The sequence below is a fragment of the Vanellus vanellus genome (genome assembly GCF_965231255.1).
Source record: "Vanellus vanellus genome assembly, contig: HAP1_SCAFFOLD_1028, whole genome shotgun sequence".
NCBI lineage: Eukaryota > Metazoa > Chordata > Aves > Charadriiformes > Charadriidae > Vanellus > Vanellus vanellus.
The window spans coordinates 1-64410 of NW_028127809.1; the positions used below are offsets into that span (position 1 = coordinate 1).

At 67.0% G+C, this 64410-nt stretch overlaps 1 protein-coding gene across 1 annotated transcript; it reads right to left on the reverse strand.

Annotated features, from left to right (window-relative positions):
- Positions 1-3: 3 nt before the first annotated feature.
- LOC309684983 (pre-mRNA-splicing factor SYF1-like) lies at positions 4-53948 on the reverse strand (the record flags this gene model as incomplete). The annotated part of the gene is made up of 19 exons (XM_082500815.1): positions 53802-53948; positions 50801-50949; positions 48500-48623; positions 42874-43071; positions 38914-39048; positions 36161-36325; positions 33826-33970; positions 29067-29218; positions 28227-28346; positions 26708-26839; positions 26340-26471; positions 24495-24608; positions 22044-22206; positions 17048-17238; positions 14068-14190; positions 8637-8808; positions 5806-5932; positions 1200-1285; positions 4-65 (listed from the first exon to the last, which is right to left on the reverse strand). The coding sequence occupies exons 1-19, from the start codon at positions 53940-53942 to the stop codon at positions 4-6; spliced, it is 2631 nt and encodes an 876-aa protein (XP_082356941.1). The 5' UTR covers positions 53943-53948.
- Between the last annotated feature and the right edge of the window lie 10462 nt (positions 53949-64410).

Below are 64410 nucleotides of genomic sequence, written 5' to 3' on the forward strand. Positions count from 1 at the left end.
GGGTCAGTCGTCCTTGAGGCCCCCGAAGACGGAGGAGGGCACCCGCTTCTGCTCCAGCTGCACCTCTGGGGGGGGGCGCGGGGGGGTCAGGGACCCCCCCACATGTCCCTCGGGTCACCCTGGCCCCCCCCGGCCGTGTGTCCCCCCCCCCCCATGTCCCTGTCCCCTCCCCTCCCCCCCCCCCCCCAAACTGTGTCCCCACCGAATCCGCACTCCCCCCCCCCCCCCATGTCCCCACTGTCCCCGTGGCCAACCCTGTCCCCATGTCCCCCCCTGTCCCCATGTCCCCCATGTCCCCCCATGTCCCCCCCGTCCCTCTCCTGTCCCCATGTCCCCCCCTGTCCCCATGTCCCCCCATGTCCCCCCCCGTCCCTCTCCTGTCCCCATGTCCCCCCCTGTCCCCGTGTCCCCCCCGTCCCCATTTCTCCCCCATCCCCATGTCCCCCCCCCATGTCCCCCACGTCCCCGTGTCCCCTGTGTCCATGTCCCCATTTCTCCCCCGTGTCCCCATGTCCCCCCTGTCCCCGTGTCCCCCCGTGTCCCCCTGTGTCCCCCCTGTCCCCATGTCCCCCCGTCCCATGTCCCCATGTCCCCCCATGTCCCCATGTCCCCCCCACCCCCGTGTCCCCCCATGTCCCCCCTGTCCCCATGTCCCCCCTGTCCCCATGTCCCCCGTGTCCCCCTGTGTCCCCCCTGTCCCCATGTCCCCCCCATCCCCATGTCCCCCCGTCCCATGTCCCCATGTCCCACCTGTCCCCATGTCCCCCCGTCCCATGTCCCCATGTCCCCCCATGTCCCCGTGTCCCCCCGTGTCCCCCCGTGTCCCCCCATATCCCCCCGTGTCCCCCTGTCCCCCCCTCCATCCCCATGTCCCCATGTCCCCATGTCCCCCCTGTCCCCCCCTCCATCCCCATGTCCCCATGTCCCCCCGTGTCCCCCCATGTCCCCATGTCCCCCCGTGTCCCCCTGTCCCCCCCTCCATCCCCATGTCCCCATGTCCCCCCTGTCCCCCCCTCCATCCCCATGTCCCCATGTCCCCCCGTGTCCCCCCATGTCCCCATGTCCCCCCGTGTCCCCCTGTCCCCCCCTCCATCCCCATGTCCCCATGTCCCCCCGTGTCCCCCCATGTCCCCATGTCCCCCCGTGTCCCCCTGTCCCCCCCTCCATCCCCGTGTCCCCCCCGTGTCCCCCCCCCGTACCGTCGGGCTCAGGCTCGTCCTCGTCCCCGAGGTCGATCTCGTCGGGGTTCCCCTGCTGGGACAGACCCCCCCCGGGGCCCTCCGCCCTGTGCCCCCCCCCCGGCACCGTCACCACCGGGGGCACCCACGGGGGGGCACCCACGGGGCGGGGGGGGGCACCCACGGGGGGGGAGGGAGTGACAACCCATGGGGGGGGGCACCCACGTGGGGGGCACTCATGGGGTGGGGGGAGAATCATTGGGGGGGGCCACACCCACGGGGGGGGCACCCATGGGGGGGGGCACCCACGGGGGGGGGGGAGTGACAACCCACGGGGGGGGCCACACCCACGGGGGGGGGCACCCATGGGGGGGGCACCCACGGGGGGGGGGGAGTGACAACCCACGGGGGGGGCACCCATGGGGGCGGGGGGGACACACACACCCACGGGGGGACACACACCCACGGGGGGGGCACCCATGGGGGGGGGGCACCCACGGAGGGTGGGGGCACCCACGGGGGGGGAACACCCACGGGGGGGCACTCATGGGGTGGGGGGAGAATCATTGGGGGGGGCCACACCCACGGGGGGGGGCACCCACGGGGGGGGGGGAGTGACAACCCACGGGGGGGGCACCCATGAGGTGGGGGTCAATCATGGGGGGGGCACCCATGGGGGCGGGGGGACACACACCCACGGGGGGGGGAGTGTCAACCCACGGGGGGGGGAGTGTCAACCCACGGGGGGGGGGGCACCCACGGGGGGGGGGGTGGGGAGTGTCAACCCACGGGGGGGGGCACCCATGGGGGGGGGCACCCACGAGGGGGGGGGAGTGTCAACCCACGGGGGGGGGGCACCCACGGGGGGGGGGAGAACACCCACAGGGGGACACCCATGGGGTGGGGGGGACACTCGTGGGGTGTGGGGGGGGGGACACCTGTGGGTGGGGGGCACCCACGGGGGGGGGCACCCATGGGGTGGGGGGGACAGTCGTGGGGGGGGGGGTCAGCCATGGGGGGGAGAGGACACCCACGAGGGGGGGGCTCAGGAGGGTGAGAGGGGACGGGGGGACGTCCCCCACGGGCCCAAGGGGACCCTGTCCTCAAGGGGGGGGGACACAGGGGTGGCCCATGGAGGTGACAGTCCCCAGATGACCACGAGGCCCTCGTGGGGGTGGGACGGGGGTGGCCCCATGGAGGTGACAGTCCCCAGATGACCACGAGGCCCTCGTGGGGGTGGGACAGGGGTGGCCCCATGGAGGTGACAGTCCCCAGATGACCACGAGGCCCTCATGGGGGTGGGACAGGGGTGGCCCATGGAGGTGACAGTCCCCAGATGACCACGAGGCCCTCGTGGGGGTGGGACAGGGGTGGGACAGGGGTGGCCCATGGAGGTGACAGTCCCCAGATGACCACGAGGCCCTCGTGGGGGTGGGACAGGGGTGGCCCATGGAGGTGACAGTCCCCAGATGACCACGAGGACCTCCACATGGGGTGGGAGAATGGTGGCCCCATGGAGGTGACAGTCCCCAGATGACCACGAGGCCCTCGTGGGGGTGGGACAGGTGTGGCCCATGGAGGTGACAGTCCCCAGATGACCACGAGGCCCTCGTGGGGGTGGGACAGGTGTGGCCCATGGAGGTGACAGTCCCCAGATGACCACGAGGCCCTCGTGGGGGTGGGACAGGGGTGGCCCATGGAGGTGACAGTCCCCAGATGACCACGAGGCCCTCGTGGGGGTGGGACAGGGGTGGGACAGGGGTGGCCCATGGAGGTGACAGTCCCCAGATGACCACGAGGCCCTCGTGGGGGTGGGACAGGGGTGGCCCATGGAGGTGACAGTCCCCAGATGACCACGAGGCCCTCGTGGGGGTGGGACAGGGGTGACCCATGGAGGTGACAGTCCCCAGATGACCACGAGGCCCTCGTGGGGGTGGGACAGGGGTGGCCCATGGAGGTGACAGTCCCCAGATGACCACGAGGCCTTCATGGGGGTGGGACAGGGGTGGCCCCATGGAGGTGACAGTCCCCAGATGACCACGAGGCCCTCATGGGGGTGGGACAGGGGTGGCCCATGGAGGTGACAGTCCCCAGATGACCACGAGGCCCTCGTGGGGGTGGGACAGGGGTGGGACAGGGGTGGCCCATGGAGGTGACAGTCCCCAGATGACCACGAGGCCCTCGTGGGGGTGGGACAGGGGTGGGACAGGGGTGGCCCATGGAGGTGACAGTCCCCAGATGACCACGAGGCCCTCGTGGGGGTGGGACAGGGGTGGCCCATGGAGGTGACAGTCCCCAGATGACCACGAGGACCTCCACATGGGGTGGGAGAATGGTGGCCCCATGGAGGTGACAGTCCCCAGATGACCACGAGGCCCTCGTGGGGGTGGGACAGGGGTGGCCCCATGGAGGTGACAGTCCCCAGATGACCACGAGGCCCTCGTGGGGGTGGGACAGGGGTGGCCCCATGGAGGTGACAGTCCCCAGATGACCACGAGGCCCTCATGGGGGTGGGACAGGGGTGGCCCATGGAGGTGACAGTCCCCAGATGACCACGAGGCCCTCGTGGGGGTGGGACAGGGGTGGGACAGGGGTGGCCCATGGAGGTGACAGTCCCCAGATGACCACGAGGCCCTCGTGGGGGTGGGACAGGTGTGGCCCATGGAGGTGACAGTCCCCAGATGACCACGAGGCCCTCGTGGGGGTGGGACAGGGGTGGCCCCATGGAGGTGACAGTCCCCAGATGACCACGAGGCCCTCATGGGGGTGGGACAGGGGTGGCCCATGGAGGTGACAGTCCCCAGATGACCACGAGGCCCTCGTGGGGGTGGGACAGGTGTGGCCCATGGAGGTGACAGTCCCCAGATGACCACGAGGCCCTCGTGGGGGTGGGACAGGGGTGGCCCCATGGAGGTGACAGTCCCCAGATGACCACGAGGCCCTCGTGGGGGTGGGACAGGGGTGGCCCCATGGAGGTGACAGTCCCCAGATGACCACGAGGCCCTCATGGGGGTGGGACAGGGGTGGCCCATGGAGGTGACAGTCCCCAGATGACCACGAGGCCCTCGTGGGGGTGGGACAGGGGTGGGACAGGGGTGGCCCATGGAGGTGACAGTCCCCAGATGACCACGAGGCCCTCGTGGGGGTGGGACAGGTGTGGCCCATGGAGGTGACAGTCCCCAGATGACCACGAGGCCCTCGTGGGGGTGGGACAGGGGTGGCCCATGGAGGTGACAGTCCCCAGATGACCACGAGGCCCTCGTGGGGGTGGGACAGGGGTGACCCATGGAGGTGACAGTCCCCAGATGACCACGAGGCCCTCGTGGGGGTGGGACAGGGGTGGCCCATGGAGGTGACAGTCCCCAGATGACCACGAGGCCTTCATGGGGGTGGGACAGGGGTGGCCCCATGGAGGTGACAGTCCCCAGATGACCACGAGGCCCTCATGGGGGTGGGACAGGGGTGGCCCATGGAGGTGACAGTCCCCAGATGACCACGAGGCCCTCGTGGGGGTGGGACAGGGGTGGGACAGGGGTGGCCCATGGAGGTGACAGTCCCCAGATGACCACGAGGCCCTCGTGGGGGTGGGACAGGGGTGGGACAGGGGTGGCCCATGGAGGTGACAGTCCCCAGATGACCACGAGGCCCTCGTGGGGGTGGGACAGGGGTGGCCCATGGAGGTGACAGTCCCCAGATGACCACGAGGACCTCCACATGGGGTGGGAGAATGGTGGCCCCATGGAGGTGACAGTCCCCAGATGACCACGAGGCCCTCGTGGGGGTGGGACAGGGGTGACCCATGGAGGTGACAGTCCCCAGATGACCACGAGGCCCTCGTGGGGGTGGGACAGGTGTGGCCCATGGAGGTGACAGTCCCCAGATGACCACGAGGCCCTCGTGGGGGTGGGACAGGGGTGACCCATGGAGGTGACAGTCCCCAGGTGACCACGAGGACCTTCAGGTGGTGGGAGAGTGGTGGCCCCATGGAGGTGACAGTCCCCAGATGACCACGAGGCCCTCATGGGGGTGGGACAGGGGTGGCCCATGGAGGTGACAGTCCCCAAATGACCATGAGGACCTTCACAAGGGGTTGGGGAGTGGTGGCCCCCTGGAGGTGACATTCCCCAGATGACCACGAGGACCTTCACCCGGGGTGGGACAGGGGTGGCCCATGGAGGTGACATTCCCCAGATGACCACGAGGCCCTCGTGGGGGTGGGACAGGGGTGACCCATGGAGGTGACAGTCCCCACCCAACCACAAGGACCTCATCCTCCACATGAAGGGACACAGAGGTGGCCCCATGGAGGTGACAGTCCCCAGATGACCACGAGGCCCTCGTGGGGGTGGGATGGGGGTGGCCCCATGGAGGTGACAGTCCCCAAATGACCAGGAGGACCTTGTCCTCAACACAAAGGGACACAGGGGTGGCCCACGGAGGTGACAACACCCACTTGACCATGAGGACCTTGGCATGGGGTGGGACAGGGGTGACCCATGGAGGTGACAGTCCCCAGATGACCACGAGGACCTTCACGAGGGGTTGGAGAGTGGTGGCCCCCTGGAGGTGACAGTCCCCAGATGCCCCAAGGCCCTCGCGGGGGTGGGACGGGGGTGGCAGCACCCACCTGACGAAGAGGACCTTGTCCTTGGGGCGGGGCGTGTCCCGCTGGGCGTCGGCCGCCAACTGCTCCGCCCGCTGCTCCAGCAGCTTCATGTCGTCCAGTCCGCTCTGCCCCGGGGCCAGGTCCGACACTGGGGACAGCGGGGACGTCACTGGTGGGGGCAGGTCCCCTGATGGCCAGGAGGGGCCCCATGTCCCCCTCCCCACATTGGGTGTCCCCATGTCCCTCTGTCCACGTTGGGTGTCCCCATTGTCCCCCTGTCCACGTTGGGTGTCCCCATCATCCCCCTCCCCACGTTAGGTGTCCCCATGTCCCTCTGTCCACGTTGGGTGTCCCCATCATCCCCCTTCCCACGTTGGGTGTCCCCATGTCCCCCTGTCCACGTTGGGTGTCCCCATGTCCCCCTTCCCACGTTGGGTGTCCCCATGTCCCCCTGTCCACGTTGGGTGTCCCCATCATCCCCCTTCCCACGTTGGGTGTCCCCATGTCCCCCTCCCCACGTTGGGTGTCCCCATCATCCCCCTGTCCACGTTGGGTGTCCCCATGTCCCCCTGTCCACATTGGGTGTCCCCATCATCCCCCTTCCCACATTGGGTGTCCCCATGTCCCCCTGTCCACATTGGGTGTCCCCATCATCCCCCTCCCCACGTTGGGTGTCCCCATGTCCCTCTGTCCATGTTGGGTGTCCCCATCATCCCCCTCCCCACGTTGGGTGTCCCCATCATCCCCCTGTCCACGTTGGGTGTCCCCATGTCCCCCTGTCCACATTGGGTGTCCCCATCATCCCCCTCCCCACGTTGGGTGTCCCCATGTCCCTCTGTCCACGTTGGGTGTCCCCATCATCCCCCTCCCCACGTTGGGTGTCCCCATGTCCCCCTCCCCACGTTGGGTGTCCCCATCATCCCCCTCCCCACGTTGGGTGTCCCCATTGTCCCCCCTGTCCACGTTGGGTGTCCCCATGTCCCCCTCCCCACGTTGGGTGTCCCCATGGTCCCCTGCCCATGACGGGTGCCCATGGGTGCTCCTCACCCCTGTGGATACTCCCCATGACCACCCCACACCCGCTCCCCACCACCTGTGGGTGCTCCCCCCACCCACGCACACCACCCAGCACCCATGGGTGCTCCCTGGTGCCCACCCCATGGCTGCTCCCCACGCCCGTGACCACCCCACACCCGCTCCCCACCACCCGTGGGCGCTCCCCATGCCTCTAGCGCCCCAAAACCACCTCCTCAGCACCCATGGGTGCTCCCCAGTGCCCACCCTGTGGGTTCTCCTCACACCCTTGGGTGCTCCTCACACCCATGGCTGCTCCCCATCCCCATGGCTGCTCCCCAGCACCCATGGCTGCTCCCCACGCCCGTGACCACCCCACACCCGCTCCCCGCCACCCGTGGGCGCTCCCCCCACCCACGCACACCACCCAGCACCCATGGGTGCTCTCCAGTGCCCACCCTGTGGGTGCTCCTCACACCCATGGCTGCTCCCCATCCCCATGGCTGCTCCCCAGCACCCATGGCTGCTCCCCACGCCAGTGACCACCTCACACCCGCTCCCCGCCACCCGTGGGCGCTCCCCCCACCCACGCACACCACCCAGCACCCATGGGTGCTCTCCAGTGCCCACCCTGTGGGTGCTCCTCACACCCATGGCTGCTCCCCAGCCCCGTGGCTGCTCCCCAGCACCCATGGCTGCTCCCCACGCCCGTGACCACCCCACACCCGCTCCCCACCACCCATGGGCGCTCCCCCCACCCGCACTGCTCCCGCAGCACCCATGGGTGCTCCCTGGTGCCCACCCCATGGGTGTTCCTCACACCCATGGGTGCTCCTCACACCTGTGGCTGCTCCCCATGCCATAACCACCCCAAACTGCTCCCCAGCACCCTTGGGTGCTCCCCATGCCTCTAGCGCCCCAAAACCACCTCCGCCCCAAAACCGCCTCTAGCGCACCCAAAACCATGGGTGCTTCCCAGTGCCCACCCTGTGGGTGCTCCTCACACCCATGGGTGCTCCTCACACCTGTGGCTGCTCCCCATGCCATAACCACCCCAAATTGCTCCCCAGCACCCTTGGGTGCTCCCCATGCCTCTAGCGCCCTAAAACCACCTCCTCAGCACCCATGGGTGCTCCCCAGTGCCCACCCTGTGGGTGCTCCTCACACCCATGGGTGCTCCTCACACCCATGGCTGCTCCCCATGCCATAACCACCCCAAATTGCTCCCCAGAACCCATGGGTGCTCCCCATGCCTCTAGCGCCCCAAAACCAACTCCCCAGCACCCGTGGGCGCTCCCCCCACCCACGCACACCACCCAGCACCCATGGGTGCTCCCTGGTGCCCACCCCATGGGTGTTCCTCACACCTGTGGCTGCTCCCCATGCCATAACCACCCCAAACTGCTCCCCAGCACCCATGGGTGCTCCCCATGCCTCTAGCGCCCCAAAACCACCTCCTCAGCACCCATGGGTGCTCCCCAGCGCCCACCCTGTGGGTGCTCCTCACACCCTTGGGTGCTCCTCACACCCATGGCTGCTCCCCATCCCCATGGCTGCTCCCCACGCCCGTGACCACCCCACACCCGCTCCCCACCACCCGTGGGCGCTCCCCCCACCCACGCACACCACCCAGCACCCATGGGTGCTCTCCAGTGCCCACCCTGTGGGTGCTCCTCACACCCATGGCTGCTCCCCATCCCCATGGCAGCTCCCCAGCACCCATGGCTGCTCCCCACGCCCGTGACCACCCCACACCCGCTCCCCGCCACCCGTGGGCGCTCCCCCCACCCACGCACACCACCCAGCACCCATGGGTGCTCCCCGCCCACCCCGCTCACCGGTGCCGGTGGCGTTGCTGTAGACCTTGAGCATCTGGGAGGCCATGAAGTTGACCTGGGTGTTGTAGGTGGCCTGAACGCTGCGTTTGATGCGCAGCATCTCCCGGATGGTGTCCTCGTTGCCGTGACGGATCTCAAAGTCCTTCCAGGTCTGCCAGAAGGTGGCCGTGATCTGCGGGGACACACACACACACACACACACACACACACATGAGGGGACACCACGGTGACGGGGTGGCACCTCACGGCACTGGGGATGTGGCGGGTGCTGAGGACCCATGTGGTGGTGGAGACGGCTCCGGTCTTGGGGATGGCCCTGGTGATGGACACCCGTGTGGCCCTGGGGACATCGCTGGTCTTGGGGACATCCCTGGTGATGGACACCCATGTGGCACTGGGGACATCGCTGGTCTTGGGGACAGCCCTGGTGATGGACACCCATGTGGCACTGGGGACATCCCTGACATTGGGGACATCCCTGGTACATGGCACCCATGTGGCACTGGGGACAGCCCTGGTCTTGGGGACATCCCTGGTGATGGACACCCATGTGGCACTGGGGACATCGCTGGTCTTGGGGACATCCCTGGTGATGGACACACGTGTGGCCCCGGGGACATCGCTGGTCTTGGGGACATCCCTGGTGATGGACACCCATGTGGCACTGGGGACATCACTGGTCTTGGGGACATCCCTGGTGATGGACACCCATGTGGCACCGGGGACATCGCTGGTCTTGGGGACATCCCTGGCACGTGGCACCCGTGTGGCCCTGGGGACATCGCTGGTCTTGGGGACATCCCTGGCACGTGGCACCCGTGTGGCACTGGGGACATCGCTGGTCTTGGGGACATCCCTGGCACAGGGCACCCGTGTGGCCCTGGGGACATCGCTGGTCTTGGGGACATCCCTGGCACGTGGCACCCGTGTGGCCCTGGGGACATCGCTGGTCTTGGGGACATCCCTGGCACAGGGCACCCATGTGGCCCTGGGGACAGCCCTGGTCTTGGGGACATCCCTGGCACATGGCACCCGTGTGGCCCTGGGGACATCGCTGGTCTTGGGGACATCCCTGGTGATGGACACACGTGTGGCCCCGGGGACAGCCCTGGTCTTGGGGACATCCCTGGTGATGGACACCCATGTGGCACTGGGGACATCGCTGGTCTTGGGGACATCCCTGGTGATGGACACACGTGTGGCCCCGGGGACATCGCTGGTCTTGGGGACATCCCTGGTGATGGACACCCATGTGGCACCGGGGACATCGCTGGTCTTGGGGACAGCCCTGGTGATGGACACCCATGTGGCACTGGGGACATCGCTGGTCTTGGGGACATCCCTGGTGATGGACACACGTGTGGCCCCGGGGACATCGCTGGTCTTGGGGACATCCCTGGTGATGGACACCCATGTGGCCCCGGGGACATCGCTGGTCTTGGGGACATCCCTGGTGATGGACACCCATGTGGCCCCGGGGACATCGCTGGTCTTGGGGACATCCCTGGTGATGGACACCCATGTGGCACTGGGGACATCGCTGGTCTTGGGGACATCCCTGGCACGTGGCACCCGTGTGGCACTGGGGACATCGCTGGTCTTGGGGACATCCCTGGCACAGGGCACCCGTGTGGCCCTGGGGACATCGCTGGTCTTGGGGACATCCCTGGCACGTGGCACCCGTGTGGCCCTGGGGACATCGCTGGTCTTGGGGACATCCCTGGTGATGGACACACGTGTGGCCCCGGGGACATCGCTGGTCTTGGGGACATCCCTGGTGATGGACACCCATGTGGCACTGGGGACATCGCTGGTCTTGGGGACATCCCTGGTGATGGACACCCATGTGGCCCCGGGGACATCGCTGGTCTTGGGGACATCCCTGGTGATGGACACCCATGTGGCACTGGGGACATCGCTGGTCTTGGGGACATCCCTGGTGATGGACACACGTGTGGCACTGGGGACATCGCTGGTCTTGGGGACATCCCTGGTGATGGACACCCATGTGGCCCCGGGGACATCGCTGGTCTTGGGGACAGCCCTGGTGATGGACACCCATGTGGCACTGGGGACATCGCTGGTCTTGGGGACATCCCTGGTGATGGACACCCATGTGGCCCCGGGGACATCCCTGACATTGGGGACATCCCTGGTACATGGCACCCATGTGGCACTGGGGACAGCCCTGGTCTTGGGGACATCCCTGGTGATGGACACCCATGTGGCACCGGGGACATCGCTGGTCTTGGGGACATCCCTGGCACGTGGCACCCGTGTGGCCCTGGGGACATCGCTGGTCTTGGGGACATCCCTGGCACGTGGCACCCGTGTGGCACTGGGGACATCGCTGGTCTTGGGGACATCCCTGGCACAGGGCACCCGTGTGGCCCTGGGGACATCGCTGGTCTTGGGGACATCCCTGGCACGTGGCACCCGTGTGGCCCTGGGGACATCGCTGGTCTTGGGGACATCCCTGGTGATGGACACACGTGTGGCCCCGGGGACATCGCTGGTCTTGGGGACATCCCTGGTGATGGACACCCATGTGGCACTGGGGACATCGCTGGTCTTGGGGACATCCCTGGCACGTGGCACCCGTGTGGCACTGGGGACATCGCTGGTCTTGGGGACATCCCTGGCACAGGGCACCCGTGTGGCCCTGGGGACATCGCTGGTCTTGGGGACATCCCTGGTGATGGACACCCGTGTGGCCCTGGGGACATCGCTGGTCTTGGGGACATCCCTGGCACGTGGCACCCGTGTGGCCCTGGGGACATCGCTGGTCTTGGGGACATCCCTGGCACGTGGCACCCGTGTGGCACTGGGGACATCGCTGGTCTTGGGGACATCCCTGGCACAGGGCACCCGTGTGGCCCTGGGGACATCGCTGGTCTTGGGGACATCCCTGGCACGTGGCACCCGTGTGGCCCTGGGGACATCGCTGGTCTTGGGGACATCCCTGGTGATGGACACACGTGTGGCCCCGGGGACATCGCTGGTCTTGGGGACATCCCTGGTGATGGACACCCATGTGGCACTGGGGACATCGCTGGTCTTGGGGACATCCCTGGCACGTGGCACCCGTGTGGCACTGGGGACATCGCTGGTCTTGGGGACATCCCTGGCACAGGGCACCCGTGTGGCCCTGGGGACATCGCTGGTCTTGGGGACATCCCTGGCACGTGGCACCCGTGTGGCCCTGGGGACATCGCTGGTCTTGGGGACATCCCTGGTGATGGACACACGTGTGGCCCCGGGGACATCGCTGGTCTTGGGGACATCCCTGGTGATGGACACCCATGTGGCACTGGGGACATCGCTGGTCTTGGGGACATCCCTGGTGATGGACACCCATGTGGCCCCGGGGACATCGCTGGTCTTGGGGACATCCCTGGTGATGGACACCCGTGTGGCCCTGGGGACATCGCTGGTCTTGGGGACATCCCTGGCACGTGGCACCCGTGTGGCCCTGGGGACATCGCTGGTCTTGGGGACATCCCTGGCACAGGGCACCCGTGTGGCCCTGGGGACATCGCTGGTCTTGGGGACATCCCTGGTGATGGACACCCATGTGGCACTGGGGACATCGCTGGTCTTGGGGACATCCCTGGTGATGGACACCCATGTGGCCCCGGGGACATCGCTGGTCTTGGGGACATCCCTGGTGATGGACACCCATGTGGCACTGGGGACATCGCTGGTCTTGGGGACATCCCTGGCACGTGGCACCCGTGTGGCACTGGGGACATCGCTGGTCTTGGGGACATCCCTGGCACAGGGCACCCGTGTGGCCCTGGGGACATCGCTGGTCTTGGGGACATCCCTGGCACGTGGCACCCGTGTGGCCCTGGGGACATCGCTGGTCTTGGGGACATCCCTGGTGATGGACACACGTGTGGCCCCGGGGACATCGCTGGTCTTGGGGACATCCCTGGTGATGGACACCCATGTGGCACTGGGGACATCGCTGGTCTTGGGGACATCCCTGGTGATGGACACCCATGTGGCCCCGGGGACATCGCTGGTCTTGGGGACATCCCTGGTGATGGACACCCATGTGGCACTGGGGACATCGCTGGTCTTGGGGACATCCCTGGTGATGGACACCCATGTGGCACTGGGGACATCGCTGGTCTTGGGGACATCCCTGGTGATGGACACACGTGTGGCCCCGGGGACATCGCTGGTCTTGGGGACATCCCTGGTGATGGACACCCATGTGGCACCGGGGACATCGCTGGTCTTGGGGACATCCCTGGTGATGGACACCCATGTGGCACTGGGGACATCACTGGTCTTGGGGACATCCCTGGTGATGGACACCCATGTGGCACCGGGGACATCGCTGGTCTTGGGGACATCCCTGGTGATGGACACCCATGTGGCCCTGGGGACAGCCCTGGTCTTGGGGACATCCCTGGTGATGGACACCCGTGTGGCCCTGGGGACATCGCTGGTCTTGGGGACATCCCTGGTGATGGACACCCATGTGGCACCGGGGACATCGCTGGTCTTGGGGACATCCCTGGCACGTGGCACCCGTGTGGCACTGGGGACATCGCTGGTCTTGGGGACATCCCTGGCACAGGGCACCCGTGTGGCCCTGGGGACATCGCTGGTCTTGGGGACATCCCTGGCACGTGGCACCCGTGTGGCACTGGGGACATCGCTGGTCTTGGGGACATCCCTGGTGATGGACACCCATGTGGCACTGGGGACATCGCTGGTCTTGGGGACATCCCTGGTGATGGACACCCATGTGGCCCCGGGGACATCGCTGGTCTTGGGGACATCCCTGGTGATGGACACCCATGTGGCACTGGGGACATCGCTGGTCTTGGGGACATCCCTGGTGATGGACACCCATGTGGCACTGGGGACATCGCTGGTCTTGGGGACATCCCTGGTGATGGACACCCATGTGGCACTGGGGACATCGCTGGTCTTGGGGACATCCCTGGTGATGGACACCCATGTGGCCCTGGGGACATCACTGGTCTTGGGGACAGCCCTGGTGATGGACACCCATGTGGCACTGGGGACATCGCTGGTCTTGGGGACATCCCTAGCACATGGCACCCATGTGGCACTGGGGACATCGCTGGTCTTGGGGACATCCCTGGCACGTGGCACCTCCTTGTTGGGTGCCACCCTCCGACGGGTGCCCCCCCTGCTCCGATGGGTTCCCTGTTGGGTGCCCCCCACCCACTGGGTGCCCCCCCTGCTCTGATGGGTGTCCCACCCCCCCTTGTTGGGTGCCACCCTCCGATGGATGTCCCCCCGCCTTGTTGGCTGCCACCCTCCGTTGGGTGCCCCCCAACCCCAAGAACCGCCCCACTGGGTGTCCCCCTGCTCCGACGGGTTCCCCGTTGGGTGCCCTCCCCCCCACCCCCCCCCCTTGGGTGCCCCCCCCCCGTTGGGTGCTCACCCGGGGGTCGCAGATCTGGGAGCAGTAGGTGTAGATGGCGCGCGCCCGGTCCACCTCTCCCAGTTTGCACTCCATGTCGGCGAAGCGCAGGCACAGCTCCCGCGCCGCGTCGTCACCCAGCACCTGCCGGCGTCACGGGGACCTCAGCGCCCGCGGGGGACATCGGCGCCCATGGGGACAGCCGCACCCCCGGGGGACATCAGCACCCACAGGGACGTTGGCGCCAATGGGGACATCAGCACCCACAGGGACATCAGCACCCGCAGGGGACATCGGCGCCCGCGGGGACAGCCACACCCCCGGGGGACATCAGCACCCACAGGGACGTTGGCGCCAACGGGGACATCAGCACCCGTGGGGACATCAGCACCCGCAGGGGACATTGGTGCGCATGGGGACATCCACACCCATGGGGACATCAGCACCCATGGGGACATCAGCACCCACGGGGGACATCAGCGCCCGCAGGGGACAATGGTGCCCATGGGGACATCGGCGCCCGCGGGGACAGCCACACCCCTGGGGGACATCAGCACCCACAGGGACATCAGCACCCGCAGGGGACATCGGCGCCCACGGGGACATCCACACCCATGGGGACATCAGTGCCCATGGGGACATCCACACCCACGGGGACATCAGCGCCCGCAGGGGACATTGGTGCCCCTGGGGACATCTGCACCCATGGGGACATCAGCACCCGCGGGGGACATCTGCACCCATGGGGACATCAGCACCCATGGGGACACCCACAGCCACGGGGACATCAGCACCCGCGGGGGACATCGTCGCCCGCGGGGACAGCCACACCCCCAGGGGACATCAGCACCCACAGGGACATCAGCACCCACAGGGGACATCGGCGCCCACGGGGACATCCACACCCATGGGGACATCAGCGCCCGCAGGGGACATTGGTGCCCGTGGGGACATCAGCGCCCATGGGGACATCTGCACCCATGGGGACATCAGCACCCGCGGGGGACATCCACACCCATGGGGACATCAGCACCCGCGGGGGACATCGGCGCCCATGGGGACATCCACACCCATGGGGACATCAGCACCCACGGGGACATCAGCGCCCGCAGGGGACATTGGTGCCCGTGGGGACATCGGCGCCCACAGGGGACATCAGCGCCCATGGGGACATCTGCACCCACAGAGACATCGGCGCCCATGGGGACATCCACACCCATGGGGACATCTGCGCCCGCAGGGGACATTGGTGCGCATGGGGACATCTGCACCCATGGGGACATCAGTGCCCGTGGGGGACATCAGCACCCGCGGGGGACATCGGTGCCCACAGGGACATCCACAGCCATGGGGACATCAGCGCCCGTGGGGACATCCGCACCCCGGGGGACGTCAGCGCCCACAAGGGACAGCCGCACCCCCGGGGGACATCGGCAGTTGGTGTCCCCCCACCCCCACTTGGTGCCACCTTCTCCCCCTGCGGTGTCCCCAGGTGCCCACGTCCCCATGGTGTCCCCCCATCCCCACACCCCCTTGGTCTCCCCACGTCCCCATGATGTCCCCACGTCCACATGGTGTCCCCCCATCCCCACACCCCCTTGGTCTCCCCATGTCCCCATGGTGTCCCCACATCCACATGGTGTCCCCCCATCCCCACGCCCCCTTGATGTCCCCTTGTCCCCATGTCCACATGATGTCCCCATGTCCACATGATGTCCCCACATCCACATGGTGTCCCCCCATCCCCACACCCCCTTGGTGTCCCCTTGTCCCCATGGTGTCCCCTTGTCCCCATGCCCCCTTGATGTCCCCACGTCCACATGGTGTCCCCCCATCCCCACGCCCCCTTGATGTCCCCACATCCACATGATGTCCCCACGTCCACACGGTGTCCCCTTGTCCCCACGCCCCCTTGATGTCCCCACGTCCACATGATGTCCCCACGTCCACATGGTGTCCCCCCATCCCCACACCCCCTTGATGTCCCCACGTCCACATGGTGTCCCCTTGTCCCTGTGCCCCCTTGGTGTCCCCATGTCCCCATGGTGTCCCCACGTCCCCATGGTGTCCCCTTGTCCCCATGCCCCCTTGGTGTCCCCATGTCCCCATGGTGTCCCCCCATCCCCACGCCCCCTTGATGTCCCCACGTCCCCATGATGTCCCCACATCCACATGGTGTCCCCCCATCCCCACGCCCCCTTGATGTCCCCTTGTCCCCATGTCCACATGATGTCCCCACGTCCACATGGTGTCCCCCCATCCCCACGCCCCCTTGATGTCCCCTTGTCCCCACGTCCACATGGTGTCCCCCCATCCCCGTGCCCCCTTGGTGTCCCCACGTCCCAATGGTGTCCCCCCATCCCCACGCCCCCTTGGTGTCCCCATGTCCCCATGGTGTCCCCACGTCCACATGGTGTCCCCCCATCCCCACGCCCCCTTGATGTCCCCTTGTCCCCACATCCACATGGTGTCCCCCCATCCCCGTGCCCCCTTGGTGTCCCCTTGTCCCCATGGTGTCCCCTTGTCCCCATGCCCCCTTGATGTCCCCACGTCCACGTGGTGTCCCCCCATCTTCACGCCCCCTTGATGTCCCCACATCCACATGATGTCCCCACGTCCACACGGTGTCCCCTTGTCCCCACGCCCCCTTGATTTCCCCACGTCCCCATGATGTCCCCACGTCCACATGGTGTCCCCCCATCCCCGTGCCCCCTTGATGTCCCCACGTCCACATGGTGTCCCCTTGTCCCCATGCCCCCTTGATGTCCCCTTGTCCCCATGTCCACATGATGTCCCCACGTCCCCATGATGTCCCCACATCCACATGGTGTCCCCCCATCCCCACGCCCCTTGATGTCCCCTTGTCCCCACGTCCACATGGTGTCCCCCCATCCACATGATGTCCCCTCACCCCCGTGCCCACTGGCTTCTCCCCGCCTACCCCCCCCCCCCACCTCACCCCCCATCCCCCCCACCCCCCATCCCCGCGCCGCGGACCCACCTCGATGGCCTTCTGGTAGATGGGGCGGGTGTGGGTGACGCCGTAGAGCTCGGCGGCGCGTTTGATGTAGATGTTGAACATGAGGTGCTGTTGGGAGGGCAGGACGGCGCGGGTGGCGCGCTCGTACACCCCCATGGCGTGGCGCGCCAGCCCAAACTCCTCCTCCAATCGGGCGTACAGCAGGTAGATGGCTGCGGGGGCACCCGCCGTCACCCACCGGCACCCACCGGCACCCACCGGGGGGGGGGGGAGGAAGGGGGGGGAGAAGAGGGGAGGGGGGGGGGGTGAGGACCAAAGGAAGGCCCAAGAGGGTGTTCAAGGGTGTTGGGTGCCCCCATGGATGCCCACGGGGTGCCCAAGGGTGTTGGGTGTCCCCATGGGTGCTTAGGGGTGATGGGTGCCCCCATGGATGCCCAGGGGGTGTCCAAGGGTGTTCGGTGCCCCAATGGGTGCTCAGGGGTGTTGGGTGCCCCCATGGATGCCCAGGGGGTGTCCAAGGGTGTTGGGTGTCTCCATGGGTGCTCAGGGGTGTTGGGTGCCCCCATGGATGCTTAGGGGTGATGGGTGTCCCCATGGATGCCCACGGAGTGCCCAAGGGTGTTGGGTGCCCCCATGGGTGCTCAGGGGTGTTGGGTGCCCCAATGGGTGCTCATGGGTGTTGGGTGCCCCCATGGATGCCCACGGGGTGCCCAAGGGTGTTCGGTGCCCCAATGGGTGCTCAGGGGTGTTGGGTGCCCCCATGGATGCCCACGGGGTGCCCAAGGGTGTTCGGTGCCCCAATGGGTGCTCAGGGGTGTTGGGTGCCCCCATGGATGCCCAGGAGATGACCAAGGGTGTTGGGTGTCCCCATGGGTGCTCAGGGGTGTTGGGTGCCCCAGTAGGTGCTCAGGGGTGTTGGGTGCCCCCATGGATGCCCAGGGGGTGTCCAAGGGTGTTGGGTGCCCCAATGGGTGCTCAGGGGTGATGGGTGTCCCCATGGATGCCCACGGAGTGCCCAAGGGTGTTGGGTGTCTCCATGGGTGCTCAGGGGTGTTGGGTGCCCCAATGGGTGCTCAGGGGTGTTGGGTGCCCCCATGGATGCCCAGGAGATGACCAAGGGTGTTGGGTGTCCCCATGGGTGCTCAGGGGTGTTGGGTGCCCCAATGGGTGCTCAGGGGTGTTGGGTGTCCCCATGGGTGCTTAGGGGTGATGGGTGTCCCCATGGATGCCCACGGGGTGCCCAAGGGTGTTCGGTGCCCCAATGGGTGCTCAGGGGTGTTGGGTGCCCCCATGGATGCCCAGGAGATGACCAAGGGTGTTGGGTGTCCCCATGGGTGCTCAGGGGTGATGGGTGCCCCAATGGGTGCTCAGGGGTGTTGGGTGCCCCCATGGGTGCCATGGGGTGTTGGGTGCCCCCATGGATGCCCAGGAGATGACCAAGGGTGTTGGGTGTCCCCATGGGTGCTCAGGGGTGTTGGGTGCCCCCATGGGTGCCATGGGGTGTTGGGTGCCCCCATGGATGCCCAGGGGGTGTCCAAGGGTGTTGGGTGCCCCAATGGGTGCTCAGGGGTGTTGGGTGCCCCAATGGGTGCCATGGGGTGTTGGGTGCCCCCATGGATGCCCAGGGGGTGTCCAAGGGTGTTGGGTGTCCCCATGGGTGCTCAGGGGTGATGGGTGCCCCAATGGGTGCTCAGGGGTGTTGGGTGCCCCAATGGGTGCTCAGGGGTGTTGGGTGCCCCCATGGATGCCCAGGGGGCGTCCAAGGGTGTTGGGTGTCCCCATGGATGCTTAGGGGTGATGGGTGTCCCCATGGATGCCCACGGGGTGCCCAAGGGTGTTGGGTGTCCCCATGGGTGCTCAGGGGTGTTGGGTGCCCCAATGGGTGCCATGGGGTGTTGGGTGCCCCCATGGATGCCCAGGGGGTGTCCAAGGGTGTTGGGTGCCCCAATGGGTGCTCAGGGGTGTTGGGTGCCCCCATGGGTGCCATGGGGTGTTGGGTGCCCCCATGGATGCCCAGGGGGTGTCCAAGGGTGTTGGGTGCCCCAATGGGTGCTCAGGGGTGTTGGGTGCCCCAATGGGTGCCATGGGGTGTTGGGTGCCCCCATGGATGCCCAGGGGGTGTCCAAGGGTGTTGGGTGTCCCCATGGGTGCTCAGGGGTGTTGGGTGGCCCAATGGGTGCCATGGGGTGTTGGGTGCCCCCATGGATGCCCAGGGGGTGTCCAAGGGTGTTGGGTGCCCCAATGGGTGCTCAGGGGTGTTGGGTGCCCCAATAGGTGCTCAGGGGTGTTGGGTGCCCCAATGGATGCCCAGAGGGTGTTCAAGGGTGTTGGGTGCCCCAATGGGTGCTCAGGGGTGTTGGGTGCCCCCATGGGTGCCATGGGGTGTTGGGTGCCCCAATAGGTGCTCAGGGGTGTTGGGTGCCCCAATGGATGCCCAGAGGGTGTTCAAGGGTGTTGGGTGCCCCAATGGGTGCTCAGGGGTGTTGGGTGCCCCCATGGGTGCCATGGGGTGTTGGGTGCCCCAATAGGTGCTCAGGGGTGTTGGGTGCCCCAATGGATGCCCAGAGGGTGTTCAAGGGTGTTGGGTGCCCCAATGGGTGCTCAGGGGTGTTGGGTGCCCCCATGGGTGCCATGGGGTGTTGGGTGCCCCAATAGGTGCTCAGGGGTGTTGGGTGCCCCAATGGATGCCCAGAGGGTGTTCAAGGGTGTTGGGTGCCCCTATGGGTGCCATGGGGTGTTGGGTGCCCCCATGGATGCCCAGGAGATGACCAAGGGTGTTGGGTGCCCCAATAGGTGCTCAGGGGTGTTGGGTGCCCCCATGGGTGCCATGGGGTGTTGGGTGCCCCCATGGGTGCCATGGGGTGTTGGGTGCCCCCATGGATGCCCAGGGGGTGTCCAAGGGTGTTGGGTGCCCCCATGGGTGCCATGGGGTGTTGGGTGCCCCAATAGGTGCTCAGGGGTGTTGGGTGCCCCAATGGATGCCCACGGGGTGTCCAAGGGTGTTGGGTGCCCCAATGGGTGCTCAGGGGTGTTGGGTGCCCCAATGGGTGCCATGGGGTGTTGGGTGTCCCCATGGGTGCTCAGGGGTGTTGGGTGCCCCCATGGACACCCAAGAGGGTACTCAAGGAGAGAGGGGGCCCTGATGGACACCCAAGTGGGTGCTGAGGGGAGTTGGGTGCCCTGGTGGACACCATGTGGGTGTCCAAGGGTGTTGGGTGCCCCCATGGATGCCCAGGGGGTGTCCAAGGGTGTTGGGTGTCCCCATGGGTGCTCAGGGGTGTTGGGTGCCCCCATGGATGCCCACGGAGTGCCCAAGGGTGTTGGGTGTCTCCATGGGTGCTCAGGGGTGTTGGGTGTCCCCATGGGTGCCATGGGGTGTTGGGTGCCCCCATGGATGCCCAGGGGGTGTCCAAGGGTGTTGGGTGCCCCAATAGGTGCTCAGGGGTGTTGGGTGCCCCCATGGATGCCCAGGAGATGACCAAGGGTGTTGGGTGCCCCAATGGGTGCCATGGGGTGTTGGGTGCCCCCATGGATGCCCACGGGGTGCCCAAGGGTGTTGGGTGTCCCCATGGGTGCTCAGGGGTGTTGGGTGCCCCCATGGACACCCAAGAGGGTACTCAAGGAGAGAGGGGGCCCTGATGGACACCCAAGTGGGTGCTGATGGGAGTTGGGTGCCCTGGTGGACACCAAGTGGGTGTCCAAGGGTGTTGGGTGCCCCCATGGATACCCAGAGGGTGTCCAAGGGTGTTGGGTGCCCCATGGGTGCTCAGGGGTGTCCAAGGGTGTTGGGTGCCCCAATGGACACCCAAGAGGGTGCCCAGGGCTGATGGGTGTCCCAATGGGTGCCATGGGGTGCGGGGGGCCCTGGTGGACACCCGAGAGGGCTCCACGGGGTGTTGGGGGCCCCAACAGATGCCCGGGGAGGGGCCACGGGGGGCACCCAGGGGGGCACCCAGGGGGGATGTGCAGTTGGGCACTCACCTGTGGGGCACCCACCCCAAACCCCTCCCCACAACCACCCCACGTGCTCCCCACACCCCTGCCAGCCCCACAACCAACCCCACACCCACCCCTCCCAGCCCCACAACCACCCCACGTGCTCCCCACACCCATCCTGACACTCACCCCGACACCCACCCCACAGCCCTGCCAGCCCCACAACCAGCCCCACATCCACCTCTCCCAGCCCCACAACCACCCCATGTGCACCCCATACCCTTGCCAGCCCCACACCCACCCCGACACTCACCCCACAGCCCTGCCAGCCCCACAACCAACCCCACAACCACCCCTTGCAAGCCCTACACCCACCCCACAACCAACCCCAACACCCGCCCCACAGCCCTGCCAGCCCCACACCCACCCCACAACCAACCCCAACACCCACCCCACACCCCTGCCAGCCCCACAACCAACCCCACAACCACCCCTTGCAAGCCCTACACCCGCCCTACACCCACCCCACACCCACCCCATAGCCCTGCCAATCCCACAACCACCCCAACACCCACCCCACACCCCTGACAGCCCCACAACCAACCCCAACACCCACCCCATAGCCCTGCCAACCCCACAACCACCCCAACACCCACCCCACACCCGACAGCCCCATAACCAACCCCAACACCCACCCCATAGCCCTGCCAGCCCCACACCTATCCCACAACCAACCCCAACACCCACCCCACACCCCTGCCAGCCCCACAACCAACTCCACAACCACCCCTTGCAAGCCCTACACCCGCCCTACACCCACCCCACACCCACCCCATAGCCCTGCCAACCCCACAACCAACCCCAACACCCACCCCATAGCCCTGTCAGACCCACAACCAACCCCACACCCACCCCAACACCCACCCCACAGCCCTGACAGCCCCATAACCAACCCCAACACCCACCCCATAGCCCTGCCAACCCCACAACCAACCCCAACACCCACCCCACACCCTTTACCAGCCCCACCCCTGCCCCACACCCCGGCCCCGTGCCCCCCGGCCCCCCCCGGCGCCCGTACTTTTGGCGTATTTTGGGGGGCAGCCGTCCAGCGCCTGCTCGAAGAGGTCCCGCGCCCGCTCCAGCTTGCGGCCGCCGTAGCGGGCCACGAACTTGCTGAGGTACGTGTGCCAGATGTCCGCCACGTTGGGCCAGCGGAAGAGGGCGATGCCCCGCTCGTAGGCCTGCGGGGACATCGCTGTCACCACCCCGCCACCGCTGTCACCATCCATCCCACCACTGCCGTCACCATCCCACCACCGCTGTCACCATCCCGTCCCACCACTGCCGTCACCATCCCACCACCGCTGTCACCACCCCGCCACCGCTGTCACCATCCCGTCCCACCACTGCCGTCACCATCCCACCACCGCTGTCACCATCCCACCACTGCTGTCACCATCCTGTCCCACCACCACTGTCACCATCCCGTCCCACCACTGCCGTCACCATCCCACCACCGCTGTCACCACCCTGCCACCGCTGTCACCATCCCATCCCACCACTGCCGTCACCATCCCACCACTGCTGTCACCACCCTGCCACCGCTGTCACCATCCCATCCCACCACCGCTGTCACCATCCCACCACCGCTGTCACCACCCTGCCATCGCTGTCACCACCCCCGCCACTGCTGTCACCATCCCGCACCACTGCTGTCACCACCCCCGCAACCGTTGTCACCATTCCTCACCACCGTCACCACCCCACCACTGATGTCACCATCCTGCCACTGCTGTCACCGTCCCACACCACCACTGTCACCATCCCACCACTGCTGCCACCACCCCGCCACTGCTGTCACCACCCTGCCACCGCTGTCACCATCCCATGCCACCGCTGTCACCACCCTGCCACTGCTGTCACCATCCTGTCCCACCACCACTGTCACCGTTCCTCACTACCACTGTCACCATCCCGCCACTGCTGCCACCACTCTGACACTGCTGTCACCATCCGTCCCACCACCGCTGTCACCACCCTGCCACTGCTGTCACCACCCTGCCACCGCTGTCACCACCCTGCCACCGCTGTCACCACCCTGCCGCTGCTGTCACCATCCCACCACTGCTGTCACCATCCTGTCCCACCACTGCTGTCACCACCCCTGCCACCGCTGTCACCATTCCTCACCACCACTGTCACCACCCCACCACCGCTGTCACCATCCCACCACTGCTGCCACCACCCCACCACTGCTGTCACCACCCTGCCACCGCTGTCACCGTCCCACACCACCACTGTCACCATCCCGCCACCACTGCCACTGCCGCCACCACTGCCACCACCCTGCCACTGGTGCCACTACGCTGCTACTAGTCACCACTGCCACCAGCCCTGCCACCATCATGCCACCAGCCCTGCCACCGCTGCCACCACCCTGCCACCATTGTCACCACCCTGCAGGGTGTCCCAGGATCTCCCTGACACCCTCCCCGGCTGTGGGGTGTCCCCGGGGTGTCCCCAGTCCCCTACTGGGGTATCCCCAGCATGTCCCAGTCCCCTGCCCCCCGCCGGGGTGTCCCCAGGGTGTCCCCAGTCCCATCCCAGCGTGTCCCCTGTCGGGGTGTCCCCGGGGTGTCCCAGTCCCCTGCCTGGACGGCGTGTCCCCTGTTTCCTACCAGGGTGTCCCCAGTGTGTCCCCACCCCCTTCCCACTGCTGGGGTGTCCCCGGGGTGTCCCCAGTCCCCTACTGGGGTGTCCCCGGGGTGTCCCAGTCCCCTACTGGGGTGTCCCCGGGGTGTCCCCAGTCCCCTGTCGGGGTGTCCCCACCATGTTCCAGCCCCCTGCCCAGTGTCAGGGTGTCCCCAAATTGTCCCCAGTCCCCTACTGGCGTGTCCCCGGGGTGCCCCAGCCCACTGTCAGGATGTCCCCGGGGTGTCCCCAACCCCCTACTGGGGTGTCCCCAGGGTGTCCCAGTCCCCTGCCGGGGTGTCCCCAGGGTGTCCCAGTCCCCTGCCCACTGCTGCCGTGTCCCCTGTTCCCTACCGGGGTGTCCCCAGTGTGTCCCCACCCCCTTCCCACTGCCGGGGTGTCCCCGGGGTGTCCCCAGTCCCCTACTGGGGTGTCCCCGGGGTGTCCCCAGTCCCCTACTGGCGTGTCCCCGGGGTGCCCCAGCCCACTGTCGGGGTGTCCCCGGGGTGTCCTCAGTCCCCTACTGGGGTGTCCCCGGGGTGTCCCGAGTCCTCTGCCCACTGCTGCCATGTCCCCTGTTCCCTACTGGGGTGTCCCCAGCATATCCCCACCCCCTGCCCACTGCCGGGGTGTCCCCGGGGTGTCCCCAGTCCCCTACTGGGGTGTCCCCAGGGTGTCCCCAGTCCCCTACCGGGGTGTCCCCGGGGTGTCTCCAGTCCCCTGCCGGGGTGTCCCCAGCATGTCCCAGTCCCCTGCCCACTGCCGGGGTGTCCCCGGGGTGTCCCCAATCCCCTGCTGGGGTGTCCCCGTCCCGCCGGGGGGGTCAGCGGAGCCCCACCTTGAAGCTCTCCTCGAAGTAGCCGTGTTCCTCCAGGAAGAGGCCGTAGTTGATGACGATCTGGGGGGTGGCGATGCGCAGGTCCAGGATACGGTCGTACACCGCCTTGGTGGACTGGAACGGGCCGGGGGGGGGGCACCGGGGGGGTCAGCACCCATCGAGGCCCCCCAGGGGACAGCAGGGGGGCTGGGGAGGGGGAAAGGGGACACCCCCAGGGGACAATGGGGTGCCAAAAGGGGGGGGGGGGGGGAAGAGCTGGGGGCATGGGAGGGGCTGGGGGCACCCAGAGGGGAGAGGGGGGTGTCAAGGGGGCCATGGGAGCACCCCCAGAGGGAACATGGGGGGTACTGGGGGGGCACGGGCGCACCCAGAGGGATTGGGGGGCCATGGGGGCACCCAGAGGGATTGGGGGGCACCCAGAGGGATTGAGGGGCACCCAGAGGGAATGGGGGGGGGCATAGGAGCACCCCCAGAGGGGACATGGGGGATACTGGGGGGGCATGGGGGCACCCAGAGGGAATGGGGGGCACCCAGAGGGATTGGGGGGCACCCAGAGGGAATGGGGGGGCCATGGGGGCACCCAGAGGGATTGGGGGACACCCAGAGGGGACACAGGGGGGCATAGGAGCACCCCCAGAGGGGACATGGGGAGTACCGGGGGGGCATGGGGGTACCTGGAGGGTTTGGGGAGCAGCCAGAGGGGATGGGGGGGCCATGGGGGCACCCAGAGGGATTGGGGGGCACCCAGAGGGATTGGGGGGCCATGGGGGCACCCAGAGGGATTGGGGGGCACCCAGAGGGAATGGGGGGGGGGGCATAGGAGCACTCCCAGAGGGGACATGGGGGGTACTGGGGGGGTACGGGGGTACCCAGAGGGTTTGGGGAGCAGCCAGAGGGGACGGGGGGGCCATGGGGGCACCCAGAGGGAATGGGGGGGGCATAGGAGCACTCCCAGAGGGGACATGGGGGATACTGGGGTGGCATGGGGGCACCCAGAGGGAATGGGGGGCACCCAGAGGGATTGGGGGGCACCCAGAGGGGATGGGGGGGCCATAGGGGCACCCAGAGGGATTGGGGGGCACCCAGAGGGAATGGGGGGGGCATGGGGGCACCCAGAGGGAATGGGGGGCACCCAGAGGGATTGGGGGGCACCCAGAGGGATTGGGGGGCCATGGGGGCACCCAGAGGGATTGGGGGGCACCCAGAGGGAATGGGGGGGGGCATAGGAGCACTCCCAGAGGGGACATGGGGGATACTGGGGGGGCATGGGGGCACCCAGAGGGGATGGGGGGGCCATGGGGGCACCCAGAGGGATTGGGGGGCACCCAGAGGGAATGGGGGGGGGCATAGGAGCACCCCCAGAGGGGACATGGGGGGTACTGGGGGGGCATGGGGGTACCTGGAGAGTTTGGGGAGCACCCAGAGGGGATGGGGGGGCCATGGGGGCACCCAGAGGGAATGGGGGGGGGCATAGGAGCACCCCCAGAGGGGACATGGGGGATACTGGGGGGGTACAGGGGTACCCGGAGGGTTTGGGGAGCAGCCAGAGGGGCCGGGGGGGCCATGGGGGGCACCCAGAGGAGACATGGGGGTGTCAAGGGGGCCACGTGGGTCCCGAGGGAGGGGAGGGGGGGGCCCCCGTAGCAGATGGGGGGGGCCCAAACCAGCAGAAGATGGTGGGGGACACCCGGTGGGGAGGTGGAGGGGACACCCCCAGACTCCAGGGGAGGACACGGGGTGGGGGAGGGGGGGGGGGGGGCGGCAGCCCGGAGTTGGGGGGTGCAGGGAGGGGTTTGGGGACACCGGGGCGGGGGGGGGGGACACAGGACGGGGGGTGTCACCCACCTGGAAGGTGCCCAGGCTCTCTTCCAGGTCGGCCAACATGGACCAGACCTTGAGGGACTTGTAGAGACGGTTCTGGACGGGTTCCGTGGAATCGAAGTACTCGGCCCTCTTGGCGGGAAGCGCCGTGGCTTTCTGGGGGGGGGGGACACGGGGACACACAGCCAGGGTGTCACCGGTGTCCCCAAAGTCCCCACAACCCCCCCCCTTCCCCCCAAACCCCCCCCCGGCACGGAGCATCCCGCTGCCCCCATCTCTCCCGAGGCGGATAAGGGGCCCGGCGATACGCCATTAGGGCAGTGGGGTGTCCCCTTAAAGGAACCGGACGTGCCGTTAGGGGACGGGGGTGTCCCCAAATGTCCCCTACGGACCCGCAGGATGCGTAGGGCCTCCTCGTAGTTCTCGTGGCGCAGCTCCATCTCGCCGAACTCGCACCAGACGGCGGCCAGGTCCTCCACCTGACGGAACCGCACGCGGGTGGCTTTGGTCAGGATGGTGCGGGCCTGGGGACAGAGGGGACACTCAGGGGGCGGCGGGGACAGCGGGGGGGGACAAACAGAGTTCGGGGGGCACGGGGGAACAGGCAGGGTTCGGGGGGACAGGCAGGATTTGGGGACATGGGGGGGACAGTCAGGGCTTGGGGACAGTCAGGGTTTGGGGGGGGGACAGTCAGGGTTTGGGGGGGGACATGGGGGGCAGTCAGGGCTTGGGGACAGTCAGGGCTTGGGGGGGACATGGGGGACAGTCAGGGCTTTGGGACAGTCAGGGTTTGGGGGGGGACAGTCAGGGCTTGGGGACACAGGGGGACAGTCAGGGTTTGGGGGGGACATTGTGGGGACAGTCAGGGTTTGGGGACACAGGGGACAGTCAGGAATTGGGGGGGACACCATGGGACAGTCAGGATTTGGGGGGACATTGTGGGGACAGTCAGGGTTTGGGGACATGGGGGGACAGAGAGGGCTTGGTGGGGACACGGAGGGGACAGTCAGGGCTCGGGGACAGTCAGGGGTTGGGGGGGACACGGGGGACAGTCAGGATTTGGGGGGACATGGGGAGACAGTCAGAGTTTGAGGGGACATTGTGGGGACAGTCGGGGTTTGGGGACAGTCAGGATTTGGGGGGGACACGGGGGACAGTCAGGGTTTGGGGGGACATGGGGAGACAGTCAGAGTTTGAGGGGACATTGTGGGGACAGTCGGGGTTTGGGGACAGTCATGGGAGTCGGTTTGGGGGGACAGTCAGGGTTTGGGGACACAGGGGGACAGACAGGGTCTGGGGGGGACATGGGGGGACAGTCAGGGTTTGGGGGGACAGGGGACAGTCAGGAATTGGGGGGGACACCATGGGACAGTCAGAGTTTGAGGGGACATTTTGGGGACAGTCAGGGTTTGGGGGGACAGTCAGGGTTTGGGGACATGGGGGGACAGAGAGGGTTTGGTGGGGACACGGAGGGGACAGTCAGGGTTTGGGGGTCACATGAGGGGACAGTCAGGGGTTGGGGGGACACAGGGGGACAGACAGGGTCTGGGGGGGACATTGTGGGGACAGTCAGGGTTTGGGGGGACATGAGGGGACAGTCAGGGCTCGGGGACAGTCAGGGTTTGGGGGGGACACGGGGGACAGACAGGGTCTGGGGGGGACATGGGGGGACAGAGAGGGTTTGGGGGGGACATCGTGGGGACAGTCAGGGTTTGGGGGGACAGTCAGGGTTTGGGGGGACAGGGGACAGTCAGGAATTGGGGGGGACACCATGGGACAGTCAGAGTTTGAGGGGACATTTTGGGGACAGTCAGGGTTTGGGGGGACAGTCAGGGTTTGGGGGGACCCGGGGGGACAGTCAGGGTCTGGGGGGTGTCCCCCGGGGGAGGTGACGCCGCTGTCCCCGCTCACGTCGTCCAGCTGCCCGTTGTCCTCGTAGAAGCGGGCGAATGCCACCCACAGCCCGTGGGGACGTCCCGTCGCCTTGAAGGGGTCCACGGTGCGCACGGCCTCCGTGTAGGTGTGGATGATCTGGGGACCCGGCGGGGACACGCTGGGGACACCTCCGCCCCCCCAAACCTCTCGGCGTCCCCCACCCCCACGCACCCCGCTGGCCCCAGGTGGCCCCTACGCCCACCCCTGTCCCCATGTCCCCCTACGCCCACCCCTGTCCCCACGTGTCCCCCTTACACCCACCCCACTGTCCCTAAGTGTCACCCTGAGACCACCCCTGTCCCCACGTGTCCCCTTATGCCCACCCATGTCCCCATGTCCTCCTACCCCCACCCCTGTCCCCATATGTCCCCCTACACCCACCCCACTGTCCCTAAGTGTCACCCTGAGACCACCCATGTCCCCATGTGTCCCCCTACACCCACCCATGTCCCCCTACCCCCACCCCACTGTCCCCATGTCCCCCCTACGCCCACCCATGTCCCCATATGTCCCCCTACCCCCACCCCACTGTCCCCACATGTCCCCCTACACCCACCCATGTCCCCATATGTCCCCTTACGCCCACCCATGTCCCCGTGTGTCCCCCCTACCCCCACCCCTCTGTCCCCATGTCCCCCCTACGCCCACCCCACTGTCCCCACGTGTCCCCCTACGCCCACCCATGTCCCCATATGTCCCCCTACACCCCCACCCCACTGTCCCCATGCGTCCCCCTACCCCCACCCCCCCCCCCCTCCCAGCACAGGGGGGGTGTGTGTGTCCCCCCGGGTGTCCCCCCCCCCGCGGTGTCCCCACCTGCTCGGGGCGCCCCTGGTAGAGCTGCACCCGCTTGTGCCACTCGTGGACGTTGTGGGGGTTCTGGCGCAGCAGAACGCTGTTGAGCAGCAGCGGCCGTCGCGCCATCAGCTGCTCGAACCGCGCCAGGCGCAGCTCCAGCTCCACCTCCTCTGGGGACAGCGCAGGGGACACGGGGACAGCGCGTCAGGGACACAGGGGGGACGGGGGGAACGGCACCCCCCGGGGCGCTGGGCACCCCCCGGGGGGGGGGGACAGGGGGGGTCTGGGGACACCCGGTGTGACCAAAGTCACCCCACAGTGCAGGATGTCCCCCGGGGTGGGGACAGGGTGTTGGGGACACGGGGACAGGGTGTTGGGGACAGGGTGTTGGGGACAGGGTGTTGGGGACACCTGGGGACAGTGGGACCAGCACCCACACGGGGCGCTGGGGACCCCCCGGGGGGGGGACGGGGGGGTCTGGGGACACCCGGTGTGACCAAAGTCATCCCAGGGTGCAGGATGTCCCCCGGGGTGGGACAGGGTGTTGGGGACACGGGGACAGGGTGTTGGGGACACTTGGGGACAGGGTGTTGGGGACACCTGGGGACAGTGGGACCAGCACCCACACAGGGCACTGGGCACCCCCCGGGGGGGGACGGGGGGTCTGGGGACACCCAAAAGGACCAGGATCCCCCCAGGGTGCAGGATGTCCCCCGGGGTGGGACAGGGTGTTGGGGACACGGGGACAGGGTGTTGGGGACACTCAGGGACAGGGTGTTGGGGACACTTGGGGACAGTGGGACCAGCACCCACATGGGGCACTGGGGACCCCCCGGGGGAGGGGACGGGGGGTCTGGGGACACTCAGGGGGACCGGGATCCCCCCAGGGTGCAGGATGTCCCCTGGGGTGGGACAGGGTGTTGGGGACACGGGGACAGGGTGTTGGGGACACTTGGGGACAGTGGGACCAGCACCCACATGGGGCACTGGGCACCCCCCGGGGGGGGACAGGGGGTCTGGGGACACTCAGGGGGACCAGGATGCCCCCAGGGTGCAGGATGTCCCCTGGGGTGGGACAGGGTGTTGGGGACACTTGGGGACAGGGTGTTGGGGACACTTGGGGACAGTGGGACCAGCACCCACACGGGGCGCTGGGCACCCCTTGGGGGGGGACAGGGGGTCTGGGGACACCCGGTGTGACCAAAGTCACCCCAGGGTGCAGGATGTCCCCCGGGGTGGGGACAGGGTGTTGGGGACACGGGGACAGGGTGTTGGGGACACTTGGGGACACTTGGGGACAGTGGGACCAGCACCCACACGGGGCGCTGGGCACCCCCCGGGGGGGACGACAGGGGGGCTCTGGGGACACCCGGTGTGACCAAAGTCACCCCAGGGTGCAGGATGTCCCCGGGGTGGGACAGGGTGTTGGGGACACTCAGGGACAGGGTGAGCAGGAGACATCTGGGGACAGGGTGTTGGGGACACTTGGGGACAGTGGGACCAGCACACGCCCGGGGCACTGGGCACCCCCCGGGTGGGGGGACGGGGGGTCTGGGGACACCCGGTGTGACCAAAGTCACCCCACAGTGCAGGATGTCCCCCGGGGTGGGACAGGGTGTTGGGGACACCAGGGGTGGGACGGGCTGTCAGGACACCCCAAAAACCCCACCTTTTTTGGGGGGGAAACTGAGGCAGAGCACCCCCAAACTCATCATTTTTGGGGGGAAACTGAGGCAGAGCATCCCCAAACTCATCCTTTTTGGGGAAACTGAGGCAGGGCACCCCCAAACTCTCAGTTTTTGGGGGGAAACTGAGGCAGGGCACCCCCAAACTCATCCTTTTTGGGGGGAAACTGAGGCAGGGCACCCCCAAACTCATCATTTTTGGGGAAACTGAGGCAGGGCACCCCCAAACTCATCCTTTTTTGGGGAAACTGAGGCAGAGCATCCCCAAACTCATCATTTTTGGGGAAACTGAGGCAGAGCACCCCCAAAATCACCCTTTTTGGGGGGAAACTGAGGCAGAGCACCCCAAAACTCATCCTTTTTTGGGGGAAACTGAGGCAGAGCACCCCAAAACTGATCCTTTTTTGGGGAAACTGAGGCAGGGCACCCCCAAAATCATCATTTTTGGGGAAACTGAGGCAGGGCACCCCCAAACTCTCAGTTCTTGGGGGGAAACTGAGGCAGGGCACCCCCAAACTCATCCTTTTTTGGGGAAACTGAGACAGAGCACCCCCAAACTCATCCTTTTTGGGCGGAAACTGAGGCAGGGCACCCCCAAACTCATCCTTTTTGGGGGGAAACTGAGGCAGGGCACCCCCAAAGTCATCCTTTTTTGGGGAAACTGAGGCAGAGCACCCCCAAAGTCATCCTTTTTTGGGGAAACTGAGGCAGAGCACCCCCAAAATCACCCTTTTTGGGGGGAAACTGAGGCAGAGCACCCCAAAACTCATCCTTTTTTGGGGGAAACTGAGGCAGAGCACCCCAAAACTGATCCTTTTTTGGGGAAACTGAGGCAGGGCACCCCCAAAATCATCATTTTTGGGGAAACTGAGGCAGGGCACCCCCAAACTCTCAGTTCTTGGGGGGAAACTGAGGCAGGGCACCCCCAAACTCATCATTTTTGGGGGGAAACTGAGGCAGGGCACCCCCAAACTAACAGGTTTTGGGCGGAAACTGAGGCAGGGCACCCCCAAACTCATCCTTTTTTGGGGAAACTGAGACAGAGCACCCCCAAACTCATCCTTTTTGGGGGGAAACTGAGGCAGGGCACCCCCAAAGTCATCCTTTTTTGGGGAAACTGAGGCAGAGCATCCCCAAACTCATCCTTTTTTGGGGAAACTGAGGCAGAGCACCCCCAAAATCACCCTTTTTGGGGGGAAATTGAGGCAGGGCACCCCCAAACTCATCCTTTTTTGGGGAAACTGAGGCAGAGCATCCCCAAACTCATAATTTTTGGGGAAACTGAGGTAGAGCATCCCCAAACTCATCCTTTTTGGGGAAACTGAAGCAGGGCACCCCAAACTCATCCTTTTTTGGGGAAACTGAGGCAGGGCACCCCCAAACTCTCAGTTTTTGGGGGGAAACTGAGGCAGGGCACCCCAAAATCATAATTTTTGGGGAAACTGAGGCAGAGCACCCCCAAACTCATCCTTTTTGGGGGGAAACTGAGGCAGAGCACCCCAAAACTCATCCTTTTTTGGGGGAAACTGAGGCAGAGCACCCCAAAACTGATCCTTTTTTGGGGAAACTGAGGCAGGGCACCCCCAAAATCATCATTTTTGGGGGGAAACTGAGGCAGGGCACCCCCAAACTCTCAGTTCTTGGGGGGAAACTGAGGCAGAGCACCCCCAAACTCATCATTTTGGGGGGGAAACTGAGGCAGAGCATCCCCAAAATCACCCTTTTTGGGGGAAACTGAGGCAGAGCATCCCCAAACTCATAATTTTTGGGGAAACTGAGGCAGAGCATCCCCAAACTCATCCTTTTTTGGGGAAACTGAGGCAGGGCATCCCCAAACTCATCATTTTTGGGGAAACTGAGGCAGGGCACCCCCAAACTCATCCTTTTTGGGGAAACTGAGGCAGAGCATCCCCAAACTCTCAGTTTTTGGGGGGAAACTGAGGCAGGGCACCCCCAAACTCATCCTTTTTTGGGGAAACTGAGGCAGAGCATCCCCAAACTCATCCTTTTTTGGGGAAACTGAGGCAGAGCACCCCCAAAATCACCCTTTTTGGGGGGAAATTGAGGCAGAGCACCCCAAAACTCATCCTTTTTTGGGGAAACTGAGGCAGAGCACCCCCAAACTCATCCTTTTTGGGGGGAAACTGAGGCAGAGCATCCCCAAACTCATCCTTTTTGGGGGGAAACTGAGGCAGGGCACCCCCAAAATCATCATTTTTGGGGAAACTGAGGCAGAGCATCCCCAAAACTAACTGGTTTGGGGGGGAAACTGAGGCAGGGCACCCCAAAATCAGAATTTTTGGGGAAACTGAGGCAGAGCATCCCCAAACTCATCCTTTTTGGGGGAAACTGAGGCAGAGCATCCCCAAAACTAACTGGTTTGGGGGGGAAACTGAGGCAGAGCACCCCCAAACTCATAATTTTTGGGGAAACTGAGGTAGAGCACCCCCAAACTCATCATTTTGGGGGGAAACTGAGGCAGAGCACCCCCAAACTCATCATTTTTGGGGGGAAACTGAGGCAGAGCATCCCCAAACTCATCCTTTTTGGGGGAAACTGAGGCAGAGCACCCCAAAACTAACTGGTTTGGGGGGGAAACTGAGGCAGGGCACCCCAAAACTCATCATTTTTGGGGAAACTGAGGCAGAGCATCCCCAAACTCATCATTTTTGGGGAAACTGAGGCAGGGCACCCCCAAACTCATCCTTTTTGGGGGAAACTGAGGCAGAGCACCCCCAAACTCATCCTTTTTTGGGGAAACTGAGGCAGAGCATCCCCAAACTCATCCTTTTTGGGGGAAACTGAGGCAGAGCATCCCCAAACTCTCAGTTTTTGGGGGGAAACTGAGGCAGAGCACCCCAAAACTGATCCTTTTTTGGGGAAACTGAGGCAGAGCATCCCCAAACTCATCCTTTTTTGGGGAAACTGAGGCAGAGCATCCCCAAACTCATAATCTTTGGGGAAACTGAGGTAGAGCATCCCCAAACTCATCCTTTTTTGGGGAAACTGAGGCAGGGCACCCCCAAACTCTCATTTTTTTTTTGGGGGGGGGAACGCGGAGGCCGGGCGACCCCGGGGGAGCCCCAACTCACCGTCCTCCTCCCGGCCCAGCTCGGCCACCGTCTCCATCTTGGCGGCGATGACGCTCTCCTCGAACTGGGCGTAGCTGTCGAAGACCTGCGTGAAGTCCCGCACCGTCATCACCGTCTGCACCGCCTCCTCGTACACGTCCCGGGCCTGCGGGGACAGGAGAGCGCGTTGGGGACAACGCGTTGGGGACAGCACGTTGGGGACAGCGGGATGGGATGGAGCTGCCAGGGGTTGGTTGGGTCTGGGGTGGTGGTGGCCCTAAGTGACATAGGGACAGGGGAACTGGGGTGGTGGTGGTGGCCCTGGAGGGGGCTGCAGATGGGGATCAGGGTGGTGGTGGCTCCTGGGTGACATGGGGACAGGGAATCTGGGGGGTGGTGGCACTGAGGTGACATGGGGACAGGGAACATGGGGGGTGGTGGCCAAAGGTGACATAGGGACAAGGGACTGGGGTGGTGGTGGTGGCCCTGGAGGGGGCTGCAGACGGGGATCAGGGTGGTGGTGGCTCCTGGGTGACATGGGGACAGGGGATGAGGGTAGTGGTGGCCCTGAGGTGGCCTGGGGACGGGGAATCTGGGGGGTGGTGGCCCTGGGGTGACATGGGGACAGGGAACATGGGGGGTGGTGGCCAAAGGTGACATAGGGACAGGGGACTGGGGTGCTGGTGGACCTGGGGGGGGCTGCAGACGGGGATCAGGGTGGTGGTGGCTCTTGGGTGACATGGGGACAGGGGATGAGGGTAGTGGTGGCCCTGAGGTGGCCTGGGGACGGGGAATCTGGGGGGTGGTGGCTCCTGGGTGACATAGGGACAGGGGACCTGGGTGGTGGTGGCCCTGGGGTGACATAGGGACAGGGGAACTGGGGTGGTGGTGGTGGCCCTGGGGGGGGCTGCAGACGGGGATCAGGGTGGTGGTGGCTCTTGGGTGACATGGGGACAGGGGATGAGGGTAGTGGTGGCCCTGAGGTGGCCTGGGGAGAGTGAATCTGGGGGGGGTGGCACTGAGGTGCCATGGGGACAGGGAACCTGGGGGGTGGTGGCCGTGGGGTGACATAGGGACAGGGGACTGGGGTGGTGGTGGTGGCCCTGGAGAGGTTTGGGGACAGGGGACAGGTACCGTGGTGGCCCTGGGGAGGTTTGGGGACAAGGGATGGGCTCTGTGGTGGTCCTGGAGAGGTTTGGGGTTGGGGAACTGGGGCTGTGGTGGCCCTGGGGTGAGGAACCAAGCTTGTGGTGGCCCTGGGGAGGTTTGGGGACAGGAAACAGGTACTGTGGTGGCCCTGGGGACAGAAGTCCAGGACCGTGGTGGCCCTGGAGAGGTTTGGGGTTGAGGAACTGGGGTTGTGGTGGCCCTGGAGAGGTTTGGGGTTGGGGAACGGGGGCTGTGGTGGCCCTGGGGTGAGGAACCAAGCTTGTGGTGGCCCTGGGGACAGAAGACCTGGACTGTGGTGGCCGTGGAGAGGTTTGGGGACAGGAAACAGGTACTGTGGTGGCAGTACTGGGGACAGAAGTCCAGGACCGTGGTGGCCCTGGAGAGGTTTGGGGTTGGGGACGGGTACTGTGGTGGCCCTGGGGAGTTTTGGGGTTGGGGAACTGGGGCTGTGGTGGCCCTGGGGTGAGGAACCAAGCTTGTGGTGGCCCTGGGGACAGAAACCCAGGAATGTGGTGGCCGTGGAGAGGTTTGGGGACAGGGGATGGGTACTGTGGTGGCCCTGGAGAGGTTTGGGGACAGGAAACAGGTACTGCGGTGGCCCTGGGGACAGAAGTCCAGGACCGTGGTGGCCCTAGAGAGGTTTGGGGTTGGGGACGGGTACTGTGGTGGCCCTGGAGAGGTTTGGGGTTGGGGACGGGTGCTGTGGTGGCCCTGGGGACAGAAGACCTGGACTGTGGTGGACCTGGGGAGGTTTGGGGTTGAGGAACTGGGGTTGTGGTGGCCCTGGGGAGGTTTGGGGTTGGGGACGGGTGCTGTGGTGGTCCTGAGGACAGAAGACCTGGACTGTGGTGGCCCTGGGGACAGAAACCCAGGACCGTGGTGGCCCTGGAGAGGTTTGGGGTTGAGGAACTGGGGTTGTGGTGGCCCTGGAGAGATTTGGGGTTGGGGATGGGTACTGTGGTGGCCCTGGAGAGGTTTGGGGACAGGAAACAGGTACTGCGGTGGCCCTGGGGACAGAAGTCCAGGACCGTGGTGGCCCTGGAGAGGTTTGGGGTCGGGGAAGCGGGGCTGCGGTGGCCCTGGGATGGGGTGGGGTGAGGTGGGAGCCAAAACCCCGGGCTGGGGGTGGCCCCAGGGCCGGTAGGTGAGCGGGGGCGGGGCGGGGTGGCAGTTGGGGACGTGTCACCTTCTCGAAGTGGCCGCTGCGGATGTAGCAGTCGGCCAACGCGCCCCAGAGGCGGCCCAGCTGGTCGGTGAAGCGGGTCAGGCCCCCCCGGATGATGGCCCCCGCGTCCAGCGAGCGCACCCGCTCCGGGTGCTGGGACAGCAGCTCGCACAGCTCCTGCCACAGCTGGGGGGGGGACAAGGGGGGGGGTCAGCACCCAAAGGGGACCCCCAGACCCCCCCTGACCCCCCCCAGCACCCATGGGTGACCCCAGAACCCATAGGAGATCCCAGAACCCATAGGAGACCCCCAACACCCATAGGAGACCCCCAACACCCGCCCCGGGTGCTGGGACAGCAGCTCGCACAGCTCCTGCCACAGCTGGGGGGGGGACAAGGGGGGGGGTCAGCACCCAAAGGGGACCCCCAGACCCCCCCCCAGCACCCATGGGTGACCCCAGAACCCATAGGAGATCCCAGAACCCGTAGGAGACCCCCAACACCCGCCCCGGGTGCTGGGACAGCAGCTCGCACAGCTCCTGCCACAGCTGGGGGGGGGACAAGGGGGGGGGTCAGCACCCAAAGGGGACCCCCAGACCCCCCCCCAGCACCCATGGGTGACCCCAGAACCCGTAGGAGACCCCCAACACCCATAGGAGACCCCCAACACCCGCCCCGGGTGCTGGGACAGCAGCTCGCACAGCTCCTGCCACAGCTGGGGGGGGGGACAAGGGGGGGGGTCAGCACCCAAAGGGGACCCCCAGACCCCCCCCCAGCACCCATGGGTGACCCCAGAACCCCTAGGAGATCCCAGAACCCATAGGAGACCCCAGAAGCCATAGGAGACCCCCAACACCCGCTCCGGGTGCTGGGACAGCAGCTCGCACAGCTCCTGCCACAACTGGGGGGGGGGCAGCACCCCCAGGGGACCCCCAGACCTCCCCTGGGTGCCCCCCCAGCACCCATGCCCCCCCCGAGCACCCATGGGTGCCCCCCCAGCCCCTTTTCACCCCCCCCAACCCCTCCTGGTGCCCCCCAGACCCCCTTTCCCCCTCCCGAACCCCAACTGGTCACCATCCTCTCAGCCCCCCCTGGGTGCCCCCCATCCCCCCCTGGGTGCCCCCCCCTGCACCCATGGGTGCCCCCCCCCCTCAAGCACCCATGGGTGCCCCCCCCAACCCCTTGTGACCCCCCCAACCCCTCCTGGTGCCCCCCAGACCCCCTTTCCCCCTCCCGAACCCCAACTGGTCACCATCCTCTCAGCCCACCGGGTGCCCCCCCATCCCCCCCTGGGTGCCCCCCCTGCACCCATGGGTGCCCCCCCAGCACCCATGACCCCCCCCCCAGCACCCATGGGTGCCCCCCCAGCCCCTTTTCACCCCCCCCAACCCCTCCTGGTGCCCCCCAGACCCCCTTTCCCCCTCCCGAACCCCACTGGTCACCATCCTCTCAGCCCCCCCTGGGTGCCCCCCATCCCCCCCTGGGTGCCCCCCCCTGCACCCATGGGTGCCCCCCCCCCCTCAAGCACCCATGGGTGCCCCCCCCAACCCCTTGTGACCCCCTCTACCCCTCCTGGTGCCCCCCAGACCCCCTTTCCCCCTCCCTGACCCCCACCCCGTCACCATCCTCTCATCCCACCGGGTGCCCCCCATCCCCCCCGGGTGCCCCCCCAGCACCCATGGGTGCCCCCCCCAGCTCCTTTTCACCCCCCCCAACCCCTCCTGGTGCCCCCCAGACCCCCTTTCCCCCTCCCGGACCCCAACTGGTCACCATCCTCTCAGCCCCCCCTGGGTGCCCCCCATCTCCCCCTGGGTCCCCCCCCAGCACCCATGACCCCCCCTGCACCCATGGGTGCCCCCCCCCTCAAGCACCCATGGGTGCCCCCCCCAACCCCTTGTGACCCCCCCAACCCCTCCTGGTGCCCCCCAGACCCCCTTTCCCCCTCCCGAACCCCAACTGGTCACCATCCTCTCAGCCCACCGGGTGCCCCCCCATCCCCCCCTGGGTGCCCCCCCTGCACCCATGGGTGCCCCCCCAGCACCCATGACCCCCCCCCCAGCACCCATGGGTGCCCCCCCAGCCCCTTTTCACCCCCCCCAACCCCTCCTGGTGCCCCCCAGACCCCCTTTCCCCCTCCCGAACCCCAACTGGTCACCATCCTCTCAGCCCCCCCCGGGTGCCCCCCATCCCCCCCTGGGTGCCCCCCCCAGAGCACCCCTGGGTGCCCCCCCCCCTCAAGCACCCATGGGTGCCCCCCCAGCCCCTTTTCACCCCCCCCAACCCCTCCTGGTGCCCCCCAGACCCCCTTTCCCCCTCCCTGACCCCCACCCCGTCACCATCCTCTCAGCCCACCGGGTGCCCCCCCATCCCCCCTTGGGTGCCCCCCCCTGCACCCATGGGTGCGCCCCCCCCCTCAAGCACCCATGGGTGCCCCCCCCAACCCCTTTTCACCCCCCCCAACCCCTCCTGGTGCCCCCCAGACCCCCTTTCCCCCTCCCGAACCCCAACTGGTCACCATCCTCTCAGCCCCCCCCCCGGGTGCCCCCCATCCCCCCCTGGGTGCCCCCCCGCACCCATGGGTGCCCCCCCAGCACCCATGACCCCCCCAGCACCCATGGGTGCCCCCACAGCCCCTCGTGACCCCCCCAACCCCTCCTGGTGCCCCCCAGACCCCCTTTCCCCCTCCACGACCCCCACCCCGTCACCATCCTCTCATCCCACCGGGTGCCCCCCCATCCCCCCCTGGGTGCCCCCCCCCCCCCCCGAGGCACCCACCTGGTAATTAGACTTGCCCTCCTTGGAGACGAAGCGCTCGTCGTTAACGAGGCGGGCCAGGCGCAGGGCGGCCTCGTCCAACCGCCCCACGGAGCGCAGGTACCCCACGTACTCCTCCGCGCTCTCGGGGCTCAGCTGGGGGGGGGGGGGGGACATGGGGGGACACGTGTGACACACGCGGGGACGGTCCCCAAGGTGTGCATCCGTCCGTCCGTCCCCCGCTGTCCCCAAGCCCGCCCGCTGGCACCCGACATGCCGGGCCACCTCTGCCTGTCACCTCCTTCTCTGCTCCGTGTCACCTCCGTCCCCGCTCTGTGTCACCTCTGTCACCTTCTCTGCTCTGTGTCACCTCTGTCACCTTCTCTGCTCTGTGTCACCTCTGTCCCTGCTCCATGTCACCTCTGTCACCTCTGTCCCCGCTCTGTGTCACCTCCCTCCCTGCTCCGTGTCACCTCTGTCACCTCTGTCCCTGCTCCGTGTCACCTCTGTCCCCGCTCTGTGTCACCTCTGTCACCTCCTTCTCTGCTCCGTGCCACCTCTGTCCCTGCTCCATGTCACCTCTGTCACCTCCGTCCCTGCTCCGTGTCACCTCTGTCACCTTCTCTGCTCTGTGTCACCTCTGTCACCTTCTCTGCTCTGTGTCACCTCTGTCCCTGCTCCGTGTCACCTCTGTCACCTCTGTCCCTGCTCCGTGTCACCTCTGTCCCCGCTCTGTGTCACCTCTGTCACCTCCTTCTCTGCTCCGTGCCACCTCTGTCCCTGCTCCATGTCACCTCTGTCACCTCCGTCCCTGCTCCGTGTCACCTCTGTCACCTTCTCTGCTCTGTGTCACCTCCGTCCCTGCTCCGTGTCACCTCTGTCACCTCTGTCCCTGCTCTGTGTCACCTCTGTCCCCGCTCCGTGTCACCTCTGTCACCTTCTCTGCTCTGTGTCACCTCTGTCCCTGCTCCGTGTCACCTCTGTCACCTCCGTCCCTGCTCCGTGTCACCTCTGTCACCTCTGTCCCTGCCCTGTGTCACCTCCGTCCCTGCTCCGTGTCACCTCTGTCACCTCCTTCTCTGCTCCGTGTCACCTCCGTCCCCGCTCTGTGTCACCTCTGTCACCTTCTCTGCTCTGTGTCACCTCTGTCACCTTCTCTGCTCTGTGTCACCTCTGTCACCTTCTCTGCTCTGTGTCACCTCTGTCCCTGCTCCATGTCACCTCTGTCACCTCTGTCCCCGCTCTGTGTCACCTCCCTCCCTGCTCCGTGTCACCTCTGTCACCTCTGTCCCTGCTCCGTGTCACCTCTGTCCCCGCTCTGTGTCACCTCTGTCACCTCCTTCTCTGCTCCGTGCCACCTCTGTCCCTGCTCCATGTCACCTCTGTCACCTCCGTCCCTGCTCCGTGTCACCTCTGTCACCTTCTCTGCTCTGTGTCACCTCCGTCCCTGCTCCGTGTCACCTCTGTCACCTCTGTCCCTGCTCTGTGTCACCTCTGTCCCCGCTCCGTGTCACCTCTGTCACCTTCTCTGCTCTGTGTCACCTCTGTCCCTGCTCCGTGTCACCTCTGTCACCTCCGTCCCTGCTCCGTGTCACCTCTGTCACCTCTGTCCCTGCCCTGTGTCACCTCCGTCCCTGCTCCGTGTCACCTCTGTCACCTCCTTCTCTGCTCCGTGTCACCTCCGTCCCTGCTCCATGTCACCTCTGTCACCTCTGTCCCCGCTCTGTGTCACCTCTGTCCCCTCTGTCCCTGCTCCGTGTCACCTCTGTCCCCGCTCTGTGTCACCTCTGTCACCTTCTCTGCTCCATGTCACCTCTGTCACCTCCGTCCCTGCTCCGTGTCACCTCTGTCCCCTCTGTCCCTGCTCCGTGTCACCTCTGTCCCCGCTCTGTGTCACCTCTGGCACCTTCTCTGCTCCGTGTCACCTCTGTCACCTCCTTCCCTGCTCTGTGTCACCTTTGTCCCTGCTCCGTGTCACCTCTGTCACCTCTGTCCCTGCTCCGTGTCACCTCTGTCCCCGCTCTGTGTCACCTCTGCCACCTCCGTCCCTGCTCTGTGTCACCTCTGTCCCTGCCCCGTGTCACCTCTGTCACCTCCGTCCCTGCTCCGTGTCACCTCCGTCCCTGGTCCGTGTCACCTCTGTCACCTCCGTCCCTGCTCCATGTCACCTCTGTCCCTGCTCTGTGTCACCTCTGTCACCTCCCTCCCTGCTCCATGTCACCTCCGTCCCTGCCCCGTGTCACCTCTGTCACCTCTGTCCCTGCTCTGTGTCACCTCTGTCCCCGCTCTGTGTCACCTCTGTCACCTTCTCTGCTCCGTGTCACCTCTGTCCCTGCTCCGTGTCACCTCTGTCACCTCCTTCCCTGCTCTGTGTCACCTTTGTCCCTGCTCCGTGTCACCTCTGTCACCTCTGTCCCTGCTCCGTGTCACCTCTGTCACCTCTGTCCCTGCTCTGTGTCACCTGTCACCTCTGTCCCTGCCCCGTGTCACCTCTGTCACCTCCGTCCCTGCCCTGTGTCACCTCCTTCTCTGCTCCGTGTCACCTCCGTCCCTGCTCCATGTCACCTCTGTCCCCTCTGTCCCTGCTCTGTGTCACCTCTGTCACCTTCTCTGCTCCGTGTCACCTCCGTCCCTGCTCTGTCCTTCCTCGGTGTCCCCTCTGTCCCTGCTCCGAGTGTCCCTGTCACCTCTCCCCGCCCCCCGTCCCTGCTCCGTGTGGCTTTGCCACCTCTATCTCGCCACGTGTCCCCTCCCACCTCTGTGCCACCCCCGTCCCTGCCACCCCTGTCCCTGCCACCCCCGTCCCTGCCACCCCCGTCCCTGCACCACGCCCTGCGTGTCACCAGTGTCCCTATCCCTCGTGTCCCCTATGCCTCCCTCCCTGCCCTGCGTGGGGCGCCATCACCGGGTGCTTCCGCCACCTCAGGGGGACACCACCGGCTGGGCCACCACCCCAGATGCCACCACCACGGGGTGACACCACACGGTCTACCACCACCCTGAGGGGACATCATTGGGTGCTTCCACCACCACAGGTGCCACCACCACTTGCGCCGATACCCTGTGGTGACACCAGGGGGTCAACCACCACCACGGGGTCGACCACCACCATGGGGTCAACCACCACCATGGGATCAACCACCACCACGGGGTTGACCACCACCACAGGGTGACATCACCGGGTGCTTCCACCACCTCAGGGTGACACCATGGGGTCAACCACCACCACGGGGCCGACCACCACCACGGGGTTGGCCACCACCATGGGGTGACACCACAGGGTCTACCACCACCCTGAGGGGACATCATTGGGTGCTTCCACCACCACAAGTGCCACCACCACTTGCGCCAATACCCTGTGGTGACACCAAGGGGTCAACCACCACCACGGGGTGACACCACTGGCTGTGCCACCACCATGGGGTGACACCATGGGGTCAGCCACCACCATGGGGTCGACCACCACCACGGGGTCGACCACCACCATGGGGCGACATCACCGGGTGCTTTCACCACCTCAGGGTGACACCATGGGGTCAACCACCACCACGGGGCCGACCACCACCACGGGGTCAACCACCACCACGGGGCGACATCACCGGGTGCTTCCACCACCTCAGGGTGACACCACCGGCTGTGCCACCACCCTAGATGCCACCACCACTTGCGCCAATACCCTGTGGTGACACCAGGGGGTCAACCACCACCACGGGGTCAACCACCCCCACGGGGCGACATCACCGGGTGCTTTCACCACCTCAGGATGACACCATGGGGTCGACCACCACCATGGGGTGACACCATGGGGCCAACCACCACCACGGGGTCGACCACCACCACGGGGTCGACCACCACCAGTGAGTCAACCACCACCACGGGGCCAACCACCACCACGGGGCGCCATCACCGGGTGCTTCCACCACCTCAGGGTGACACCGCCGGCTCTGTCACCGCCCCAAGTGCCACCGGCGGGGCGCGTACCTTCAGGAAGCGGCGGTAGACGCGGACGGCGGTCTCGGGCAGGGGGTAGCGGCGCACGAACTGGAGGTAGAGGGGCCAGACGCGGTGGTGTTGGGTGATGGGCAGCGCCCGCAGCGCCCGGTCGAAGGTGCGGCGCGTCCGCGTGATGCGGCCCTGTTCCACCAGGAACTGGCAGTAGTCCAGCCAGATGCGGGGCATCTGTGGGGCAGAGGGGAAAGGAGAGGGGGGGGGAACGGGGCAGTTATGGGGCTGGGGAGGCCTCGCGGAGGAAGTTATGGGGCTGTCAGGGGTACGTGGAGGCAGTTATGGGGCTGGGGAGGCCTTGAAGGGGAAGTCATGGGGCTGTCAGGGGTGTGTGGGGGCAGTTATGGGGCTGGGGAGGCCTTGAAGGGGAAGTTATGGGGCTGTCAGGGGTGTGTGGGGGCAGTTATGGGGCTGGGGAGGCCTTGAAGGGGAAGTTATGGGGCTGTCAGGGGTGTGTGGGGGCAGTTATGGGGCTGGGGAGGCCTTGAAGGGGAAGTTATGGGGCTGTCAGGGGTACGTGGGGGCAGTTATGGGGCTGGGGAGGCCTTGAAGGGGAAGTTATGGGGCTGTCAGGGGTGTGTGGGGGCAGTTATGGGGCTGGGGAGGCCTTGAAGGGGAAGTTATGGGGCTGTCAGGGGTGTGTGGGGGCAGTTATGGGGCTGGGGAGGCCTCGAAGGGGAAGTTATGGGGCTGTTAGAGGTGTGTGGGGGCAGTTATGGGGCTGGGGAGGCCTCGAAGGGGAAGTTATGGGGCTGTTAGGGGTATGTGGGGGCAGTTATGGGGCTGGGAAGGATTTGCGGGGGGAGTTATGGGGCTGGAAAACGTGCGTGGAGGCAGTTATGGGGCTGGGGAGGCCTCGCGGAGGAAGTTATGGGGCTGTCAGGGGTGCGTGGAGGCAGTTATGGGGCTGGGGAGGCCTTGAAGGGGAAGTTATGGGGCTGTCAGGAATGCGTGGGGGCAGTTATGGGGCTGGGGAGGCCTCGAAGGGGAAGTTATGGGGCTGTCAGGGGTGTGTGGGGGCAGTTATGGGGCTGGGGAGGCCTCGAAGGGGAAGTTATGGGGCTGTTAGGGGTGTGTGGGGGCAGTTATGGGGCTGGGGAGGCCTTGAAGGGGAAGTTATGGGGCTGTCAGGAATGCGTGGGGGCAGTTATGGGGCTGGGGAGGCCTCGAAGGGGAAGTTATGGGGCTGTCAGGGGTGTGTGGGGGCAGTTATGGGGCTGGGGAGGCCTTGAAGGGGAAGTTATGGGGCTGTTAGGGGTGCGTGGAGGCAGTTATGGGGCTGGGGAGGCCTTGAAGGGGAAGTTATGGGGCTGTTAGGGGTGCGTGGGGGCAGTTATGGGGCTGTCAGGGGTGCGTGGAGGTAGTTATGGGGCTGGAGAGCCCTCGTGGGGACAGTTATGGGGCTGGGGAGGCCTTGAAGGGGAAGTTATGGGGCTGTCAGGGGTGCGTGGAGGCAGTTATGGGGCTGGAATATGTATGTGTGGGTAGCTATGGGGCTGTCAGGGGTGCGTGGAGGCAGTTATGGGGCTGAGAAGGATTTGGAGGGTGAGTTATGGGGCTGGAACCCGTGAGTGGGGGCAGTTATGGGGCTGTCAGGGGTGTGTGGGGGCAGTTGTTGGACTGGGGAGGTCTCACTGGGGCAGTTATGGGGCTGGGGAGGCCTTGAAAGGGAAGTTATGGGGCTGTCAGGGGTGCGTGGAGGCAGTTATGGGGCTGGAGAGCCCTCGTGGGGACAGTTATGGGGCTGAGAAGGATTTGCGGGGGGAGTTATGGGGCTGGAACACGTGCGTGGGGGCAGTTATGGGGCTGTCAGAGGTGTGGGGGGGCAGTTCTTGGACTGGGGAGGTCTCAGTGGGGCAGTTATGGGGCTGGGGAGGCCTTGAAAGGGAAGTTATGGGGCTCTTAGAGGTGTCTGGAGGCAGTTATGGGGCTGGAATACGTGTGTGTGGGTAGCTATGGGGCTGTCAGGGGTGCGTGGAGGCAGTTATGGGGCTGGAGAGGCCTCGAAGGGGAAGTTATGGGGCTGTTAGGGGTGTTTGGAAGCAGTTATGGGGCTGGAATATGTGCGTGGGGGTAGCTATGGGGCTGCTTGGGGTGCGTGGGGGCAGTTATGGGGCTGGAGAGGCCTCGAAGGGGAAGTTATGGGGCTGTTAGGGGTGTTTGGAAGCAGTTATGGGGCTGGAATATGTGCGTGGGGGTAGCTATGGGGCTGCTTGGGGTGTGTGGGGGCAGTTATGGGGCTGGGGAGGCCTCGTGGAGGCAGTTATGGGGCTGAGAAGGATTTGGAGGGTGAGTTATGGGGCTGGAACCCGTGCGTGGGGGCAGTTATGGGGCTGTCAGGGGTGTGTGGGGGCAGTTATGGGGCTGGGTAGGCCTCGAAGGGGAAGTTGTGGGGCTGTTAGAGCTGTCTGGAGGCAGTTATGGGGCTGGAATACGTGTGTGTGGGTAGCTATGGGGCTGTCAGGGTTGCGTGGAGGCAGTTATGGGGCTGGGGAGGCCACATAGAGGAAGTTATGGGGCTGTCAGGGGTGTGTGGAGGCAGTTATGGGGCTGGAATATGTGCGTGGGGGTAGCTATGGGGCTGCTAGGGGTGCGTGGGGGCAGTTATGGGGCTGCAGAGCCCTTGTGGGGACAGTTATGGGGCTGAGAAGGATTTGCAGGGGGAGTTATGGGGCTGGAACCCGTGCGTGGAGGCAGTTATGGGGCTGGGGAGGCCTCGAAGGGGAAGTTATGGGGCTCTTAGAGGTGTCTGGAGGCAGTTATGGGGCTGGAATACGTGTGTGTGGGTAGCTATGGGGCTGTCAGGGGTGCGTGGAGGCAGTTATGGGGCTGGGGAGGCCTCGAAGGGGAAGTTATGGGGCTGTTAGGGGTGTTTGGAAGCAGTTATGGGGCTGGAATCCGTGTGTGTGGGTAGCTATGGGGCTGCTACGGGTGCGTGGGGGCAGTTATGGGGCTGGGGAGGCCTCGAAGGGGAAGTTATGGGGATGTGAGGTGTGTGTGGAGGCAGTTATGGGGCAAGATATGTGTGTGGGGGTAGCTATGGGGCTGTCAGGGGTGCGTGGAGGCAGTTATGGGGCTGGAGAGCCCTCGTGGGGACAGTTATGGGGCTGAGAAGGATTTGTGGGGGGAGTTATGGGGCTGGAACACGTGCGTGGGGGCAGTTATGGGGCTGTCAGAGGTGTGGGGGGGCAATTCTTGGACTGGGGAGGTCTCAGTGGGGCAGTTATGGGGCTGGGGATGCCTCGTGGGGGAAGTTATGGGGCTGTCAGGGGTGTGTGGAGGCAGTTATGGGGCTGGAGAGCCCTCGAAGGGGAAGTTATGGGGTTGTCAGGGGTGTCTGGAGGCAGTTATGGGGCTGGAATATGTGCGTGGGGGTAGCTATGGGGCTGTCGGGTGCGTGGTGGCAGTTATGGGGCTGGGGAGGTTTTGGAGGGGGAGTTATGGGTTTGGAACACGTGCGTGGGAGCAGTTATGGGGTTCTCGGGGGTGTGTGGGGGCAGTTGTTGGACTGGGGAGGTCTCAGTGGGGCAGTTATGGGGCTGGGGAGGCCTTGAAAGGGAATTTATGGGGCTGTCAGGGGTGTGTGGAGGCAGTTATGGGGCTGGGGAGCGCTTACAAGGGTAGCTATAGGGCTGGGGGGGGGGAAGGGGTAGTTATGGGGCTGTCAGGGGTGCATGGGGGCAACTGTAGGGCTGGAGCGGGTTTGCATGGCTCGCTATGGGGCTGGGGGAGCTCACAGGGGGAGCTATGGGGCTGGGGGGGGTGGGGGCAGTTGTGGGGCTGGGGAGGGCTTACGGCGGTAGTTGTGGGGCTGGGGGGGTGCGTGTGGGGGCAGTTGTGGGGCTAAGAAGAGCTTGCAAGGGTAGCTATGGGGCTGGGGGGGCAGCTGTGGGGCTGGGGTGGCTTATGGGGGTGGTTATGGGGCCGGGGAGAGCTTGTGGGGCTCCACGTCCCCCTTAATGTCCCCGTCCCCCCAGCTCCTCCCCACACCCCCCACGGCCGTGTCACCCCACGTGTCCCCCCTTGTCCCCATATCCCCCCGTCCCCGTGTCCCCCCCTTGTCCCCGTGTCCCCCTGTCCCCCCCCTTGTCCCCATGTCCCCCCCGCCCCTCCCCACACCCCCCCCCCCCCCGTGTCCCCTCCAGCTGCCCACACCCCCCACGGCTGTGTCACCCCACACGTCCCCATATCCCCCCCATCCCCGTGTCCCCCCCCGTGTCCCCATGTCCCCCCCCTTGTCCCCGTGTCCCCCCCCTTGTCCCCGTATCCCCCCCATCCCCGTGTCCCCCCCCGTGTCCCCATGTCCCCCCCCTTGTCCCCGTGTCCCCCCCGTCCCCGTGTCCCCCCCGCCCCTCCCCACACCCCCCCCCCCCGTGTCCCCTCCAGCTGCCCACACCCCCCACGGCTATGTCACCCCACGCGTCCCCGTATCCCCCCCCGTGTCCCCATGTCCCCCCCCTTGTCCCCGTGTCCCCCCCTTGTCCCCATATCCCCCCCATCCCCGTGTCCCCCCCTTGTCCCCATGTCCCCCCCGCCCCTCCCCACACCCCCCCCCTCTGTGTCCCCTCCAGCTGCCCACACCCCCCACGGCCGTGTCACCCCCCGCGTCCCCATATCCCCCCCCTTGTCCCCGTGTCCCCCCCGTCCCCATGTCCCCCACTTGTCCCTGTGTCCCCCTGTCCCCCCCCTTGTCCCCATGTCCCCCCAGACCCTCCCCACACCCCCCACCTCTGTGTCCCCTCCAGCTGCCCACACCCCCCACAGCCGTGTCACCCCACGTGTCCCCCCTTGTCCCCATATCCCCCCTTGTCCCCGTGTCCCCGTGTCCCCCCCTTGTCCCCGTGTCCCCCCATCCCCCTGTCCTCCCCGTGTCCCCCCAGCCCCTCCCCACACCCCCCCCCTCTGTGTCCCCTCCAGCTGCCCACACCCCCCACGGCCGTGTCACCCCCCGCGTCCCCGTATCCCCCCCATCCCCGTGTCCCCCCCCGTGTCCCCATGTCCCCCCCCTTGTCCCCGTGTCCCCCTGTCCCCGTGTCCCCCTGTCCCCCCCCTTGTCCCCATGTCCCCCCCGCCCCTCCCCACACCCCCCCCCTCTGTGTCCCCTCCAGCTGCCCACACCCCCCACGGCCGTGTCACCCCACGTGTCCCCCCTTGTCCCCATATCCCTCCCGTCCCCGTGTCCCCCCCCTTGTCCCCATGTCCCCCACTTGTCCCCGTGTCCCCCTGTCCCCCCCCTTGTCCCCGTGTCCCCCCCTTGTCCCCGTGTCCCCCCATCCGCCTGTCCCCCCCGCCCCTCCCCACACCCCCCCCCTCTGTGTCCCCTCCAGCTGCCCACACCCCCCACGGCCGTGTCCCCCCCCGCGTCCCCGTATCTCCCCCATCCCTGTGTCCCCCCCCGTGTCCCCATGTCCCCCCCCTTGTCCCCGTGTCCCCCCCTTGTCCCCGTGTCCCCCCCGCCCCTCCCCACACCCCCCACCTCTGTGTCCCCTCCAGCTGCCCACACCCCCCATGGCCGTGTCACCCCACGTGTCCCCCCTTGTCCCCGTGTCCCCCCCATCCCCATGTCCCCCCCCTTGTCCCCGTGTCCCCCCCGTGTCCCCACCTTGTGCATGAAGACGAGGGCGCGCTCGTGGCAGGCGTTGGCCTCCTCGTAGGCCGGGTCTGTGGGGCAGCGCCCCTTCACCTGCTGCCGCCGCTGCCGCAGGTACTGGTACCACAGCTTGTAACTGGGAGGGGACGGGGACGGGTCTGTCACCACCCCCACCCCCTGCCACCGCGGGATGGCCCCATCACCCATGAGGGGACCCAGCGTGGCCCCGTCCCCCTCCCTCGCCCCACAGAGTGTCCCTATATCCCCCCCTCCCCCCCCAAGGACCAGGTGTCCCCCCCCAACCTGTCCCCCAAAGTCCCCCACCCCCTGAGAACACCCCCGAGGTCCCCATGTCCCCCCTGAGGACATCCCCAATGTGCTCCTAAAGTCCCTTTGTCCCCTCCCCGTCCCCCACAAGGACACCCCCGAGGTGTCCCCCTGTCCCCCCCGAGGTCCCTGTCCCTCACAAGGACACCCCTGAGGTCCCCATGTCCCCCCTGAGGACATCCCCAATGTGCCCCTGATGTCCCCATGTCCCCCAGGACGACACCCCCGAGGTCCCCATGTCCCCTAAGAGGACACCCCCGAGGTCCCTGTCCCCCCTGAGGACATCCCCAATGTGCTCCTAAAGTCCCTTTGTCCCCCCCTGAGGACACCCCCGAGGTCCCCATCCCCCACAAGGACACCCCCGAGGTGTCCCCCTGTCCCCCCTGAGGTCCACGTCCCTCACAAGGACACCCCCGAGGTCCCCATGTCCCCCCTGAGGACATCCCCAATGTGCCCCTGATGTCCCCATGTCCCCCAGGAGGACACCCCCGAGGTCCCCATGTCCCCCCTGAGGACGTCCCCAATGTGCACCTGAGGTCCCTCTGTCCCCCAGGAGGACACCCCCCGAGGTCCCTGTGTCCCCTGAGGTCCCTGTCCCCCCTGAGGACACCCCCAATGTGCCCCTGAGGTCCCCGTGTCCCTCAGGAGGACACCCCTGAGGTCCCCATGTCCCCCAGGAGGACACCCCCCGAGGTCCCTGTGTCCCCTGAGGTCCCTGTCCCCACCGAGGACATCCCCAATGTGCACCTGAGGTCCCTCTGTCCCCCGTGAGGACACCCCTGAGGTCCCCATGTCCCCCAGGAGGACACCACCAGGTCCCTGTCCCCTGTGAGGACACCCCTGAGGTCCCCATGTCCCCCTGAGGACATCCCCAATGTGCCCCTAAGTCCCCCCTGAGGTTCCTGTCCCCCAAGAGGACACCCCCGATGTCCCTGTGTCCCCCCTGAGGACATCCCCAATGTGTACCTGATGTCCCCATGTCCCCCAGGAGGACACCCCTGATGTCCCCATGTCCCCCAGGAGGACACCCCCGAGGTCCCCGTGTCCCTTGAGGTCCCTGTCCCCACCGAGGACATCCCCAATGTGCACCTGATGTCCCCGTGTCCCCCCTGATGACAGCTCCAAGGTCCCCATGTTCCCCTGAGGACATCCCCAATGTGCACCTGATGTCCCCGTGTCCCCCAGGAGGACACCCCTGAGGTCCCTGTCCCCACCGAGGACATCCCCAATGTGCACCTGATGTCCCCGTGTCCCCCCTGATGACAGCTCCAAGGTCCCCATGTTCCCCTGAGGACATCCCCAATGTGCACCTGATGTCCCCATATCCCCCAGGAGGACACCCCTGAGGTCCCTGTCCCCACCGAGGACATCCCCAATGTGTACCTGATGTCCCCATGTCCCCCAGGAGGACACCCCTGAGGTCCCCGTGTCCCCCAGGAGGACATCCCCAATGTGCCCCTGAAGTCCCTGTGTCCCCCGTGACGACACCCCCGAGGTCCCTGTGTCCCCCCTGAGGACATCCCCAATGTGCCCCTGATGTCCCCGTGTCCCCCAGGAGGACACCCCCGAGGTCCCCGTGTCCCCTGAGGTCCCTGTCCCCCGAGGACATCCCCAATGTGCCCCTGAGGTCCCCATGTCCCCCAGGAGGACACCCCCGAGGTCCCCATGTCCCCCAGGAGGACATCCCCAATGTGCCCCTGATGTCCCCGTGTCCCCCAGGAGGACACCCCCGAGGTCCCCGTGTCCCCTGAGGTCCCTGTCCCCCGAGGACATCCCCAATGTGCCCCTGAGGTCCCCGTGTCCCCCAGGAGGACACCCCCGAGGTCCCCATCCCCTGCGAGGACACCCCCGAGGTGCCCCCGTATCCCCATCCCCCCTCCCCCCCCGAGGTCCCTGTGCTCCCCCCCATCCCCGTGAGACCCCTGTCCCCCCTGAGGTGCCCCCCCCCGGCCCCGTGTCCCCGCGGTGTCCCCGCGGTGTCCCCACCTGCCGGGCAGCTCCCGCAGGGCGCGCTCGAAGAGGAGGTTGAGGCGGGCGGGGGGGCCCTTCTGCCGCGCCTGAGTGTAGCGCAGCCAACACCGCACCGAGAAGGGGTTGCGCAGGATCTCCTCCTCGTGCTGCACGTCCTCCTCCTCCTGCCGACGGGGACAGCGCGTCGGGGGGGGCGGGGGGGGACAGGGGGACGGGGTGCGAGGGGGACAACGGGGACAGGGTGGGAGAAGGACAGGGCACAAGGGGGGACAGGGACACCGGGGACGGGGCGGGAGAAGGACAGGGACAACTGGGGACGGGGCGGGAGAGGGGACGGGGCGCGAGAGGGGACGACGGGGACAACGGGGACGGGGCGCGAGAGGGGACGACGGGGACAACGGGGACAGGGCGGGAGAAGGACAGGGAGCAAGGGGGGACAGGGACAAGGGGGACGGGGCGCGAGAGGGACGACGGGGACGGGGCGCGAGAGGGACAGGGAGCAAGAGCAAACAGGGACAACGGGGCCGGGGCGGGAGAAGGACAGGGACAACCGGGGACGGGGCGGGAGAGGGACAGGGACAACCGGGGACGGGGCGGGAGAAGGGACGGGGCGCGAGAGGGGACGACAAGGACAATGGGGACAGGGTGGGAGAAGGACAGGGCACAAGGGGGGACAGGGACGACAGGGACGGGGCGGGAGAGGGACAACGGGGACAACGGGGACGGGGCGGGAGAGGGACAGGGAGCAAGAGCAAACAGGGACAACGGGGACGGGGCGGGGAGAAGGACAGGGACGACGGGGACGGGGCGCGAGAGGGACGACGGGGACGACGGGGACGGGGCGCGAGAGGGACGACGGGGACGGGGCGCGAGAGGGACGACGGGGACGGGGCGCGAGAGGGACGACGGGGACGGGGCGCGAGAGGGGACGGGGCGCGAGAGGGGACGGGGCGCGAGAGGGGACGGGGCGCGAGAGGGGACGGGGCGCGAGAGGGGACGGGGCGCGAGAGGGGACGGGGCGCGAGAGGGACGACGGGGACAACGGGGACGGGGCGGGAGAGGGACAACGGGGACAACGGGGACGGGGCGGGAGAGGGACAGGGAGCAAGAGCAAACAGGGACAACGGGGACAGGGCGGGAGAAGGACAGGGACAACGGGGACAGGGCACGAGAGGGATGACGGGGACAACGGGGACAGGGTGGGAGAAGGACACAAGGGGGGACAGGGACAACGGAGACGGAGCGCGAGAGGGACAACGGGGACAACAGGGACGGGGCGGGAGAGGGACAGGGAGCAAGAGCAAACAGGGACAACGGGGCCGGGGCGCGAGAGGGACGACGGGGACAACGGGGCCGGGGCGCGAGAGGGACGACGGGGACAACGGGGACGGGGCGCGAGAGGGACGACGGGGACAACGGGGACGGGGCGCGAGAGGGACGACGGGGACAACGGGGACAACGGGGACGGGGCGCGAGAGGGACGACGGGGACAACGGGGACGGGGCGCGAGAGGGGACAGGGCGCGAGAGGGGACAGGGCGCGAGAGGGGACAGGGCGCGAGAGGGGACAGGGCGCGAGAGGGGACAGGGCGCGAGAGGGGACAGGGCGCGAGAGGGACGACGGGGACAACGGGGACAGGGTGGGAGAAGGACAGGGCACAAGGGGGGACAGGGATGACAGGGACGGGGCGCGAGAGGGACAGGGAGCAAGAGCAAACAGGGACAACGGGGCCGGGGCGGGAGAGGGACAGGGACAACCGGGGACGGGGCGCGAGAGGGATGACGGGGACAACGGGGACAGGGTGGGAGAAGGACAGGGAGCAAGAGCAAACAGGGACAACGGGGCCGGGGCGGGAGAGGGACAACCGGGGCCGGGGCGGGAGAGGGACAACCGGGGCCGGGGCGGGAGAAGGACAACCGGGGCCGGGGCGGGAGAAGGACAACCGGGGCCGGGGCGGGAGAGGGACAGGGACAACTGGGGATGGGGCGCGAGAGGGGATGACAGGGACAACGGGGACAGGGTGGGAGAAGGACAGGGCACAAGGGGGGACAGGGATGACAGGGACGGGGCACGAGAGGGACAGGGAGCAAGAGCAAACAGGGACAACCGGGGCCGGGGCGCGAGAGGGGCCGGGGCGCGAGAGGGGCCGGGGACAGGGAGCAAGAGCAAACAGGGACAACGGGGACAGGGCGGGAGAGGGACAGGGACAAATGGTCAGGAAGAACAGGGACAATGGGGACAAGGCACAAGGGGGGATGGGGACAACGGGACAGGGTGGGAGAGCAAACGGGGACAACAGGGACAGGGCAGGAGAGGGACAGCGGGGACAGAGGGCAAGGAGGGACGGGGAGAGGGACAGCGGGGACAGAGGGCAAGGAGGGACGGGGAGAGGGACAGCGGGGACAGAGGGCAAGGAGGGACGGGGAGAGGGACAGCGGGGACAGGGCACAAAGGAGGACAGGGACAAGGGGGACAACGGGGACAGGGCACAAGAGGGGATGGGGACAATGGGACAGGGTGGGAGAGGGACGGGGGTGAGAGCAAGAGGGGATGGGGACAATGGCGACAAGGCACTAGAAGGACAGGGCACAAGGGGGGACGGGGACAATGGGGACGGAGGGTGAGAGTGGGGGGCGACGGGAGGGGGGCGACGGGGAGTCAGAACGAGAAGGGATGGGGACACGGAGCAGCGGGGACAGGGAGCAAAGGGTGACAGGGACGCAGAGCGAGAGGTGACAGGGATGGTGACAGGGCACACGGAACGCAGAAGGGGGGGGGGGCACGGGGGACATGGGGACAAGAAGAGGGACAGGGATGTGGGAGAAGACGGGCACCCAGCGACACGGGCACAGGAGGGGGTGGCGACAGGGGCTTTAGAGGGGACGCGGGGACAGTCGTGGGGACACGGACAGGGTCGGGGCAAGGACAGAAGCAGATGGGGGGGCCGGGGCCGAGGCCCAGCCCCAGGCCCAGGCCCACCCCGGCCCCGGCCCCCACCACCGCCTCCCGCACTCACGAAGCGCAGCTCGGGCCGCTCGGGCTGCTCCAGCTCCGCTCCCGGGGCCGCTCCCGGGGCCGCTCCCGGGGCCGTTCCCGGCGCCGCCGCCGCCACCGGCGGCTCCTCCCGCTCCGCCATCTCCTCCTCCACCTCCGCCATCTCCTCCTCCACCTCCGCCTCCGCCATTTTCCCCCGCTCCACTGCCTCTTCCGGCGAGCCGCGATGACGCCACTTCCGCCCGCGCCCTCTCCTCATTGGCCATCGCTCCCGCCCTTCAAAGGACATTCCCCCGCCCCTCCCGTCGCGCTCGTCCCCAGCCAATGAGGCGGCGGCGGGGGCTGCGCGAGGAACCAATGGGAGGCCGCCGTGTTGCGGGGTGGAGGGGTGACGGGGGGGAGGGGGGAGGCGGAAGTGCTGAGGAGCCCTGGAGGCGCCATGGGGGTGAAGTTGGAGATCCTGCGGGTGCGCGGGGGGCGGAATTACCCCGGGGGGGCAATAGCGGGTTTTATCCCCCGGGGGGGGTGGGGGGGGCAATAAAGGGGGGCAGTTGGGGGGTATTAGCCCGGGGGAGGAGGGCAATAAGGGGGGGGGGGGGGGAGTTGGGGGTATGAGCCGGGGGGGGGGGGGGGGGACGACAATGAGGGGGGGCAGTTGTGGGGTATTAGCCCCGGGGGGTAGTAAGGGGGGGCAGTTGGGGGGTATTAGCACAGGTGACATCGGTGGGGACAGGAGGTGACACTGAGGCACAGGGGACATCGTTGGGGACAGTAGGTGACAGTGGGGACACCCGGGCACAGGTGACAGTGGTGGGGACAGTCAGTGACACTGAGGCACAGGTGACATCGTTGGGGACAGTAGGTGACACTGGGGACACCTCATCAGAGGTGACAGTGGTGGGGACAGTAGGTGACACTGGGGTACAGGTGACATCGGTGGGGACAGCAGGTGACACTTGAGACACCACATCACAGGGGCCATCGGTGGGGAGGGACAGCAGGTGACACTGAGGCACAGGTGACATTGTTGGGGACAGTAGGTGACACTGTGGACACCTTATCACAGGTGGCAGTGGTGGGGACAGCAGGTGACACTGAGGCACAGGTGACATTGGTGGGGACCATAGGTGACATTGGAGACACCCCATCACAGGTGACATCGTTGGGGACAGTAGGTGACACTGGGGACACCCCATCACAGGTGACAGTGGTGGGGACAGTAGGTGACACTGGGGTACAGGTGACATCGGTGGGGACAGTAGGTGGCATTAGGGACACCCGGGCACAGGTGACATCGGTGGGGACAGGAGGTGACACTGAGGCACAGGTGACATCGTTGGGGACAGCAGGTGACACTTGAGACACCACATCACAGGGGCCATCGGTGGGGAGGGACAGCAGGTGACAGGCACAGGTGACATTGTTGGGGACAGTAGGTGACACTGTGGACACCTTATCACAGGTGGCAGTGGTGGGGACAGGAGGTGACACTGAGGCACAGGTGACATCGTTGGGGGCAGCAGGTGACACTGGGGACACCTCATCAGAGGTGACAGTGGTGGGGACAGTAGGTGACACTGGGGTACAGGTGACATTGATGGGGACAGCAGGTGACACTGAGGCACAGGTGACATTGGTGGGGACCATAGGTGACATTGGAGACACCTCATCACAGGTGACATCGGTGGGGACAGTAGGTGGCATTAGGGACACCCCATCACAGGTGACAGTGGTGGGGACAGGAGGTGACACTGAGGCACAGGTGACAGTGGTGGGGACAGTAGGTGACACTGGGGTACAGGTGACATCGGTGGGGACAGTAGGTGGCATTAGGGACACCCCATCACAGGTGACAGTGGTGGGGACAGGAGGTGACACTGAGGCACAGGTGACATTGTTGGGGACAGTAGGTGACACTGGGGACACCTCATCAGAGGTGACAGTGGTGGGGACAGCAGGTGACACTGAGGCACAGGTGACATCGTTGGGGACAGGAGGTGACATTAGGGACACCCCATCAGAGGTGACAGTGGTGGGGACAGTAGGTGACACCCAGGCACAGGTGACATCGGTGGGGACAGGAGGTGACACCGAGGCACGGGTGACATCGGTGGGGACAGCGTGTGCCCCGCACCGGGGTGGGTGGTGACGGGGTGACCCGGGGGGGGGGGCGGGGGTGGCACCGGGTGACAGTGTCCCTTGTCCCCAGATGCTGCTGTACCTGTCCTTCCCGGTGGGGGTCTTCTGGGTGTCCAACCGGGCGGAGCCCTTCCAGGGACCGGTGGTGCGCCGCAAGGTGGGGGAGGGGTCCCCCGGTCCCCCGCTGTCCCCTCGGGGCGGGGGAGGGGTCACCCGGCCACCGGGGACACCTCGGATGGGGGGAGGGGCCCCGTGTGTCCCCCCCCCCCCCTCTGACCCCACTCTCTTCCCCAGAGGGAGATCTTTCCTCCGGACGACCCCCAGCGGGTAAGAGACACCCCCCCCCCCCGTGTCCCCAATGTCACCCCCCCGTGTCCCCAACGTCACCTCGGCGTCCCCAACGTCACCTCGTGTCCCCAACGTCCCCCTCGGTGTCCCCGACGTCACCTCGGTGTCCCCAACGTCACCCCCCCGTATCCCCAACACCCCCAGCATCCACCCTGCTGTCCCCAGTGTCCCCCCCCCAGTGTCCCCAATGTCACCCCCCGGTGTCCCCAACGCCCCCAGCATCCACCCTGGTGTCCCCAATGTCACCCCCCGGTGTCCCCAACATCCCCAGTGTCCCCCCCGGTGTCCCCAATGTCACCCCCCGGTGTCCCCAACGTCACCCCAGTGTCCCCAACATCCCCAATGTCACCCCCCGGTGTCCCCAACATCCCCAGTGTCCCCCCCAGTGTCCCCAATGTCACCCCCCGGTGTCCCCAACATCCCCAGTGTCCCTCCCTGGTGTCCCCAATGTCACCCCCCAGCGTCCCCAACGTCACCCCGGTGTCCCCAACGCCCCCAGCATCCACCCTGCTGTCCCCAGTGTCCCCCCCGGTGTCCCCAACATCCCCAGTGTCCCTCCCTGGTGTCCCCAATGTCACCCCCCGGTGTCCCCAACGCCCCCAGCATCCACCCTGCTGTCCCCAGTGTCCCCCCCGGTGTCCCCAATATCCCCAATGTCACCCCCCGGTGTCCCCAACATCCCCAGTGTCCCCCCCGGTGTCCCCGTCACCCCCTGTGTCCCTAACGTCACCCCGGTGTCCCCAACATCCCCAGCATCCACCCTGCTGTCCCCAGTCCCCCCCCCCAGTGTCCCCAATGTCACCCCCCGGTGTCCCCAACATCCCCAGCATCTCCCCTGCTGTCCCCAGTGTCCCCCCCGGTGTCCCCAACATCCCCAGTGTCCCTCCCCGGTGTCCCCAACATCCCCAGCATCCACCCTGCTGTCCCCAGTCCCCCCCCCCAGTGTCCCCAATGTCACCCCCCGGTGTCCCCAACATCCCCAGCATCTCCCCTGCTGTCCCCAGTGTCACCTCAGTGCCCCCAACGCTCCCGGCATCCACCCCAGTGTCCCCAACATCACCCCCCAGTGTCCCCAACATCCCCAGTGTCCCTCCCCGGTGTCCCCAATGTCACCCCCCGGTGTCCCCAACGCCCCCAGCATCCCCCTGGTGTCCCCAGTGTCACCTCAGTGCCCCCAACGCTCCCGGCATCCACCCCAGTGTCCCCAACATCACCCCCCAGTGTCCCCAACATCCCCAGTATCCCCCCCTGTGTCCCCAATGTCACCCCCTGGTGTCCCCAGCATCCCTCCCCCCCCCCCGTGTCCCCACTGTCCCCAACTGTCCCCAACGTCCCCCCCCTGGTGCCCCAATGCCCCCCCCCCCCCCCATCCCTGATGTCCCCAATGTCCCCGATGTCCCCGAGGTGTCTCCTCCCCCCACCGGTGCCACCGCAGCCCCCCACCAGGTGGGGGGTGACACAGGGGACACCTTCTCACCTGGGGACACTCCTGTCCCCGCCCCGGTGGGGCGCGGTGTCCCCCTGGGGCCACCCGCGTGTCCCCGCTGTCCCCTGACCCCCCCCCGTGTCCCCCCCCAGCGTCAGGCGATGGCTGAGCTGAAGCGGCGGCTGCGGGAGGGGAAGGTGACACGGGACTGAGGGGACACGGGGACACCCGGCCACCGCCACCCCCGCGGTGACACAGGGCACCCGTGGCAGCGTCGGGACACCAGCGCCGTGGCCACCTTGGTGACAGAGGGGACACGTGGCGGCTCGACGTGGCTTCGTCGTGACAATGTGGCCGTGTTGGTGACAGAGGGGACACGTGGCTTCATCCTGATGCCATCGCTGCGGCCACGTTGGTGACAGAGGGGACACATGGCCACATCCTGTCACCATGGCCATCTCCTGATGCCATCTCTGTGGCCATCTTGGTGACAGAGGGGACACGTGGCTTCATCTTGATGCCATCGCTGCGGCCACGTTGGTGACAGAGGGGACACATGGCCACATCCTGTCACCATGGACATCTCCTGATGCCATCGAGGTGGCCACATTGGTGACAGAGGGGACACGTGGCCACATCCTGTCACCGTGGCCACATCTTGTCACCATGGCCATCTCCTGATGCCATCGCCGTGGCCGTGTTGGTGACAGAGGGGACACGTGTCTTCATCCTGATGCCATCGCTGCGGCCACGTTGGTGACAGAGGGGACACAGGGCCACATCTTGTCACCATGGCCATCTCCTGATGCCATCGAGGTGGCCACATTGGTGACAGAGGGGACACATGGCCACATCCTGTCACTGTGGCCACATCTTGTCACCATGGCCATCTCCTGACGCCATCGCCGTGGCCGTGTTGGTGACAGAGGGGACACGTGGCCACATCCTGTCACCATGGATGTGTCCTCATGCCATCGCCGTGACCATGTGGTGACAGAGGGGACACGTGGCGGCTCGATGTGGCTTCGTCGTGACAACGTGGCTGTGTTGGTGACAGAGGGGACACGTGGCTTTATCCTGATGCCATCGCTGCGGCCACGTTGGTGACAGAGGGGACACATGGCCACATCCTGTCACCGTGGCCACATCTTGTCACCATGGCCATCTCCTGATGCCATCGAGGTGGCCCCATTGGTGACAGAGGGGACACATGGCCACATCCTGTCACCGTGGCCACATCTTGTCACCATGGCCATCTCCTGATGCCATCTCTGTGGCCATCTTGGTGACAGAGGGGACATGTGGCTTCATCCTGATGCCATCGCTGTGGCCACGTTGGTGACAGAGGGGACACAGGGCCACATCCTGTCACCATGGACATGTCCTGACGCCATTGCCGTGGCCGTGTTGGTGACAGAGGGGACATGTGGCCACATCTCGTCACCATGGCCATCTCCTGATGCCATCTCTGTGGCCATCTTGGTGACAGAGGGGACACGTGGCTTCATCTTGATGCCATCGCTGCAGCCACATTGGTGACAGAGGGGACACAGGGCCACATCCTGTCACCATGGCCATCTCCTGATGCCATCTCTGTGGCCATCTTGGTGACAGAGGGGACACGTGGCCACATCCTGTCACCATGGCCATCTCCTGACGCCATCGCCGTGGCCGTTGCGGTGACAGAGGGGACACGTGGCCACATCCTGTCACCATGGCCATCTCCTGACGCCATCGCCGTGGCCGTTGCGGTGACAGAGGGGACACGTGGCCACATCCTGTCACCATGGACATCTCCTGATGCCATCGCCGTGGCCATCTTGGTGACAGAGGGGACACGTGGCCACATCCTGTCACTGTGGCCACATCTTGTCACCATGGCCATCTCCTGATGCCATCGCCGTGGCCGTGTTGGTGACAGAGGGGACACGTGTCTTCGTCCTGATGCCATCGCCATGGCCACGTTGGTGACAGAGGGGACACAGGGCCACATCCTGTCACCATGGCCATCTCCTGATGCCATCGCTGTGGCCGTGTTGGTGACAGAGGGGACACGTGGCCACATCTTGTCACCATGGATGTGTCCTCATGCCATCGCCGTGACCATGTGGTGACAGAGGGGACACGTGGCGGCTCCACGTGGCTTCGTCGTGACAACGTGGCCGTGTTGGTGACAGAGGGGACACGTGGCTTCATCCTGGTGCCATCGCTGCGGCCACGTTGGTGACAGAGGGGACACATGGCCACATCCTGTCACCATGGACATGTCCTGACGCCATCGCTGTGGCCGTGTTGGTGACAGAGGGGACACGTGGCTTCATCCTCGTGCCATCACTGTGGCCACATTGGTGACAGAGGGGACACGTGGCTGCAGCCCAATGCCATCGCGGTGACCTCGTTGGTGACAGAGGGGACATATGGCCATGAGCTGTCACCATGGCCACATCGTGACACCGTTGCGGTGACGGCGTTGGTGACAGAGGGGACATATGGTCTCATCTTGTCCCCCTGTCCGTGACAGAAGGGACACGTGGCCGTGTCATGATGCCACCGCTGCGGCCGCGCGGGTGACAGTGGGGACACGTGGCCGCCCCCGTGTCCCTGCCCTGGCGGTGTCACCGCGACGGCTGGTGACACGGGGACACGCGTCTGTACCTGCCACCATCCCGGCGCCACCGCTGTCACCTCGGCGTTGGAGGGGACAAGTGACACCCCTGGGTGTCCCCACCCCCAATAAACAGCGCTGGCACTGTCACCATCTGCGTGGGGGGGTGTCACGGTGACCAGGGGGGGTCCCCAGAGTGTCACCGGAGGGGGGGGCGGTGCCCCCCAGAGTGTCATGGGGGGTGGCTTGGGTGTCCCTTAGTGCCACCTGGGCGTCCTGTGTCCCCTGGGGACCACGTGTCCTCCTGTGTCACCCATCTGCTGTGGGTGTCCCCTGGTGCCACCCCTCTGGGTGTCCTGTGTCCCCTAGTGTCACCCATCCACCGTGGGTGTCCCCTGTCCCCTAGTGCCACCCCTCTGGGTGTCCCTTGTCCCCTACTGCCACCCCCCGGGTGTCCTGTGTCCCTTAGTGTCACCCATCCACCGTGGGTGTCCCCTGTCCCCTAGTGCCACCCCTCTGGGTGTCCTGTGTCCCCTACTGCCACCCCCCGGGTGTCCTGTGTCCCTTAGTGTCACCCATCTGACATGGGTGTCCCCTACTGCCACCCCTCTGGGTGTCCTGTGTCCCCTACTGCCACCCCCCGGGTGTCCTGTGTCCCTTAGTGTCACCCATCTGACATGGGTGTCCCCTACTGCCACCCCCCAGGTGTCCTGTGTCCCCTAGTGTCACCCATCTGACATGGGTGTCCCTTGTCCCCTAGTGCCACCCCCCTGTGTGTCCTGTGTCCCCTAGTGTCACCCATCTGCCATGGGTGTCCCCTGGTGCCACCCCCCAGGTGTCCTGTGTCCCCTAGTGTCACCCATCCACCGTGGGTGTCCCCTGTCCCCTAGTGCCACCCCTCTGGGTGTCCTGTGTCCCCTACTGCCACCCCCCTGGGTGTCCTGTGTCCCTTAGTGTCACCCATCTGCCATGGGTGTCCCCTGGTGCCACCCCCCAGGTGTCCTGTGTCCCCTAGTGTCACCCATCTGACATGGGTGTCCCCTGTCCCCTAGTGCCACCCTCCCCCTCCCAGCTGCCCAGTGTCACCCATCTGCCATGGGTGTCCCTTGTCCCCTAGTGCCACCCCCCCGGCTGTCCTGTGTCCCCTAATGTCACCCATCTGCTGTGGGTGTCCCCTGGTGCCACCCCCCTGGGTGCCCAACGTCCCTTAATGTCACCTACCATAGGTGTCCCCTGTCCCCTAGTGCCACCCCCCCGGTGACCCGTGTCCCCTGGTGCCACGCAGTGGCGATGGCCACGTCCCCGTCCTCCCCCGAGGCCACCCGTGTCCCCAAGGACCCCCCCCCGGGTGTCACAGCCCCACAGCGGCGAGCTCGGGGGGGGGTTTATTGGGGGGTGACAGCTTGGGGACACACGGGGGGGGGCGGGGCGGGGACGGGGACAGTCGGTGACACCGCGGGGCTCCGGGGGCTCAGTCCTGGGGGGGGGGGAGAGGGGGGGGGTGAGGGGGTGTCGTCCCCCCCCCCCCGTGTCCCCCATCCCAGTGTCCCCTCCTCTGTCCCCCCCCGGACCCCCCACGTCCGCCCCCCCCCCAAGTGTCCCCCGTCACCCCTGTGCCCCCCCCCATGTCCCCCCAGAGCCCTCATCATTTGCCCCCCCCCCAGTGTCCCCCCCGTGTCCCCCCCGCCCAAACATCTCCCCCCCATCTCCCCCGCCCCCATCTCCCTCCCTCCCCCCATCTGCCCCACATCTCCCCCCCCCGCCCCCCATCTCCCCCCGTGTCCCCATCTCCCCCCATCTCCCCCATCTCCCCCTCCCTCCCCCATGCCCCCCCCGCCCCCATCTCCCCCCATGCCCCCTCCCTCCCCCATCTCCCCCCGTGTCCCCATCTCCCCCCATCTCCCCCATCTCCCCCTCCCTCCCCCATGCCCCCCCCGCCCCCATCTCCCCCCATGCCCCACATCTCCCCCCCATCTCCCCCCCGTGTCCCCATCTCCCCCCCGCCCCCCATCTGCCCCACATCTCCCCCCCCCGCCCCTCATCTCCCCCCATCTCCCCCCATGCCCCCCCGTGTCCCCATGCCCCCCCCGCCCCGAGGCCCCCCATGCCCCCCATCTCTCCCTCCCTCCCCCATGTCCCCCCCGCCCCCATCACCCCCGTCCCCATCTCCCCCCCATCCCCATGCCCCCCATGCCCCCCATCTCCCCCTCCCTCCCCCATCTACCCCCATCTACCCCCCCGCCCCCATCTCCCCCTCCCTCCCCCGTGCCCTCCCGCCCCCATCTCCCCCCCATCTCCCCCCCATGCCCCCCCCGCCCCATCTCCCCCCGCCCCCCATCTCCCCCTCCCTCCCCCATGCCCCCATCTCCCCCCCGTGTCCCCATCTCCCCCCGCCCCCATCTCCCCCCCGTCCCCATGCCCCCCATCTCCCCCCTCCGCCCCCCATCTCCCCCTCCCTCCCCCATGCCCCCCATCTCCCCCCCCGTGTCCCCATCTCCCCCCCGTCCCCATGCCCCCCATCTCCCCCCTCCGCCCCCCATCTCCCCCTCCCTCCCCCATGTCGCCCATGCCCCCCATCTCCCCCCATGCCCCCCATCTCCCCCCCATCCCCATGCCCCCCATGCCCCCCATCTCCCCCTCCCTCCCCCATGCCCCCCCCGCCCCCCATCACCCCCGTCCCCATCTCCCCCCCGTCCCCATGCCCCCCCCGCCCCCATGCCCCCCATCTCCCCCCTCCGCCCCCCATCTCCCCCTCCCTCCCCCATGTCGCCCATGCCCCCCATCTCCCCCCATGCCCCCCATCTCCCCCTCCCTCCCCCATGCCCCCCATGCCCCCCATCCCCCCCCGCCCCCATCTCCCCCTCGCTCCCCCATGTCCCCCCATGCCCCCCATCTCCCCCCGCCCCCCATCTCCCCCTCCCTCCCCCATGCCCCCCATCCCCCTCCCGCCCCCATCCCCCCCCGCCCCCCCTCTCCCCCTCCCTCCCCCATCTCCCCCCATGCCCCCCATCTCCCCCCCATCCCCATGCCCCCCATCTCCCCCCGCCCCCCATCTCCCCCTCCCTCCCCCATGCCCCCCATGCCCCCCCGCCCCCCCCCGCCCCCCCGCACCTGCCCGGGGGGGGGCCCGAACCCGGGCAGTCGGGGCACGGGGAGGCGCTGCTCGTCCATGCGGCGGCCCTGGGAACTCGCCAGCAGCTCCAGCAGCGGCGCCAGCTCGGGGGGGGGCGCGGGGCCGCCCCCGCCTGCGCCCCCACATGGCACCGCCGCACGCGCACCCACAGCCCCCCCGGCACCCACCGCACCCCCCCCCACCCCCACCCCCCCCCGGCACCCACCGCACCCCCCCCCGGCACCCACCGCACACCCCCCCCCCAGCACCCACAGCCCCCCCGGCACCCACCGCACCCCACCCCCCGGCACCCACAGCATCCCCCCCGGCACCCACCCCACACCCCCCCCCAGCACCCACAGCCCCCCCGGCACCCACCGCACCCCCACCCCCCGGCACCCACAGCATCCCCCCCCGAAACCCACAGCATCCCCCCCCCGAAACCCACAGCATCCCCCCCTCGGCACCCACCGCACACCCCCCCCCAGCACCCACAGCCCCCCCCCGGCACCCACCGCACACCCCCACACCCCCCCCAGCACCCACAGCCCCCCCCCCGAAACCCACAGCATCCCCCCCCGGCACCCACCGCACCCCCACCCCCACCCCCCCCAGCACCCACAGCCCCCCCCCAGTACCCACACCATCCCCCCCCCCGGCACCCACCGCACCCCCCCCCCCAGCACCAACAGCCCACCCCCGGCACCCACAGCATCCCCCCCCCGGCACCCACCGCACACCCCCCCCCCCAGCACCCACATCCCCCCCCCGGCACCCACCGCACACCCCCCCCCAGCACCCACATCCCCCCGCCGGCACCCACCGCACACCCCCCCCCCAGCACCCACAGCCCCCCCCCCCCGGCACCCACCGCACCCCCCCCCCAGCACCAACAGCCCCCCCCCGAAACCCACATCATGCCCCCCCCCGGCCACCCACCGCGCACCCCCCCCCCCCCGGCACCCACAGCCCCCCCCCGAAACCCACAGCATCCCCCCCCC